At 43.8% G+C, this 72,089-nt stretch overlaps 2 protein-coding genes across 2 annotated transcripts; both read left to right on the forward strand.

Moving 5' to 3' along the window:
- Nucleotides 1-7,969: 7,969 nt before the first annotated feature.
- Nucleotides 7,970-11,954, forward strand: LOC123425582 (pheophytinase, chloroplastic). Its single transcript, XM_045109273.1, has 9 exons — nt 7,970-8,294; nt 8,387-8,479; nt 8,972-9,180; nt 9,441-9,585; nt 9,677-9,749; nt 10,834-10,980; nt 11,061-11,186; nt 11,297-11,471; nt 11,571-11,954. The coding sequence occupies exons 1-8, from the start codon at nt 8,074-8,076 to the stop codon at nt 11,354-11,356; spliced, it is 1,074 nt and encodes a 357-aa protein (XP_044965208.1). The 5' UTR covers nt 7,970-8,073; the 3' UTR covers nt 11,357-11,471; nt 11,571-11,954.
- A 17,250-nt stretch (nt 11,955-29,204) lies between these two features.
- On the forward strand, nt 29,205-32,070 carry LOC123429805. Its single transcript, XM_045113794.1, has 2 exons — nt 29,205-29,672; nt 30,267-32,070. The coding sequence occupies exons 1-2, from the start codon at nt 29,564-29,566 to the stop codon at nt 31,823-31,825; spliced, it is 1,668 nt and encodes a 555-aa protein (XP_044969729.1). The 5' UTR covers nt 29,205-29,563; the 3' UTR covers nt 31,826-32,070.
- Nucleotides 32,071-72,089: the final 40,019 nt, after the last annotated feature.

The raw sequence follows: 72,089 nt of genomic DNA on the forward strand, positions 1-72,089 counted from the left end.
ATCTCAGAAAAATGGATCTGGCTAGTGTAAGTGTGTTCTGAGTGCTTCGTCCACGAATGAGAGGAGGTGGATGGGGTATATATACGCATCCGCCCAAATCCAACAGTTACAACATTACTGCCCAACTTGGTGACACCGAAATGAATCTTGATGGTACCGAGTTGCACTAAATGTGGCAAATTTTGAATTCTCGATGACACCATATAGGAATCTCGGTAGTACCGATCCGATGACCTAGACTGGTTTCCAAATCTCAGTGAGACCAATTTCAAACTTAGAAATTCCAAAACTTGAGATCTTATCAATAGAAAGTTGGTCACACAATCTCGGTGGCACCGATAGGAATGTTGGTGGTACCGAGATGGTAGGGTTTGGCATAGGTTATGTGAAGTGTAAAATCGGTAGGGCCGAATGGAAATTGTTGGTGGCACCGATTTTGCTGGTTTGAGTTTGCACAGAGATATTTTGTGGGAGAATGGCTGAGTATTTTTGGTGGCTACCTCTAAGCACTTGAGCAACCAATTCATCATAATACCTCATTCCCTTTAAATAGTATTGGTTTTCCTATGGACTCAAAGTGATTTCTCACAAATATAAAATGTACAATCTTCTTGCCTGAAGCATGAGCCAATCCTATTCCTTCCTTACATCAAGGGGCATATCCTCACAATCCTATAGCCAAAGCATCTTTGAACTTTTCTGAAATATACTTGAGTGAACTCATTAGTCCAATGATGCATATGTTGTGATTAATTACCAAAACCACCTTAGGGAGAAATTGTGCTTTCACTGTTGGTGAGAGAAAGCCCTCCCTCCCCTTCCCCTGTGCAACCTACATCCTCACCCCTCCCCCGGCCATAGCCGCCACCCATCTATCGGTTGCTCCGTCGCTGTCCAACACCAATGCCTCTATAAGAAATCCAACAATCCCCCAGGCACTTCCGGAGTAGGGTTTGCTAGCGATGCTGCATCAACTACCAACATTGTCTGCCCGTTCTTGCACTGTAAGGCTGTCGGCTACACCCGATCGTCTACCAACATCGTCTGCCCTCGTGTTGCAGGGCGTCTATTGTCGTCCATCTCTGCCTCTGCGAGCCTTCTTCCGGTACAGGGAAGCTGAGGTGCTCTTCACCATCCACGTCTCCACCACGACCACAAGGTATTCACCACTTTTCTCGTAAGGTACCATGGATAGTGGGGACGAGTATTTTTTTCACAACTTCATTTGGTAATTTGATGATTCATCGTCGGATGACGAAGAGCTTGTGATTGTCGCATTGCTCTTCAATGACCACATCGCTAGGAAACAACTTAGGATGAGGGGATCAATCATGGGCCATGCTCCACCCTTGAACCACAATAGGGAGGGCGATCATGCCCTACTCTATTTCGATTACTACGATTACTTTAAGGATTCACTACTCTTCAACCCCCATCTTTTTTACGTCGCTTCCGGATAGTTAGGCATGTGTTCATTCGTATCCAGGAGGGAGTTGTACCATGTGGCAATTACTTTGCGTGCAAGGAGGATGCCCTTAGCAAGGTTAGCTTCTCCTCTTATCAGAATTGCACTACGACAATTTGTATGCTTGCATAGGGAATTCCCGACGATCTTGTGGATGAGTACGCCCGTATGAGTGAGTCCACATGTCTTGCATCAATTTACATGTTTTGTAGGGTCATGGTGATAGTGTTTGACCTTAAGTACCTAAGAGTGCCAAATGCCACAGATACAGCTCGACCGTTGGCCATCAATGCAGATATAGGATTTCCGGGAATGCTTGGTAGGATAGATTGTATGCACAGGAAGTGGAAGAATTGTCCATTTGCTTGACAGGGGCAATACAAGGGGCATGTGTAAGGTTGCACTGTCGTACTAGAAGTGATGGCTTCACAAGATCTTTGGATATGACACTCTTTCTTGGGCATGGCTGGTTCTCACAATGACATTAATGTGCTCGAGCGTTCTCTAGTGTTCACAAATCATGGAAAAGGCCACAACCTAGAGGTCAACTTTGAGATCTGTGACCACTATTAAAACAAGGGATACTAATGAGTTGATCATATTTTTCCTTTGTGGTCAACTCTTGTGAACACAATATCCAGTCCCGAAGGAGAGAAGAAACATAGATTTGCCCAAGCACAAGAGAGTGATAGCAAGGACATGGAGCGTGCTTTTGGTGTGCTTCAATCTCGATGGAATGTCGTTCTCCACCCTCAACTAACATGGAGCACCAAGAACCTTTGGGAGGTGATGACTGTTTGTGTGATCATGCACAACATGATCACGAAAGATGAGCGTGATAACAACATCTACGACCGGCGGTTTGAATTACAGGGTGAAAAAATTATGCATGAGCACCAAGAACCGATAACGTTTGAATAATCCATCCAATTTCATCATGAAATGTGTGATTGTCATACTCATATGTAGCTCCAAAATGAGTTAGTTGAGCACGTGTAAACTCACATTATCAAGCAGTAGATGTATCGGTTCTTTTTTATGTATTTATAACAATTTTAAGTTGTTTGTAAACTTTATATTTTTAATTTGGTTGTGATACTATTTATTAGCATGGAACTATTTTGTTTATTTGTTGTAAACTATATGCGATATTTTATTTTAATTAAAAATATTGTCTAATAGTTCATGGCGTTGAGGTTCTCTCATGGTATTGTGCAACATGTGCGATCCCGAGTCGAGGCACACCATTTGTGAAATGGTGGATCACTACATGCTTCTCGTCAGTCGTCTCCCGGTGTCCTTCAAAAAAGGCTCAAATCCATCATGGCACTCACTCCATGGACTATTTAAAAGCATCGGAGTATATGTATCTTTGATCACCTTTAGCTCTCCACCGTGAGGCTCTTGCAGTGCATCCTAGAAGACGCACGCCTTTGGGCTAGCACAGCTGCGCCGGCGCCAATGGCTTGGCAAACATTGTCTACATTTGAGTTGGCCTAAGAGCATCTCCAGTCGCACCCCAACAACCCCCCCCCCTCCCAAGGCGCCTCTTTTTGCCGGCGCAAAAAATTCCCCCAGACGCGCCCCGACGTCGAATTCCATCGGTTCGGGACTTTTTTGGCCCGACTATCCCACACCGAACCAGCGCGCTAGGGGGCACTTGGGGGCTCCAGTGGAAGGGAAAGTGGCTCATGGACCACCGCTGTTAGGTGAGAATTATCTTTTTCCACCCACATTTGACCCATGCGCGGCAGAATGCCACTCACCCTTCCATCACCATGTCGATACCGACGCCACCCCCTACCCATAGCCACTGCCCCGCCGCTAGAAAGGCCATTCCGAAGCCAAAAAGAGAGGGTTTTGCCGCGACAACCTCCATCTCTGCTACTGGATGAGCTTTCCAGGGATCTGACCACGCACGCGAGGATACCGACGGCTACCCACCCACCACGCTTGCTAGGTGTTCCGCGATTTGCCTATTCGGTCATGGACTCTGACGACGAGGAGGCATCCACCGTTCTCATAGAGGAGGAAGCCGAGGCTGACGCTGGCAACGAAGCGCACCTCATGATCCTTGCTGCTCTAGCCGACCTGTTCACGAAGAATGCAAAGCCACGACAAGGTGGCTCGGCGCCAGGCCACCGCAAGAGCAAGAAGAGGCATCAAATAGAGGGCTATTGCTTGCTCTACGCCGACTACTTCGTCGACGCTCCACTACACAGCGAGAAAGTATTTCAACGTCGTTATCGGATGAGCCGGAAGCTCTTCCTCAAGATTGTGAATGCAATTCGGGAGTTCGATAGCTATATAATTTGCAAGAAGTATTGCACCAACATAGTTGGATTCTCCTTACCCGAGAAGTGCACGACAGATATGAGGATGCTTGCATACGGAGCTTCCGATAATATACAGGAAGACTATGGACGCATTGCCGAGTCCACCATCATTGAGTGTTTGTACAAGCTCTACAAGGCAACGGTGGAAGTGTTTGTACCAAAATACTTGCGATCACCCAATGCTGAAGACAGTGCAGCAGGATCTCGTGGAGCACCTATGGAGGCTCAAGTGCAACGTCTAGTTCAATGTGTTTTAATTTGTGTTCGAATTATGAGCTTGTTTCGTTGAACTATTTGATTTGTATTGATTTTTGTGATGAATTTTATGAGAAAAAATATATTTTTGTTGAATTTGTGTCGAAGTAACGAAGTTGTGTTGAATTAATGTCCAATTTGTGTTGAATGTGAGTTGAAAATCAACGATTGGGGTGAACTTGTGGAGGACGGCTGGAAGCCGGGGCCCAACACCGAAAATAGCATTGACAAGCCTTTAAAAGATGCTACTTTATGTCTAAAAACGTCGTTGGGCGTGAACGACTGGAGATGATGCATCTCCAGCCGCGCCCCCAACAAGTCCCCAAGGCCCTTTTTAGTCGTCGGCGCTAAAAAACGGCCAGTCGCGCCCCGAGGATCCCGCTTTTCGCCGGCGAGGGCCGAAATTGACCCCGACGGTCCTAGACCAAACCCAGCACGCTGGGGGCGACCGAGAGCGTCGGGGAAATGCTTTTGGCGTGAAACGGGTGTGGACCCATCGAGTGAGTGACTAGGCGTGTTTGTCGTCCTCGTCGCCTCGTTTCCCACGAGAATCGATGCGAAGGCTGCGCCGCCAGTCAGTCTTCCATTGATTCTTCACGGACGGCCTCCTCCCGCCTCGTCAAGGCGAAGACGGAGCCGACGCTCCTCCCCGTCAAGCAGGAGCACCTGGCCATGGCCGCCGCCGACGAGACCGCCCTCAAATGGGCGTGGGACGACTACGTCCGGGACCGCGCCCTTAAAGAGATCACTGCCCAGCGCCGCGGTCGCGAGGAGGACGGTGTCATCATCCTCGACGACAGCGACGAGGAGGCTCCCGGGCCTTCCAACCCCGTTCGCCGCGGCGCCCAAGGGAGGAGTGTGGCAAGGATGGCGGCGGAGCGTAGGAGGACGACAACGAGGACGACGGTGACTACACCAACTTCTACAAGATTCTCGACATTTAGAAGGCGAGGACGGGGTTCAATTTCTTTTTTAGATTATGTTTTTATTTCAATTTTATACAAATAACAATAAACACTATGAAATTTTCTTTAAATTTGAGTCGTTTTTAGCCGAATTTAGACCGAGTTTGTTTTAAAAAAGTCGGTTGGGGGCGACCTTTGAGAGAGCAACCAGAAATCCAAGTTCTCACATCGATTTTTACCCGCGTACCCCCAAGCAATGCTATTTCACGCGCGTGAGGGCTGACCGGGTGAAGATGCTCTAACCCGCGGTTCGTCTTCGTCGAGTCCAGTCCACCAGTCACGGCTCACAAAAAATCAAGAGAAAAGATAACATCCACATGTGTGGGCGTTTGCATCTCGCCTACACGCATAGATCGGCGTCCGTTTGTGGTTGCACGAATCTTGGCAAGTTTTGCCAGATTTTCTATGCCACGTAGGACTGGGCTGATGTGTGGGTATTTAGCCACTTTGCCGGCATGCCCGTTTCTCTCTCAGTAGGAATCTTTTTTGGTTTTCGGCTTAAAAATGTTTTATCTCCTAATTAAAAAATCCAACTAAAAATCCGTTTTCACCATTAAATCCGTCTCGATGAGATCTTCAAAACTATATCCCATGTTGATATGTTTCGATGAATTTTTTTTGAGCAAAAGTTGCCATGAAGTTACACTGTAGTTGTCATAGTGTTTACACTACAGTTGCCATGACATGTTCTATCTATTTTTTCTTCTAGATTTAAAGCTATCGTTATATTTTCAACTACTTTTTACGGCAATTTTTATTAATTGACCATGGTAATTTTTAGTAATTAACCATGGTAAATTTAATACATGGATCATGATAATTTTAGTAATCCATCATGGCAAATTTAATTCATAGATCATGGTAATTTTAGAATTTTGATCATGATCGATGAATTTTTTTGATCAAAAGTTGCCATGATGTTTACCCTCTAGTTGTTAGTGTTTACACTAAAATTGTCATGACATGACATGTTCTATCTATTTTTTTCTTCTAGATTTAAAGCTACCGCTAGATTTTTCAACTACTTTTCAAGCAATTTTTATTAATTCACCATGACAATTTTTTCATCATGGTAATTCATCATGGCAATCTTAGTTTATGGTTCATGGCAAGTCTAGTTTCTTAATTCTCCATTTTATAATAATGTCAAAATTTATTTTTAAAGATAGAAGAAAAAAATAGCTGAAACATATCATGACAATTTCAATGTAAAGACCATGTCAATTTATGTGCAATAGACATGACAATTTTTAATAAAAAAAGTCATCAAAACATATTGATATGAGATCTAGTTTCAAAGATTTCGTCGCGATGGATTTAATGGTGAAAACGAATCTTCAATCAGATTGTTCATTTACAAGATAAAACATTTTAAAAACTAAAAATCCAAAAAAAACACTAAATGCATGCATGTGATGATGTGAGGTAGGAGACCGAATATATGGACGTCAGCTGTTTTACCAACACGTAGGCGTGTGAGCTATTTCTATTACACAACACATGAGACGAAACATGTGGCAAAACTTAACGCCCACACGTGTGGGCGTTAGACGTTATTGCGACCCAAAACAAATGTGAGAACTAGTTAGCGAGCGCTCCTTCGAGAGCCTCCCAGCGATCGCTCCCGTGCGCTGTCGTTTGGCGCGTTCTCAGTCGCCGTCACGTGTCGCGCTCTGAGTGTTCCCTGCGTATTTTGCTTTTTTTCGCACGTGTTTTCGGCTTTTTAGAGTGTTTTTTTGGTTTTTTTTCGCACGGCCGTGCCTCTGGGAAAGAGAAAAAATGCGTTTTTTGTTTTCTTTTTTCTGTGAGAGGCACGGTTTTGCTTTCGCGGGAGGCACAATTTTGCTATGGCGAGAGGCACAACCGTGCCTCTCGAAAAGAAAAAAACGCGTTTTCTGCTCTTTCTTTTTTTTGCGAAAGGCACGCTTTTGTTTCCGCGAGAGGCACGATTTTGCTATTGCGAGAGGCACGACCGCGCCTCTCAGAAAGGAAAAAACGCGTTTTGTGCGAGAGACACGGTTTTGCTTTCGTGAGAGGCACAGTTTTGCTATCGCGAGAGGCACAGCCGTGCCTCTCGAAAAGTGAAAAAACACGTTTTCTGCTTTCTCTTTTTCCTCTTCCGCGAGAGGCACGATTTTGCTATCGCGAGATGCACTACCGTGCCTTTCGGAAAGGAAAAAAATATGTTTTCTGTTCTATCTTTTTCCGCGAGAGACGCGGTTTGCTTCCGTGAGAGGTACGATTTTGCTATCACGAGAGGCACGATCGTACATCTCGAAAAGAAAAAGACGCCGGTTTTTTCGTCCGGTTTTTCGTAAAAAGAAGTTTGTCAAAACCTATCAATATGGTATCTAGTTTTGAAGATCTCGACGCGAGAACCCAACGGTGAAAAAAGTTCAAGATTTGAACGCACGATTTTAAGAGATAAAACATTTTTAAAATACGGATCTACGAAAAAAGGAAAACTCCCAGGTCGCCACAAGTGACACCCATGTAGTACGTCACTTGTCGCAATCTTACAATGAATAGCTTCAAGGTGATGCCCCGTATGTAATATAGGATCGGATGTCAGAAAAAGTAGGTTCAGATAAAAAAACGGGATCCTATGCAGGAGAGATATGCTTGAAAAGAAAAGGTGTGGTTCGATGTAAAAGATGAAAAAGTTAAGTAAAAAGTAGAGATGCATGTGTATTAAAGCTTTTTTATTTTTTGATGAGACTTCCTGGTAATTGCTTGCATTGAAGAGAAAAAATCAATATAAATGCATCAAACTGTTTTTTTATGATGAAACATCTATATCCATTTGCGACCATTATACATGGCCAATAGTGATTTCAAAACCAATGCCTTCCCGTTCTCTGCCCCGGGCCTCCCGCCGTCCCGTTTCGCCCACGCGGCGGAACGCCCATCAGGCACGGATGACTCGCGCCACACGCTCCGTTGGAAAAAAGGTTCTCCCCCAGTCCAAGCCCCCTCCCTCCCTCCCCGCGGCCTCGCTTTCCTCTCGCCTCCTCGGCAGCCTCGAGCAGCACCGTGCCGTGCGCGCGGCGAGATGGCGTGCGCGGCCCCACCCAGCCCCCTCCCCGTGGTCTCCCTGTCCGCGCGCCGCCGCAGCGCGACTGCCGCCTACTACCACGCCCCGTCTTCGCGGCTCTCCTCTGGAAACTCGCCCCGCTCTCGGCTGCGGGCCGAGGCCTCCAAGGCCGAGCCGGTCGAGGAGAACCTTCCCGCCGCGCCGGCCCCGTCGGAGCCCCTGCCCCAGCCACGTACCAGGTCGGCGCCAATTTCTGAGCTGTCCCTTCAATTTTCCTTATAAGTAAAAAATAATGGTGTTGTTGATTTTTCCTTTCTTCGTTCGTGTGCAGCACATGGAATTGGAAGGGCTACAACATTCGCTACCAGTGCGCCGGTACGTCTGGCCCTGCACTGGTTCTAATTCATGGCTTCGGGGCAAACAGGTGCGCACACTCTTGTTTACAGTCTACTATTTGCAGGCAACAAAAAGTTCTTCAGTGATCATGGATTCATGGCATAATTACAGTTTATCAACTGCTGTTATACTTTTTTTGATACCAATTTGCTAAAGTGTCCGGTTGGTGCACTGTTCTTTCAGAAGTATTAGTGGGCCACCCACTTATGTGCTACTGTGCTACTAATAATAGAACTATTTGGTCCTAAGCTATATTAGTTCTTCTATTAGAATCTTTATAAAACCGGGCTAGTGCCTAGTGGTAGGGTCGCAGACTTGCAGTGGTGCATGCTGCTTATGAAGGTTCAACTCCAGTCATGAGCGAATTTCTGGTATCTCACCCGGGGGTGGACTCTACCTTAATTATATTGACTAGGTTTCTTTTCTTCTGTTAGAATCTTCAGGTTTTCTCTCCCCTGTAAGTTAGCTGTCTTCCCTTCTCTTGGGAACTATGTAGTACTTATTTCTCTTATTTTCTCAGTGACCATTGGCGGAAAAATATTCCTGTTCTTGCCATGGCAAATAGAGTCTATGCAATTGATCTAATTGGCTATGGTTATTCCGATAAACCTAATCCACGCGAGTTTGAAGAGAGCTTTTATACTTTTGAGACTTGGGGAGAGCAGTTGAATACATTTTGTGCTGAAGTTGTCAAGAGTGATGCTTTCTTCATATGCAATTCAATTGGAGGTATGTTGGATGTTTACACAGAGTAACCGAGCATTCTATTTCTATATAGCCAATGAATTTATAGCAATATCCTGGCTATCCTAGCTCAGAAATTGGAACTGTTTATATATTTAATTATTACCATGATGAGTAAATGAATGATGCTGATTAAATTAGATTGATCAACAATCTTGTGTTTATTTATTTATGTATGAACTGGAGAGATTAATTTTAGGAGAAACATCTTTCTGAGCCCTTGCAGTTGTTCCATTATTCTGCAGGGCTTGTTGGTCTGCAGGCAGCTGTTATGGAACCCCAAACATGTAAAGGTATTGTTTTATTGGATATTTCACTAAGGATGCTTCATATCAACAAGCAGCCATGGTTCGGAAGGCCTTTTATCAGATCATTTCAAAATCTCCTAAGGTAACTCACATTTTATGCTTTCTCGTTATGCTGGTGGCTTGGTGCTCACTACTCACTAGTAGTTTGGTATAATGCCTTTTCTGGTTGTCAGGAACACTGTTGTTGGGAAGCTCTTCTTTAACGCTGTTGCAACACCAGAATCTGTGAAAAATATTCTGTGTCAGGTAATTATTTCAACCTACCATCTTTATATAAAAAAATTATACCACATAATATTCAGATGATGAACATCTTGAATAGGTAAAAGCAAAAGATCTGGATTGCCCCAACCGAATCATATGAGGAGAAACAAATCCCTCTGTAAATACAATTAGATGTGCCATAAAAATTACTGGTATTGGAGCTAAGGCCTATAAGCTTGACCTGAAACTGAAAGCTACTATAAGCTTAAGCCCTAAACCAAAATTATGCCTATAAGCCTGCCTTTCTCCATCTGAGAGAAAATTTCACAAGTTACAACTCATTCAGTGGCAAAGTGTATTCTTCCCAGCAATATGTATGTTTGCCCCATTGAAGTGGCAGTGTAGCTTCTTTATTTATTTATTTATTTTTATTTTACGTAGAAGTTTGTATAAGATAATTTGCATCACACTAATGTTTGTCATTCAGTTTAGAAAAGTGATGCCTGATGGCACATTATTTTGAATCTGATAAGGGAACAGATATAATATGCATGCATGTTATAGCAAGCATGCGAGTTGTATACCTTGCATTCTAGAGGACAGTTTCATTTGGTTTAATTGCATGCTAATAGGATTTCCCTCCCAGAAACTTGCAACTGAAACAGCTTCATGCAAATACAAGAATACTGTATGGGGCTTTTTTCATGAACCATGGAGATGCTTTTATTTAATTGTCTCTGAAGTACAGAATCTGATTTTCTGCTTTACTTAATTAAAGTTTGGTTCGATATTTTCACTTACATTGTGTCAGAGTACACCGTGTATATACCGCACAGTGCATGTGTATAATCCAGACACTGTACGTGATCGTGGGACACGATCACCTGAGTAGTGGCACACGATCTCCTCTCGGCTGCGGCCTCTCTGTAACCTGTATATTTACCCCAGCCGATGAGCAAATAGATGTGTGTTGAGTCCTATCTTCCATCTCATTCCTGCCTTCACATTGGAGCTTATTTTCTCGACCTTTTCTGTTTTACTTATTTAAAGTTTGCTTCGATATTTTCACTCACATTGGAACTTATTTTCTCATCCTTTGCCTTTTCTAATTCTGCTGAAATTCCAGTGTTACCATGACACATCCGCTGTCACAGATGAGTTGGTTCAGTTTATCTTGCAGCCAGGGCTTGATCCTGGTGCTGTGGATGTATTCCTTGAGTTTATCTGCTACTCTGGAGGTCCTCTACCTGAAGACTTACTGCCCATGGTGAAGGTTAGGATTCCTTCAGCTGTGTGATTGGCCGTTTCTTTCGATTTTATTAGAAACATAAGGTGTTGTTTTGGACTGTGCAGTGTCCAGTTTTGGTAGCTTGGGGAGAGAAGGATCCATGGGAGCCTGTGGAACTTGGAAGAGCCTACGGGTCTTTTGATGCTGTTGAAGATTTTGTTGTCTTCCCGAATGTTGGACACTGCCCTCAGGTGCTCTATCGACAGTTGGATTTAGTTGAATATTTTGTACCTAGCATTTTAGTAACAATCTGTATGCATCAAGTGACATCTGTCTCACTTGTTTGTATTTGTCCTTGCAGGATGAAGCACCTGAGCTTGTAAATCCACTTGTTGAATCATTTGTTAAGCTCCATAGTTAGTTCATGGGTATATTATTTTCTCTTTACTAAAGCCACTCGAGCAAAGAGTTGCTGGAATATGGGGATGTCAATTTTACTTGAGGATCACAAATGGGCCGTTCTTTTGTAGGCCATGGTAAGAATATTTACCACAAATACTTGATGTGAAATTGATTGTAGAAAATACTGCATTGCTTATTTCATTGGCAATATAATTTGCATTTTCTCTTTGCAGAACTTCCATTTGAGTTCTGGTGGGGAACACATTTATGGTTCAGGTATGAGACATGAGGAGGAACTATCTGATTTCATTTTATTTCAGCTGAAGAAACCATGTCCTCAGAACGGAGGTTGGTATGAGCAGCACAGGTGTTTTATTCTGGTCGAATTGTTGGGAGGTTCATCGAAAGTGAACGCAACTGCATATGTATGCTTGTATATAATTTTCGTTGTCTCCATAGTCAATGTTACCAATCTTCTCACTTGAGGTTTCTTTGCATACAGAGAAAGCGGGTTTAATTGTTCTATGTTCTGGTATCTTAACCAAAAAGTATTTTTGCCCTAGGAGTGCTTGACCAAAAGTTTAAAGTTCTCACTATTATTAGTATCATCTTGAAAATGCAACAATCTTGGTTGTGCTTTTCTGTATTGTTCAAGCAGGTTTTAAAATTCTGGCATACTTTTGTTTCATACTCCGTATATGCGTGTGTTTACACCGTATTTGCGTTTTATTCAGTTCTGACAATATTTACTTCATTTTTGGGATCAGTATTCATCTCTGCTTCCGCCAAGAATACGAAAATAAATGTGGCATGACGTTTATCCGTGTCGTCATAGCATCGGCGGCTAGGTTTTTTTCGTCACCGCTGTGTCAGTCATACTTTTTGCACTGATGTTTACAGGGCTACATTTGATAATACGATGTCTTAGATGTGTATAGCCTCTTTTCTGTATATCCCCGTTGTATATGGGGTTTCTTGCACTTTTACCACACATGTACATGTATTGATCTTTGACCCCTATGAAGAGCAGTTGCTCATTATCCAACATGGTATTAGATGCTAGGTTAGCCTCTCTCCTGCACGATGCAACTCCGTGGGTGCTCTAGGATTCGCTCGTCGTCGGCCGTCCCTGCCGGGATCTGATGCTCCCCGACGACCTCCTCGTCTTCGCCCGTCGCTGGTCGTCCTCGCTCAGATCTGATGCCCATGGCAGCCTCCTCGTCTCTGCCTGTTGCCCATTGCTTTTGCTCGATGCCGACCGCCCCCTCCTTGTTCGATCGTCGTCGCTTGCCCATCCAGCCATTGTTGCCCTTTCCTCGGCCGCAACCATTGCCTCCTCGTTCGACCGATGTCGCCCCCTCCTTGTCCAGGCTGACTCCCGCTCGTGCCCGATCCAGATCGGGCTTCCTATGAAGGTTGACCAAAAAAAGAGAGCTCCTCATGTCCTCTTTGGGCTATGTCGTTGTTCCTCGGTGCTCGATGATCTTCGATGACACCAACTATGCTGAGTTTGTGGGCTTCATGCGTATTCACATGTGCGGTCTTCTCCTGTGAGGCGTTCTCTCTGACGAGGTCCCCTGTCCGCCCTGCCCTGTTGCTCCCGTGGCTCCTACCCTGTCGGTGTTGAGAAGGGTCGGTCGCGCAGTGACACTTTCTGTGGCTACTGCTCCAGACCAGGTCACTCATAGTATGATTGTCGCTAGAAACATCGAGACCAGAGGCGCTCTTCTTCCAATGGGACTTATGCGTCTTTCTCGACTCCGTCACTCACTGACGACGACATTGTGCGGCTCAAGCGCCTCCTAGCTTCCTCAGTATCTTCATCGACAGGTTCCGCTGCCGCTGTGACTGCTTCCACCCCTCCATCACCGCCGACACCTACATAGTCAGGTACATCTTCGTGGGTTCTGGATTCTGGAGCTTCTTTTCATATGTCTTCTGATTCTTCTGCGTTGTCTTCTCTTGGACCTCTTGATTTTTGCTATTAGTGTTCTCATTGTCGATGGCACACCCCTTCCTGTTGCTAGTCGTGGCACTCTTTCTACTCTGTCTTTTTCTATTCCTAGTGTTTCTCATGTTCTTCATCTTACCATGAATCTCTTTTTCATTGTCCAACTTACTGATTCTGGTTGTCGTGTAATTCTTGATTCCAACTCTTGCTTTGTTCAGGATCTTTGCACCAAGGCTCTGGTTGGTGATGGCCCTCGGCCTCGTGAGTCAGAGGGGCTTTGGGAGGTTGACTCGCTTCGTGGTCCTTCCGCTGACACCATATCTGCCAATTCCCATGCTCTTGTTGCCTCCTCTTCTGCATCCTTCCAGCAGTGGCATCATCGGCTTGGTCACATCTATTGCTCCCGCTTATCGTTGTTAGTGCGTCAGGGTGCCTTAGGGTCTGTCTCTGGAGATGTTTCATTACATTGTGATGGTTGTAGACTTGGAAAACAAACCCAGTTACCTTATCCTACTAGTAAGTTTGTATCTCTGCGTCCTTTTGACTTAGTTCGTTCCGATGTATGGGGTCCTGCTCCCTTTGATTTGAAAGGTGGTCATCGCTACTATGTTCTGTTTATTGATGATTTCTCTCGCTACACTTGGCTCTAGTTTATGAAATCTCGTAGTGAGGTTCTCTTTATATACAAACGATTTGTTGCCATGGTTCACACCCAGTTTTCCACGTCTATTCATACTTCTCGTGCCGGCTCCGCTGGAGAGTATATCTCCCAGATGTTGCGTGGTTTTCTCGCAAAACATGGTACTATTGCCCAGTTCTCATGTCCTAGTGCCCATGCTCAGAATGGTGGTGCGAAACGTAAGAATCGTCATCTTCTTGAAACAGCTCGTGCGCTGATGATCGCCGCTTCCCTACCACCCGCGAAACGGTAGAGTGTATTTTTCTTGGCTACAGCGATGAGCACAAGGGCTATCGATGTTGGGATCCTGTTGGTTGTCGGTTGCGCATTTCGCGTGATGTGAATTTCGATGAGTCTTGTTCTTACTACCCCCGCTCTTCCTCCTAGAGCTTTTTTATGAACGATATTTCTTTCCTTCTCCTTCCCGATACATCCTCCTCTGTGCCTCATGTCTCTCCCCTTCCTCGACCCATCTCACTCTTCCCCCCACGCCATCGACACCACCTTCCCCTCCATCCTCCTCTCTGTTGGAAATATACCCTAGAGGCAATGATAAATAATTATTATTATATTTCCTGTTTAAAGATAATCGTTTATTATCCATGCTATAATTGTATTGAATGAAAACATAGATACATGTGTGGATACATAGACAAAACAATGTCCCTAGCAAGCCTCTAGTTGGCTAGCTAGTTGGTCAAGGATAGTCAAGGTTTTCTAGCTATATGCAAGTGTTGTCACTTGATAACTGGATCACATCATTAGGAGAATCATGTGATGGACTAGACCCAAACTATGAACGTAGCATATTGATCGTGTCGTTTTATTGCTATTTTTTTCTGCGTGTCAAGTATTTATTCCTATGACCATGAGATCATATAACTTACTGGCATCGGAGGAATACCTTGTGTGCATCAAAAGTCGTAACGTAAATGGGTGACTATAAAGGTGCTCTATAGGTATCTCCGAAGGTGTTCGTTGAGTTAGTATGGATCGAGACTGGGATTTGTCACTCCGTGTGACGGAGAGGTATCTCGGGGCCCACTCGGTAATACAACATCACACACAAGCATTGCAAGCAATGTGACTAAGTGTGAGTCACGGGATCTTGTATTACAAAACGAGTAAAGAGACTTGCGGGTAACGAGATTGAAATAGGTATGCGGATACCAACGATCGAATCTCGGGCAAGTAACATACCGAAGGACAAAGGGAATGACATACGTGATTATATGAATCCTTGACACTGAGGTTCAACCGATAAGATCTTCGGAGAATATGTAGGATCCAATATGGGCATCTAGGCCCCGCTATTAGATATTGACCGAGGGGTGTCTCGGGTCATGTCTGCATAGTTCTCGAACCCGCAGGGTCTGCACACTTAAGGTTCGATAATGTTTTAGTATAGTTGAGTTATATGTGTGGTTATCGAATGTTGTTCGGAGTCCCGGATGAGATCAAAGACGTCACGAGGGTTTCTAGAATGGTTCGGAAACGAAGATTGATATATATATATATAGGATGATTTCATTTGGTTACCGGAAAGTTTCGGGCAATTCCGGCTGTGTACCGGGAGTGACGAATGGGTTTCGGGTGTTCACCGGGAGGGGCCCACCCACCCGGGAGTGAGCCCAAGGCCCTAGGGTGGCGCCACAAGTCCTTAGTGGGCTGGTGGAGTCAGCCCAAGGAGACCATGGTGCCACATAAGAAAATACCCAAAAGAAAAGAAAAAGGAAAAGGAAAGAGGGAGGTGGGAAGGAAGAGGAGGACTCCTCCTTCCCAAACCGAATTGGAGGAGGAGTCCTCCTCCTCCTAGAGCCTGTGCACCCTTGAGGGCCTTGTCCCTCAAGGCTAGCCCCTCCCCTCCCTCATATATATATATTAGTGGTTTAGTGCTTTTTGATACACAACTTTGCCACGTTCAACTCTAGCCTAAACCACACAGTTTCACCTCTAGATCGGATTTCTGCGGAGCTCGGGCGGAGCCCTGCAGGAGTAGGTCATCACCACCACCGGAGCGACGTCACGCTGCCGGAAAACTCCGGAAAACTCATCTACTTCTCCGTCTTGCTTGCTGGGTCAAGAAGGCCGAGATCATCGTCGAGCTGTACGTGTGTTGAACGCGGAGGTGCCGTTCGTTCGGCACTAGATCGGAACGAACCGTGGGACGGATCGCGGGACGGTTCGTGGGACGGTTCGAGGGACGTGAAGACGTTCCACTACATCAACCGCGTTTCTTAACGCTTCCTGTTGTGCGATCTACAACGGTACTTAGATCCAAATCTCCACTCGTAGATGGACATCACCATGATAGGTCTTCGTGTGCGTAGGATTTTTTTTGTTTCCCATGCAACGTTCCCCAATAGTGGCATCATGAGCTAGGTTCATGCGTAGATGTTATCTCGAGTAGAACACAAAAGGTTTTGTGGACGGTGATGTTCGATTTGCTGCCCTCCTTAATCTTTTCTCGATTCGACGGTATTGTTGGATTGAAGCGGCCCGGACCGACATAACTTGTACGCTTACGAGAGACTAGTTTCATCGATTGACATGCAACCTCGTTGCATAAAGATGACTGGCGGGTGTCGGTTTCTTCAATTTTAGTTGAATTGGTTTTGACCAAGGCGGTCCTTGGAGAGGTTAAATAGCAATTTGCACATCTCCGTTGTGGTTTTTATGTAAGTAAGATGCGATCATACTAGATACCCATAGCACCCACGTAAAACATGCAACAAGAAGTTAAAGGACGTCTAACTTGTTTTTGCAGGGTATGCTTGTGATATGATATGGCCAATGATGTGATGTGATATATTGGATGTATGAGATGATCATGTTGTAATAGTTAATATCGACTTGCACGTCGATGCTACGACAACCGGCAGGAGCCATAGGGTTGTCTTTAAACTAATGTTTGTGTTTGCAGATGTGTTTACTATATTGCTAGGTCGTAGCTTTAGTAGTAATAGCATAAGTAGCACGACAACCTCGATGGCGACATGTTGATGGAGATCATGGTGCGGCCCGGTGACAAGAAGATCATGCCGGTGCTTTGGTGATGGAGATCAAGAAGCATAAGATGATGGCCATATCATGTCACTTATGAATTGCATGTGATGTTAATCCTTTTATGCACCTTATTTTGCTTAGAACGACGGTAGCATTATAAGGTGATCTCTCACTAAAATTTCAAGACGAAATTGTGTTCTCACTGACTGTGCACCGTCGCTACAGTTCGTCGTTTCGAGACACCACGTGATGATCGGGTGTGATAGACTCAACGTTCACATACAACGGGTGCAAAATAGTTGCACACGCGGAACACTCAGGTTAAGCTTGACGAGCCTAGCATGTGCAGACATGGCCTCAGAACACATGAGACCGAAAGGTCGAGCATGAATCGTATAGTTGATATGACTAGCATAGAGATGCTTACCACTGAAACTATTCTCAACACACGTGATGATCGGACTTGAGTTAGTGAATTTGGATCATGTACCACTCAAATGACTAGAGAGATGTACTTTTTGAGTGGGAGTTTGTAATGCCCCAAGTGTAAAACCTTCCCTATTTGGAACCTACTTCATGTGGGACCACCTTGTCATTGATATGAGAGATTCCTATGCATGTATGATTTCATGTGTCACTTATTTTCTTCCTTGCATGCATGCATACCATTTTGTGTCATGTCATGTCTTGTGTGCATATATCTTGTTGGATGTGATCTTGTGATTTCATGTGATGATGCACATGTGATGATGTGGGGTGTAGTAGTGGCTTGTGATGGGTTGTTATTTTCAATCCCTTCTCTCTCTCTTTATCTCAAGTTCAAATCCTACTTGCTCCTAAGCTGATTTAAAAATGTCCAATGTTTAGGGAATATTGTGGGGATGTTGGAGTGATATATTTGATGTTTTGTTAAGTTGAAATAATGGTGCAAATAAATCCAAAACAGAAACTAAATTGTTGTTTTGTATCTATTTAAGTTGCTCCATAAATTCCATTTGTATTTTATTTAAATAGGTTATTTAATTTCCTGGCCAGGGACATTTTTAGTTTGATTTTTCCACAACATGTAGCCCTGTGTCTATTTTTTTCCTTTTTGTGATTTTCCTGGCCAGGAGCGCAGCTTTGATCTCCTTCCTCCTGTCGTCTCCAACGCCGGCGGCCATGTCCAGGGGCACGGGAAAGGTGCCCGCGCCCCATTTTTGTCCTCGGTGAGGTCGAGGAGCGTCCTCACCGTCGACCAGGAGCTCGCCATCGCCTCGGTCCCGGTGCTCCTTCCCCTGCTTCGGTTCTGCAGATCAGGGGCTTCTTCGTCGTCAGTCTTCCTCCCCTCCAGCGCCTTCTCCTTCGGTCGGTTCCCCTCTTCCTTCCCTAAGGTGAGGAGCCTCACCCCCTTCCTTCCTCCTCCTTGGTCCGGCTTAGATCCGCCGTGGTGGCACGCTGTGCTCCTCTATCAGTAGCAGAACGACAACAGGTGCATTAGGTGCAGTAGCTGTGTGCATGTGTGTGTGGGTGCGCTCGTGTTTGTGTGTTGCAGAGCAGGGGCCTCCTCCCCCTCGTAGCGCCAGCCCATCGATGTAGAGTAGTGCTGCCCTCTCGTGAGCGCAGCAGTAGTAGGAGCTGCCCCGGCGTCCTCCCTGTCGCCGGCGTGCAGAGCAGAGAACATGTGCTCGTGCTAGTTTACCCTGTGGTACCCCTCTGCTCTATCAGTAGCCGTATCGTAGCATAGTGGAGCGCGTCTGTGTGTTGGTGCATCAGGTCGTGGGTTCGGATCCCAGGGGCGCTCCCCCTTTTTTTGGTTTATTTCGATGCAGTAGTAGGCTAGCGCAGCAGATCAGCTTATCTTGGCAGCAGTTCTGTTTCTGTCGAGCACTTGGTCAGTAGCAGAGTGGTAGGATGCAGTGTGGTGTATCAGAGGGTACAGGGTTCGAATCCTCACCCCCTATTTTAATTTTGATGTGTGTCTTCCTGTGCTGTTTCCCTTGGCTGCATAGTAACTATGGACACTAGGTAGATGGTGTAATATTTTTTTTGTAGCCATCTACAACATGTTGCCTTAGGTGTTTCTAGATTGTGTTAGGTGGTAAGGTTGTGAATTTTTACAAGTGTGGATGTGTTATAGTTGCACTTGTGTCTTGGGGCACAAGAGAGAGAGTGTGTGTGGATGGGTTCCCCCTCCCCACACACCTTGTCATATTTGGTGTAGGTAGTTGATGTGTGTTGTGTATGTTGTGCATACATGGTGGTGTGCATGTGCATGTGTGTGTGGAATCCCCACCTACTAGAACAAGGTGCACCTTCATATGTCCATATGTGAGTGGTGCATGTGTCTTGTGTTGGTGTGTTTGCCTTGTAGATATGATTGGGGATGTTGATGTGCTATGGCACACATACATGGGGTCAAAACCCTCATGTAACCATAGGTGTTGTGCACATGGGAAAGTAACTATGTAGGAGTGGATATAGTGAAATGTACATGGGATGATGCACTATTCACATATATGTTTCTAGTAGATTTTTTCCTTCCTTGTTTGTGGTCACTTGCTCCAAGTAAGTGCATAGTTATTATATATGATTTTGGGGTAGAATCTCCCAAGGAATCCATTGGTTAACTTAGTTTTGCCATTGGAACACTTTCTGGAGATGACATATTCAGATTTGTTTTAAGTTTAGTCCTTGTTTCCATGGAGTGTGATGAGCCCATGTGTTTGTTTCTTGGTTGTGGTAGTAGAGGGTGACCCCCTCTACCACATGTTGGTTTCATTTCATGTTTTGGAATCCATATGTGCAAGTTGTGCCCATCCAAAGTAGGCTTGTGGCTGAAATTCCAGATTAGTGAAAATCTGAGATTTTCACTAAGTTTGAGAATCTGTTTATATTTTCTTCTCCTGTTGATGAGGTTGTGCAGGTCAATGTGTTGTGATCTAGCCTTAGCTTTCAACTTGAAAGTTGAAGCTGATATGTTTGTCTAGCACCATGTAAAATTTCGTTCTATTTGGAGTCTTTTAGATATTGTTTTGGCTGCTGTCAAAATGCTTCAGAGCATAGACAGATAGTGAGAATCTGGAATTTTCACTAAGTCCCTGAAATCTGATATTTTTGGGCAAGTTTGCAGCCTTGTAACCTTCTGTGTTTAATTCTTTTGTGTGCGATTCTTGCTTTTGCTTGTAATACTCTTGGATAGCTACAGCCACATATATTATTTGTCATATTTGGGTGGCTGTAGGTGCTTTGCATGTAGCTCAGAAAGTGCTACGATGCAGTTTATGGCAGATTGTGTAGTTTTGTCATTTTGATATTTGTGAGTGCTTAATTGATGATGTGGTGTTCTTCTTTGCTCCACCCATCCATGTTGGTTTGTTTTATGTCTTGGCAACCTGGAAATACCAGAGTTGAGCCATTGGAGTGTGTTGTGATGATTCTGACACGTAGGACTTCATATCTTGTTTCGTTGATTGTCGTTGATCTGTAGCTTCGATTGTAATGTTCTTTATATGGTTTTGCATCCGTTTGCACGAGATGCATCTGATCATGTAATTATCATGCATGTCCAAATAGATTAGGATGCAGTTCTGTCCAGGAACATGTATTACTCTTTATGCTTGTGCTAGTGATAGAAATAGTGATGCATGCTCATATTCATCTCATGCATCATGTGATTGTTGCATCTTGAGGTGTTGTTGTTCATTGGATGTTATTCTTATGTTGGGTAGCACCGGGATCGGAGAACGAGTTCGTGGATTCGGGAGAGTACGTGTAGGACGAACAAGAACCATTCCAAGCTGAGGATATCACAGGCAAGATGATATGACCTTAATTCCATCTCTAGACTTGTTATGCTAGATTACATTTCCTTTGTCATATGCTCGCTGCCTACCACTGAAATATTGCCTCCTGAAATGCCATGAACCCAAACACTGATCCCTTCCTAGCAAACTTGAATGGCTAAGTAGGCTTGCTCAACTACTAATGTTAGCGTTGCTAGATGCAGGTGCTTTGCCTCATGTGATAACATGAGATTGTTATCATTATCTTAAATTCTGTTATTTAATTAATGCACCTATATACTTGGTAAATAACGGAAGGCCTAGCCTTTTGCCGGGTGCTTTGTTCTATTATTGCCACCATAGTTACCGGCTACCGGTGTTTGATTCCATATTGATCGCTCCTAACACGTTCGGGGTTGTTATGGGGACCCCCTCGATAAATCACGTAGTGTTAAGACTTGTCCGGCAGGACCCAACATTGGTTTTTAACTTGCTAACCACTTAATAATAATCTGCATAGGGAATAGCTACCCCAAGGAATTTAATCAACAACCCGGGCCAGTGCTCCTCATGAGTGTTGGTCCACCCACCTAGCAGTTGGCAAGAACACCCCAAGGAAACTTGAAGTTTGGTCCTTGTCCACTTTGCATAGAAGGTGTTGTCCTGAGACTGAGATACACGGCTCTTATCAGGGTCGTCGACACACCGGGAGGTCCTGCTAGTCTTGTCTTACCTTAGCGATATATCTTGCGTATAGGAATCCCAGTGAAGCTTTGGTTCTCCCTGGAGTTGAGGTTTTCCTCTAAGGAATCCGACGAGATCACGAGATTCGTGATAGAGGATTACTTTGCGGCCTGTGTACGTTTGTGATGGACTAGTTGGAGCACCCCTGCAGGGTTTAATCTTTCAGAAAGCCATGCCCGCGGTTATGTGGCAACTTGGAATATTTTGTTAACATCCAGTATTAGATAACTTAAACATAACATAATAAATTTGCCAACCGTGTGCGTAACCATGACTGTCCCCTCGAAGATCTCTCTTCGATCGGGAACACGGTGGGGTTATGATTGACGTAGGTAGGTGTTCAGGATCACTTAGTGATCAAATACAATCGAACGCGAGTATAGACCACCTTCATACAAGTTCTATGTAAGTTAGCCACCATATCAAGCTTAGGATGCTGCAACCTAAATACTCCACCTATCCAACCTAATAACTTGACTAGTTCTGGCACCGAGGTCATAGATTGCTGAGTCCCCGTGGCTCACAGATTCCTTCACAACACCAACAGGTCCAGGTACCCCATAGACAGGTGATCCCGACGACACGCAGCTGGCGTGGCAGTACGATGAGGAGAACGACCGCCTGTACGTGAACTATCCAGAAGATTGAGGCGTGGTCGTGATCGTGGGCCAGCAGGAGGGTAGCATAGTCTTTTCCCTTGTTTTGTAGTCCATAGCGGAACTACTTTGATTGTATGCGTGATGTACTCTGATATATTTATGAGATGGCAATTGAACCCCTTATTGTCATTCTGTTGATATTATGTATGTGCTATGATACCTTGTTTGCGAGACGCTTAGATGCGCTCCTTTCCAATTCGGGGCCTCGATCCCCAGATCGGAAAGGACCGCATCCTAGTCGTTACAAGTCGTCCGTTCATTGCTAGATCGGGATGGATCGTGGGACGGCGGCAATTTGTATCGCGAAGACGTTCCACTACATGAACCACATTTCTTAACGCTTCCCGCTTAGCGATCTACAAGGGTACATGGATCTGATATCCCTCTCGTAGATGATCATCACCATGATAGGTATTCGTGTGCGTAGGAATTTTTTTGTTTCCCGTGCAACATTCCCCAACACATTGTAGGTGAAAAGTGAACCAAAATGACATGGATTGCTCCAAACACAAGATGATCTTCATCAACCTTGAGCATCCACAACAAGTTCACCTACATGCTACGTGAACAACATCATTCAAAGGTATGTACTCATATCCTTGATAAAGCTCTACACCAATTAATGGAGTAAAGCAACTCAAGTGATATGAAGACATCGAAATGCTTAATCGAAAAATGGTAACCCCATTTCAAGCTTAACGATGAGTATGACCTATGATCAAGCATCCTTGCTTGACTCCTCAAGTGAAATACTCTACTATAGGTGACCTAGTCACCGCCCCACATCCAGATGGAGAATAACGTATGGTTCACATTTGATCTTTCACATTCTTAGAACCATCCCTCTCTCATCTATATGTGTGTATTTAAAAAATATATTTCTATTCTTCTTTTTGTTTTGTTTAACTGTCTCAGTTGGAATTATCATTATTTTGGACTCTTGACCTTTTGAAACAATACTTTCGATCAACCTAGTTTCTGTTAAAGAGTTGACTATCATTGCAACTCGGTTTCACCGGATTGGGAAACTCGGTCCAACTGATTTCTCCGAGAGGCCCAAATATTAATCTCGGTTCTACCGAATCATTATGCCTTAGTGAATCCGATTTTTCTGACTTTGTTGCTCTAATAAATTTCTTCCGGACTATTGTCTTAGGGGGAGACAACTTCTCTAGGGAGAGAAAAATCTCAGTGATCCCATGCAATATAAGAGGGAGATCATTCAAGGACCTCTTATCCGTACTAAGGGGGAGAACATTCGATGAGCCCTGCAAAATATCTAAGGGGGAGAAAATCTAAATTCAAGGAACCCTTACAAAAGAGAGAAGTATCCATGATCCCTATCTCTCAATGAGCCCTTAACCTCTGCCTTTCTTCTTGGTAATTATGCCAAAGGAGGAGAAATATCATCAAAGCTTCCATTCAAAGAACCTACTTATAGGACAGACATATCATCAAGAAGCTTGTACAAAAAGAGGTAGAAACAACATTAAGTGGAGATACTTGTATCAAACCTTACACATTAAGGGGGAGAGAGATAAACGTGGCTTTATTGGTTTGAACTTATTTTCCCTGCCTACTCCCAATGTCTACATGCTATGATTCAGGGAGAGAGGAAACTTTACATATTTATCTTTAGGGGAGAAAAATTCTTGTTCCTTGGAGCCATATTATTTCATCAAATCCTATCTTCAATAAGTCTTTAATTTCTTGTTATCTTTGAAGTTCTTTGCATCTTTACAACATGGTACTCTTGTGTTATCTAACATTTATTTTCCCAAGTGTACTTCTATGTCAAGACGCTCAAGATTCTCAAGGTAAGTATATGCATCATATCCTTGTTCATGATGACCTCTTGTTTCTTGCACATATTGTTTGCAAGAGGGAGTCTTGAACATGGAAGTCCTTCATTCACATATGTTTGATGCATATAGAGAAGATCCATATGACTTGTCTTGTCCTTCTACCTTGTGTGTGCCCATGCATTCCAAAGCAACTATCCTTTAAAGCGATTGCACACATTTAGGGGGAGCTTATACTAGTCATATGTCTGTCAGAACTGTCATACCCTTATGAATATCTTTATTTGAAGCTTTGATTGTATGTTGTCATCAATTACCAAAAAGGGGGAGATTGAAAGCACATGTGCTCCCTTGGTGATTTTGATAATTCATGACAACATACATTGCCTCTTGGACTAACACTTTTACCTAGATATTTCAGGTTTAGTCCATGAAGAGCTATGGCTTAAGGTTTATGTGGAGATGCCCCTGGATGCAAGAAAAGAATAATATTGGCTCAAGCTTCAATCTAGAAGACTCTTCATTTTATATTTGTGAGAAATCACTTTTGAGTCCATAGGAAATCCAATACTATTAAAAGGGGGTGAGGTAGTAAAATGAACTGATTGCTCAAATGCTCAAAGTTAGCCACCAAAACACTCAGTCATTTTCCCCCACATATCCACTCTATCAAGTTCCACATACACAAATTCGGTGTAACCAACATTGCCACATCAGACCCACTGAGTTTGAACCTAAGACAGAACCCTAGCCATTCCCACCAAATCGATGCAACCAAAACTGCATCGGTGCTACCGAGTTCATGTGACCAACATTCTGTTGCCAAGATACACAAAATCAGAATTTCCGAGTTTGAGTATCTGTGCCACTGAGTTTGGCCATCTCATCGTTAGTCACCTTTTCGGTGCCACCGAGTTCTATATATAGGTCTCACCAAGATTCAAAAGTTCACCACTTTAGTGCTAATCCGTACCACCGAGTTGTCCACTTTGGTGTCACTGAGTTTTCTTTTTTGTGTGTAACGGTTGGATTTTAGCTGCTGCCTATATATACCCCTTCACCCACCTCTCATTTGTGGGAGAAGCACTCAGAACACACACTTCATTTCCAGATCCATTTTCTAAGAGAGAACCACCTACTCATGTGTTGAGACCAAGATATTCCAATCCAATCATTTGAATCTTGATCTCTAGCCTCCCCAAACTGCTTTCCACCAAATCAACCTCTACTACCCATGCATATTCTGTGTGAGAGAGATTTGTGTTGAGGAGACTATCTTTAGAAGCACAAGAGCAATGAGTTCATTGATCTACCCCATCTATTACCTTTTGGAGGGTGGTGCCTCCTAGATTGGTTAGGTGTCGCTTAGGAGACTCCTACTTCATGTTGTGGAGTTGAACCAAGATGTTTGTAAGGGCAAGGATATCGCCTACTTCGTGAAGATCTACCGTGAGTAAGGCTAGTCCTCCGTGGACGAAAGCCGTGGTGGGATAGACAAGGCCGCTTCTTTGTGGACCCTCCATGGATGGAGCCCCCCGTGGACTCTCGCAGCCGTTACCCTCCATGGGTTGAAGTCTCTACTAACATGGACGTACGATAGCGCCACCTATCGGAACCATACCAAAAATCGCCGTGTCAACCTCATGCGTTTGATCTCCCTACCTTACTCCTCTACATTACACTTGCATGTTTTACTTTCCGCTGCTATACTCTTAGAACTGCTTCTGTAGGGTGCCTAGACTTGTTAGAACTGCTAGATTTCCGCCCTCCTAGAAATTAGGTTAGGCTAGAAATTTTATCTTGACAAGTAGTCTATTCACCCCCCTCTAGACACATCTTATATCGATCCCTGAGACTCCCTTATTGTCGTACAGTACATGCGCTATCAGTATTGCGCGTGACCCGATGAAGCATGAGCTCACCAAGCACATCAGTGTGGATGCGTGCTTTGTGCGTGCTGCTGTGCAGGATGAGGTTCTCGCTCTTCACTATGTGCCATGTGAGTAACAATTGGCAGACTTCTTCATGAAGGCACATACTCTAGCGTAACATGTGTTCTTTCTCTTCAAATCAGTGTTGTTGACCCACCATGCATTTGAGGAGGGAGGGGGGGGGGTTAGATGTGTATAACTCATTGTATGTATATCCCCATTGTATAAGGGGTTTCTTGCACTTTTACCACACATGTACATATATTAGCCTTTGGTCCGTGTGAAGAGATCCAACACACATCTGAATTACATTTTTGAAAATTCATAAGTTTGTAAGTTAGTAACAGTGCATTTTCAATATCATGCGTGCTGCGCGGAACACTTCCTAGCCCGTCCCGTTTTAATTTCTCCAGCCCTGACAAGAGCACACGAACAGTTCATCCATTAAAATCGATGCCAACTTTTTTTGTGAGGAAAAGAAAATGAACAAATCCATTGAAATTGATGCCAAGTTTTTTTTGCAAGAAAAGAAAATGAACAAATCCATTGAAATCAATGCCAAGTTTTTTTGCGAGGAAAAGAATATGAACAAATCCATTGAAATCGGAAAATAAGCACATGAACAGTTCATCCATTGAAATCAATGCCGAGCTGACGTGACCGTTGCGAGATGGAAGTCGGAAATGGATGTTCTGGTCCCATATTCTCGCGAGTTGTTGGCTACTTGTCCACTTTCGAACTACTCCCTCCGTCTAGGTGCATAGTGTGTCTAATGAAAATTTAGTATTTTAAATATATAAGTCACCATGCGTGGAAGGAGCTCCTCATTTCTCATGATCACTACTCCCTCCGTTTCAGTTTATAAGCCTGGCACGTGTATCTAGGTCGTCAATTTGACCAACTTAATAAGAGGCATATATTACAAAAAAATATATCATTAGACACTTCAGATGTTCTATTTTCTAATGATATAATTTTTGTGTTAAACAATATATTTTATATAAGTCAAATTGACGACCTAGGTACACGTGCATGTCTTATAAACTGTGACGGACGGAGTAATTTTTGTTTTGCATGCTACTATTTTCATTGGCTGGTGCATTAAGTATGATTTGCTTGTTTCTATTTAGGAATTAATGAAATGGGAAACCAACTTAGTGATTGGCTCTTACCAATTTTCCAAACGGGACAAACAGGAGGCATTATTGTCATTGCTTTTTGTTTTAATATTCTTCATCCAATCTTCATCCATCTAGGTTGCCATGCCCTCCTTTAGAGCATGGTTAATAGTATAGCCAACTGTTGACTATAAGCCATCTTATAGTCCATTTTATAGCTGGCTTGTATAATAGTTAGCAATAAAAAAGTACTACTTTTATCATATATGTCCCACCTTTCATTCTCAGAAAGCACGTAGGAGCACGTGCTAGAGCTAGCTCTTCACGAAGAGCCCGCTTCTCTTCTCTCTCATCCAACTCAACAAAAATATAATATTTTAATCCTTACAGCTTGCTGACTGTACATTATTGTACTTGCTCTAAGGGACGCAACTTCAATGACTTAATGAAGTCAAGTCTCACCGTGACTTAGCCTCCTCTATCAGCCAAAGTTCCAACGCATCAGATTAACCCATATTTCAAACAATTTTTTAAAAAGTGTTAAAAATGAAAAAAATTCAATAAATCATAAAACTTTCGTTTTGTATTCGGTGAAAAATTCAATCCATTTGGACGTATCGTTTGTGAACAAACATTATTTACTTATCTAATCTCAAAAGGCTATTTATTCACAAATGATACATTCAAATGGATTAAAAAATTTAGAGAATATGAAACGAAACATTTATGGTTTTTTTTCTAAACATGAAAAAAAATCATTTGAAATATGGATCAATCTGATGCGTTGGATCTTTCATGGATGGTTGATAGAGGGGGCTAAGTTACGGTGAGACTTGAATTCATCAAGTCAGTGAAGTTGCGTACGTATCTTTCCTACTTATAAAGGTTGGAGTTGCTGGTGAGTTCACATGTGAAACAAACTACCTTCACCAATAAACAAATGCACCCTACCTACATTGAGAATAGCAACCTTTAATGAACATAATAAACAAATGTATTTGTGCTCACATGTTGATCAAACACAAATAAACAACACTACTATTCATGTGAGGCTAACACTTAGGCATAAATAAACAAATGTATGCGACTCCAACTCAATATAATGCTTTTCTTTTTCTTTTTCTTTTATACCCAACCAAGTTATTTCAGTTTTATATCACAGAACAAGAGAGTGAACACATTGCAATTCGAAAAGATGATAAACCTTATCCTCCTACCTGATCCACGATCTTGTGCAGTATCATTGTCTATTCTCATATATTTCAACATTCGAAATGTTGTGTTTGAAAAGGACCATAGCCACTTAAGATTCTCCATTGCCTGACGCGTGATCTCTTGTGGTATTTTTGATCTTTCTAATAGTGAACCACGAGCAAATTCCGTATGACGCCACCGTATTTTAATAATTTTTTAAGCCAGTAAACTAACTTCCTATATTTTATAGTTTCATAGCAACGCACGGACATTGTGCTCATAAAAGTATAAACTGTTGCTGCTGCGCCCACGAATGTGAACGCTTGCACAGTTCCGTTCGGAAGACAAGGCTCGTTCTTTGCAACCCACACATCATCCCGGAGCGAATATCCAACCTGCGCTTGACCGTCTCCCAGCTGCCCCTCGTGATTGGTGTGTGAGCCAACTAAACAAACCAACACGCAGACCATGAACGCCTTCCTTATTGCAAAACATCCCTCGACGAAGGCCCGGCCGCCTTGTCGTCATGCTAACCACTACGCGCATGGAGACGCGTGTGTTTGTCCATGACTAGACCAGACCTGCTCTACAGGTCTATAACAATTGCTACAAATGCAGCTCATCTCTCCTAGCCAGCGCTAGCGGCGGGTGGTGGCCTTTATCTTTTTGCCGCACGTTTTATAATCTTGTCAATTTCCAAGTGCAAGTGTGCAACGACGATCCCTTCGACGCTGGCTGGTCTCCAACCAACGCACGTTCGGACCGGTAGTCCAAACGAGCACGGAACACTAAACAAACACACACACCTTGTAGGCGTTGGTTGTCCGCATGGAAAGCGATGATCATGCCGTGGTAGGGATCAACAGATTACAGTATGGTGGATGGATCAGACCGGACCAAAACTCGTGTTCTCCCGGGGATGGAAGAGCCGTCAAGCCAAGCCATACTTACTTAAGGCCAGCAAAGCTAAGCTAGAGCGGGCTACACCTAGTACAAGAAGTGAAGTCATCGGCAACAAAAGCACTGTTCTTACTTGCAAGTAACCACAGGCCACAGGCCGGCCACCGCGTCTACGCATAGTGTCTTGAAAGCGCCGGGTGACAAAAATAAAGAAACTAGCCAATAAGCCAGCGATATCGATCCTTGCCGGCGGTCTTTGCCAAGGCCGGCGCCGAAAGGGACAGGTAGGCGGCCTCCCCGCCAAGCACCACCACCCATTTAAAAGGACACCATTAGCGTTCGCTTCCTCTCCAGCCGCGTGCAGGTGACTCGATCGAGCTAGCCAGGGACCGTGCACGCCTCGAGCGAGCAAGCCTCGGCCAAGGTTTCTAGCTCGACCTTCTCCCGTCGTCGTACTTGCTGTCGTCGGCGGCCGGCAATGCAGAGGAGCAGGTCGTGCTTGGGCTGTGTGCCCGTGAGCACGGCGGAGCTGCCCGTGGAGAGGGCTTTCGATCTTCCTGCCGCGATGCCGTCGTGGCCGTCGTCCGGTACGTGAGGAGTGCATGCATGTTCATGCCATGTGTTTCTCTTCTTCTTCTTCTCATGAAACCATTAAGGTGGCTTTAGGCATGTCGGGGAAGCTAGCCGGCTAGCTTAGCTTTGGCTGAAACTAGGAAAGGGGACAAGATATAGCTCTATATTAATGTGATCACGTTGGCACGAATTTGGATAATACGCCCAAACCAGGAGCATATTCCTGACCCATCGACCAAATCAAGATGTTTTCCACGTTAGGCTTTGTCTTCATTCGTAAAAACAGTACTCTTGTGTTGTGTGTATATTTTCTGCTTACTGTTTCTGGTCACGAACTCACGACTACAATTTTGTGTGCCTGACGACACACACATGCATAATCCAGTAATTCCTGCACTTATGTATTCATATAAGTTCACTCTTTGTCGAAAAAAACGTGTTCATATAAATCGGCTTGAAAATCCTGCCATATGTTGAGTTCTTGGCTTCTTGCACACCGATCGATGACACCATTTGATTTCAATCACGACGGCTCTAGTTAATTAGTCCGAGAACTTTCTCACTCACTGAAACATTTTGGTTGACCCCTGTTGTTACTGCTGTTCCAGTTTCGGACGGAGGATTCGCAAAGGGCAGCATAGATCTCGGAGGCATGGAGGTGCGCCAAGTCACCACGTTCGCCAAGGTCTGGTCCACCGCGCAGGGCGGCCAGGACGGCCTCGGCGCCACCTTCTTCAAGCCGTCCCCTGTCCCGGCCGGATTCCACGCGCTGGGCCACTACGCGCAGCCCAACAACCGGCCGCTCTTCGGCCGCGTTCTCGTCGCCAGGGACGCGTCCGGCACCGGGGCGCTCCTTGCTCCGCCGCTTGACTACACCCTTGTCTGGTCCAGCGGCCAGGATGGTGCGGGCTTCTTCTGGCTCCCGACTCCACCCGACGGCTACAAGGCCGTCGGCGTGGCGGTCACGGCTACCAAGGATAAGCCGCAGCCCGGCGAGGTCATGTGTGTCCGCGCCGACTTCACCGACGTGTGCGAGGCCGAGGAGTCGGTGTGGGGAAGCGACAAGGACGGCTTCAGCGCCACCGCCCTGAGGCCGGCGGTTCGCGGCGTCGACGCCCGGGGCGTGCACACCGGCACGTTCCTTGCGCAGAGCAACGTCACGCCAGCGGCGAGCGTCTCAACCTTGGCGTGCCTCAAGAACAACAGCGCGGCTTACACGTCGTGCATGCCTGACCTGGGCCAGGTGAATGCCGTTCTCGCGGCCTACTCGCCGCATGTGTACCTCCACCCCAACGACCCGTATCTCCCTTCGTCGGCGACGTGGTTCTTCGAGAACGGCGCGCTGCTGTACCAGAAGGGCAGCCAGACACCGACGCCCGTGGCCGCCGACGGGTCGAACCTCCCGCAAGGCGGCGGCAACGACGATGCCTACTGGCTGGACCTGCCGGTGGACAACGGGCAGAAGGAGCGGGTGAAGAAGGGCGACCTCGCGAGCGCCAAGGCGTACGTGCAGGCGAAACCGATGCTGGGAGGGACGGCGACGGACCTCGCGTTGTGGTTCTTCTACCCCTTCAACGGTCCGGCGCGGGCCAAGGTCGGCCCCCTCACCATCCCGCTCGGCATGATCGGCGAGCACGTCGGCGACTGGGAGCACCTGACGCTGCGCGTGAGCAACTTCTCCGGCGAGCTGCTCCGGATGTACTTCTCGCAGCACAGCACGGGCGCCTGGGTGGACGCGTCGCAGCTGGAGTACCTCGGCGACGGCGGCGGCAACAGGAGGCCGGTGGCGTACGCGTCGCTGCACGGGCACGCGTTCTACCCGAGGGAGGGGCTGGTGCTGCAGGGGAACTCGAAGCTGGGGGTCGGGATAAGGAACGACTGCGCCAAGGGGAGCAGGATGGACACCAGCGGCGGGCGGTGCGAGGTAGTTGCGGCGGAGTACCTGGGCGCCGGGAAGGTGGCGGAGCCGGCGTGGCTCGGGTTCGAGAGGGGGTGGGGGCCCAGGGAGGAGTACGACATCGGGCGCGAGATCAATCGTGCGGCCAGGATCCTGCCGCGCGCCATCAAGGAGCGGCTGGCCCAGTTGGTGAACAAGCTGCTGGTCGGGGAAGGCCCCACGGGGCCCAAAATGAAGGGCAGCTGGAGAAATGACGAGAGGGATCCCTGAAACGTTTCCGCTCATTGCCCCTGACCTTTCTCTCTCTCTCTCTCTTGTTCGTGTTCGTATGAGGCTCCCTACCCCCTTCTCCAACCGTCGTCGTCCAATCGTATTATGCGTCGATCTGACGGTTAGAGACATCGCCAACGATTATTTCAAGAAAATGATTGCGTACAAAGAAAATCTACAGTGTAATTGGTTCTTGCTAGATGCTTCATACTGTACATTCATGCAATGTTATTGTTATTTCGTAACACGTGTTTTATCATGCAATGTTGTTGTTATTTCGTAACAGGTGTTTTATGTGTATGTTGTGTTGACTGCACACGGATTCTTTGGTTGTATTATTATTGTTTGTTTATATTATTACTAGGAAACACGTTGCTACCCGCTGATCAGTGTGGAGTGGGAAGAGAAGTACCCGCTGGTTTCAGTTCAGGCTTTACAAAGAGTCATCTTAGATCACACACCTCTCATGATTGACTCCGGGGACGCCAACCATGCGGGTAATAGAAATTTCTTCTCGTTTGAAGTAAGTTGGTTCAAGAGAGAAGGATTCATGGATCTCATAGCTACCGAATGGGCTAGGGATTCTGGTGAATCTACAAATATAGAAAGATGGCAAAACAAAATACGACACTTGCGCCAGTTTTTGAGAGGTTGGGCAAAAAATCAGAGCGGTATATATAAAGTGGAAAAAGAGAGACTTATTCGTCTGATTGATGATTTAGATGTAAAAGCAGAGTTCGCTCATGTCACGCCCAAGATGCGACCCTATCCTCAATTTGGCACGAGGGACTCGTCAGGGATAGAAGCGCATCTCGTCGTGTTGCAAGAATGGATATCGTTACAAGTACATGTACTGAAAAGAAGCGATATATTATAGAATTGGCTTACACTCGCCACAAACTACATCAGAGTCACATCAGTACATTACATATTCATCAAGAGTAAGAGCAGGGTCTGACTACGGACGAAAACAAACGACAAAAGAAGAACGACGTCCATCCTTGCTATCCCAGGCTGCCGGCCTGGAACCCATCCTAGATCGATGACGAAGAAGAAGAAGAATCAACTCCAAATGAACAATCAACGCGCTCGCGTCAAGTAACCTTTACCTATACCTGCAACTGGTGTTGTAGTAATCTGTGAGCCACAGGGGACTCAGCAATCTCATTTCCAAAGGTATCAAGACTAGCAAAGCTTAATGGGTGAGATATGGTTAAGTGGTGAGGTTGCAGCAGCGGCTAAGCATATATATATGGTGGCTAACTTACGAGTACAAGACATAAGAGGGGGGAAGATCTACGCATAACGGGCGTGAACTACTGATGATCAAATCAATGATCCTGAACACCTACCAACGTCAGACATAACCCCACCGTGTCCTCGATCGGAGAAGGAACTAACAAAAGAGACAGTCACGGTTACGCACACAGTTGGTATATTTTAATTAAATTAACTTCAAGTTATCTAGAACCAGTGTTAAACAAAGTTTCCAAGTTGCCACATAACCGCAGGCACGGCTTTTCGAAAAGATTAAACCCTGCAGGGGTGCTCCAACTAGTCCATCACAAATTACCACAAGCCGCATAGAAATCCTCAATCACGAAGCTCGTGATCTCGTCGGATTCCCTAGTGGAAAACCTCAACTCTGAGATTACTCAAAGCATCACCGGAATCCCGATGCACAAGATATTTCGTCAAAGGTAAAACTAATCCAACAAGGCCGCCCGAGGTGTCGACGATCCCGATAGGAGCCGCGTATGTCGTTCTCAGGACACGACGGATGAGCTAGACGTCGGGATCGCTAAACCTTCGGGTGACCAGAGGGGCGCCGGACATCGCTCAGGTGGGACCAACACTCATGAGGAGCACTGGCCCGGGGGTTGATTAAATTATCCTCGGGTTAATTACTCCCTATGTAGTTCATTAGTTATTAGGCAAATGTAGTACCAAAGTTGGGCCTTGCCAGACCAGCTTTAATCTAAAACGAATTATCAAGGGGGTCCCCATAACAACCCCGATCGTGTTAGGAGCGCTCATTTATGGAACATAACACCGGTAGCCGAAAACTAAGGGGGCAAAGGTGGAACAAAACACCAGGCTAGAAAGGCCAAGCCTTCCACCTTTTTCCAAGTATATAGGTGCATTAAGTTAAATAGCATTTAATATGCTGATATGACAAGGAATCCATGTTATCACATGGAAGCAACTACACCTACAACTAGCAACGCTAACAACATGGTTAAGCAAGCAGTAACATAGCCAATGAGAGGTTTGCTAGGTTGAACAATTGAAGGTTTCATGGCATTGTTGAGAGGCTGAAATATAACATGTGGTAGGCAACGAGACATAATCGATAGAAGCAATAAAACTAGCATGGCAATGATAGTAATGGTATCTGGGGAAATGGTCATCTTGCCTGAGATCCCGCTTGGAAGAAGAAGAACTCCGAGAAGTCGGCGAACCAACGCAATCGAACGGGTCCTCACATTCCGACACGCCTGCGGAACTCTATCGAGGCGGAGCAAACCGGAAACAAACATCAACACAGATATTCACCACACGATGCACAACATGATGCACAACCTACTATGATGCATGATTAGGTCAACATGCAAGGGATGGCATGGCAATTCACCTCACACAAACACTACACATTAAGTGAAGCTCGATATGCAACGAGTTGCATATCGACGAAACTCCACGTTTAATTATTTAATTCACTCCCGTTTAATTTACACGGCAATATTAAATTGTTCTTAACATGGCAAGGGTGAAGCGATGGTCCTACATGACATCCTAGTCGGGTAACACGCGAAACATAGATCGGAGCTACAGCACAAGAGGCATGCAACAGAAGATATCATGCCATGAATGCGTCATGCATGCAAGTTAGAACATCACGGCAAGAAGAGAAAGAAGCATGTGTCGCCACGGCGAGCGGAAGGGAACCATGGCGGCAAGTCGGAAACTAAGCCACGGCAACGTTCCTATCCCGATAACTCGTCGAGATATCGTGTCAATGAATAGGGAGCGTGTGCGGGAACACTAAATAAAGATGGGGTGATCCCGCTACCGGGTTCCCATGTGTCGAGGGCACAACATAAGAGGGACAACGTGCAACGGGCAACATCTACAGGCGCAAACATACGATACATCTCATACATCACTTGCATTCGTCACGACACGTCTGATCGGTATACCTTCGAAGCGTGCATATCGGAGCGGATCGGTTCGAAGCGGACGTCGTGGAGGTAGTGGAAGTCGTGGTACTCGGTCTCATCGACGGTAGTCGTTCTCTTGTCGTCGGTACACGGTCTTCTGCTTCGGGAGTCGAACATGTTTCGAAGATGGTCGAGGTCGTCGAGGACGTCGTGGTACTCGTGAACTCGTCGATTCCATGAAGGAGGGGTTGGTGCACGCGGCGACGGTAGGCGACACAACAACAACAGCAAACGTGCATCGGCGACACAACAACAACAGCAAACGTGCATCGGCGACACAACAAAAAGCAGCAACATCTAGCAGCAGCAGGCTTCGACTAGCATCGACAACAAGCACTACAAGCTACCTAGCAAACAACCTACAAACAGTAATGCAGCTAGCATCTAACACCACAAGCAACTAACACATGCATGCAGCTAAGCAACAACTAAAGCTGCTGGCATCTACTAGCAACAACTCTAAGCTACTACAACAACATCTACAGCAGCCTAACAGCAAGCACTAGCAGTCTAGCAGCATCATTGGCCACGGCACGCACTAGCAGCAGCTATAGCAACTAGCGGCAGCAACAGCACATGCACGCAAGCAAGCACAAGCAACAACATAGCAAGCAGCAGCGGCATGCAAACAAGCTAGCAACCTAGCATCGGTCGCACAGCAACAGGGCAGGTAAGAGCAACTCCAAGTAGCTAGGCACAACAAGCTCAGCAATCAGCTGCCAACGCAGCTACATGGCAGCAGGAGCAAATAGCAACGGCAGCAGGAACGCAACAACAACAAACGCAGCAGCGGCAGCAAGGCACGGCTGCACAGGCACGCAGCGGCAGCAACAAGCAACGGCAGGGAAACGCCATGGCGGCTCGGCAGCAGCTACATCAGGGGCGATCTGGCGGGGACCTCGGCCGAGGTCGGCGGCGTGGGGAAACGGGCACCGGGCGTCGGGGAGGTGCCACAGCGGGGGTACGTGCGACGACCACGGGAGGCTAGTGCGGCGGAGGTGGTCGGGAGCGAGGGCATGGCCATGGCGTGGCCGCGCGGGGACGATGCAAGAGACGCGGCGAGGTCGAGGGCGGAGCGCGGCGGTTGAGAGGGAGCCACGAGGAGGCGCGAGGGACGGCGACGACCGGGGCTAGGGCACAGGCGGCGAGGGAACTGGAGGCGGGGAAGAGGCGACGCGCGGGGGGAGCTACTGGCGGCGGGGCTGCTCGGCCTGGGGCATGGGGAGATCGAGGAGGGAGAAGGGGAGGACGAGATGAGGGGATCGGGGGCTTGGGGGAGGCACACGACGGCGCTCGGGGGAGAACAGAGAGGGATCGAGGGGTCTAGGGTTGGAGGGAGGTGGGCCTTGGGCCAGCTCGGCTGGGCGTACTCCCTCCCCCCATATGTTTTTTTTTACTTTTAAATCAGAAAAAAAATCTTAAACAAAGAAAAACTTTTAACAAAAATAAAATAAAAAAAATGCTTTTGCTCCTTTGAAAATCATACCCTAACTATAAAAAATAGAATGGGCTTTTAAAAGAATAAGATGGAACCTTTTGAAGAAATAATAGAAACCCTTTTTTATAAAAGAATAAAATCAAACCCCTTTTAGAAATAAAAATGGAACTCTAGTTGAAATGAAACAAAAGAAGAAATAAGAGAAAAACCCAAGGGGTTGCCCCCACCTTTTAATAAAAGGAGTTTTAAAAGAAGACGATTTTTTAAAAGGGGTTAAAACGGAAACTTTTACGCAACCCCAAAACAAATAAAAGAGAAGAGAGGAGGGGAGTTACTATCGCACTAAGACTCGGAGAGCACTCGAAGCACACACACTCAAAACACCACACACGACAGACGATGCAAGATCTCATGCATGATGCAATGATGCAAACTAAATGATGATGCAAGAGACGAAACAATCACACGACGGAAACGGAAATGAAGGGGAATCTTCTGTGGCGTCGGTCTCGGGCTATCACAACTCTCCTACACTACAAGAGGATCTCGCCTCGAGATCCAAGAATGAAAGGGGGAAGAGGATGAGAAACAACAAGAGGTAAAACCTTAGTCGCTTCTTTGACAAACGAGTGACAACAATCCTTGAAAGTTGCAAAGAGATGAGGAATGATATGAGAAAGAAGCAAGAATTCACGGAAAATTTCGGCAGCACTTCGGTAGGAAAATGGGACAAAAAATTCGATAAGAAGGAAGAATTAGACAATATACATAACAAACAACTAAATAGAACAAGGGAACACCACAATCTTCACAGAACAAGATGATAGACCCAAAAGAGCAAGATCACGATGCCTCCGAAACAAGAGAATATGAACTAGCTGAAGCGGAAGAAGAGAATGAAGAAAAAGAATGAAAACTGTCATCACAATAGAATTGAAGAGCCTCCGGACAAAGAATTGACAGAGTAGTTGGAAAACCAACAACGAAAAGAACAAGATAGTAGTGGGGTTATGAAAATCATCTCAACAAATATGAGGTGACAACCAACCACTAAAAGAAACAAGGATAGATTGGGAGCAACAAGATATGAACAATTTATTACACCAAGAGGGTGCATTGAGAACTAGGATTAATGACAAGCACCATGATAGCATAGTCCATAGGAAAAGATTTAGGTGAAGTCCAAACCAAGATAGCTCAATGAAGAAATCATAGGTTGAAAAAAAAATATCTCATGATCATAGAATTGGTGGGTTTAATTATCTCATTCTTGAGAGGAAAACTCTTCGAGGCTCCTTGATGACCCACAAGTATAGGGGATCAATCGTAGTCCTTTCGATAAGTAAGAGTGTCGAACCCAACGAGGAGCAGAAGGCTTTGATAAACGGATTTCAGCAAGGTAATAACTGCAAGCACTAAAAGTAGCGGTAACAAGTGATTGTGTAGCGAGGTGAAACGTAGCAAGCAAAGAGTAACAAGTAACAAGTAGTAGCAACGGTGCAGCAAGTGGCCCAATCCCTTTTGCAGCAAGGGACAAGCCTGAACAAAGTCTTATAGGAGGAAAAACGCTCACGAGGACACACGGGAATTTCCGTCATGCTAGTTTCATCATGTTCATATGATTCGCGTTCATTACTTTGATAGTTTGATATGTGGGTGGACCGGCGCTTCGGTACTGCCCTTACTTGGACAAGCATCCCACTTATGATTAACCTCTCTCGCAAGCATCCGCAACTACAAAAGAAGAATTAAGACAAAGTCTAACCATAGCATTAAACTAGTGGATCCAAATCAGCCCCTCACGAAGCAACGCATAGACTGGGGTTTAAGCTTCTGTCACTCCAGCAACCCATCATCTACTTACTACCTCCCAATGCCTTCCTCTAGACCCAAATATGGTGAAGTGTTATGTAGTCGACGTTCACATAACATCACTAGAGGAAAAGACAACATACATCATATCAAAATACCGAACGAATATCAAATTCACATGACTATTATCATCATGACTTATCCCATGTCCTCAGGAACAAAAGTAACTACTCACAAAGCATAATCATAATCATGATCAGAGGTGTAATGAATAGCATCAAGGCAATAAATATCAACATGAAAGCATGGTGCAAAATGGACGTATCAACTCCCCCAAGCTTAGACCTCGCTTGTCTTCAAGCGAAAACCAAGTTCCATAAACATGTCCACATGTTTGGGGACGAAGGTGTCGATAAAACATAATACGGACATGAGGGCATCATGATCACACATAGAACAGCAATACATCATAAAGGTTCTTATGGGAAAGTATCGATTCCTTCACAAAGCAAAGCATGAAGCAAAAATCTTACTGAGAAGTAACCAACAATAGTCCATAGTCATTGAAGCAATTGCAATTTATCACAACATCATAAAGAGTCAAATAAGAGCTTGTAAGGAAAACCCACATACTCAATCATCTCTTTTGTTTTCCACAATTGTTACATCTCACGTGGTACTCATGGTGTCAAAGTTTCAGCTGGACACAGAGGAAGATAGGGGCTTATAGTTTTGCCTCCCAACGGTTTACCTCAAGGGTAAAGTCAACAACAATAAAGCATGAGTACTCAACTCCAAGTTGATATATGAATATAGATCTTTCCCAAGCATGTGACGGTAGCCAAGACAAAGGCAAAAAGGGAATTGGTGAAGATCACCATGACTCTTACAAGGGTAAAAAGTAAAGGTACAAGATAGGCCCTTCGCAGAGGGAAGCAAAGGTTGTCATGCGCTTTTCAGGTTTGAATGCGTGTCCTCTTAGTGCGGAGGAACACCACTTTATATTACCTCCTGTGATAAAGAACTTTATTATGCAGTCTTTCGCTTTTATGTCTTCCTCATCACAGTTTCGTACAAAGCTTATTTTCCACACACTAATAGATCATACATATTAGAGAGCAATTTTTATTGCTTGCACCGATGACAACTTACTTGAAGGATCTTATTCAATCCATAGGTAGGTATGGTGGACTCTCATGGGAAAACTAGTTGGAGGTTTATGGATGCACAAGTAGTATCTCTACTTGCTGCGGGAGTTTTGGCTAATATGAGGTGGAAGCAATCATCACATGCTAAGGGATCTCTAATCATATAACATTGTTTGGAACCAAGAAAACACAATTCATTATGTTATCTTCCTTGTCCAACATCTACTCCTAGGCATGTAATAGTTTGGTGAGTGCTCACAATTGTAAAAAGTGTCTAAGATGATATATTTATATGTGAACCTCTCTTTCCTTATTACTTCTTATTAATTACAACAATGACTGAGGTCTGTGTTGATTTATTCTCAACAAGTTTCAATCATCATACGTGTCATAAGTGAAGTTATCACTTTCCATAAGATCGTCTCATGATCTTTCATGCTATCGTTCTTTTCATACTTTTTGATCATGGTACAAAGCAAAGCCCTTGACTAAGACACTCTTTATTATATAGCTCGTAAGCTCGAATACATCGGGGGAGAGACAAAAGCAAAAGACTCAAACTAAAAACTAAAGACTTATTCCTCTAAAAGAAGAAATAAAAACTGAAAAAGGAAAGAACTAAAACAAAGGTAAAAGCAAAAGATATAAAGGTGAGATGATACCAGGGCAACTCCCCCAAGCTTGGCAGAAGCCAAGGGGATTGCCCATACCAATGCTTAGTTGCCTTCCTTCGGTGGTGATGGTGGTGGAGTTGTTGGAGAAGTCTTGAGCTTGTCTAATTTCCACTTGAGCAAAAAGTTCTGCTCCCTTAGATCGTCATTTTCCTCCTCAAGTTTCAAAACTCTATGGAAAAGCTCCTGCTTACTCTCCTGCAAGAAACGAGAAGGGATAAACAAGGTCTTAGGCTTCTTCCTATGGCCAGGGAGGCTTGACTTCTTGAACTCCACATGGGTGTTTGCAGGTTGAGGTAGAGGAGCCTCCTCTTCATCGGAACTCGTTTGCTCCTTCCCTTTGGGCTCATAGTCCTCTTCCTCATCAGTGGTCCAACCATATGGTTCCAAGTCCCCATAGATCCTAGAGTTAGCACGATCATCTGCCACATAGATCTCTTCTTCTGAATCTTGAGGAGACATCTTGACCTAAATCTGCGGCAGACAACAAGCTCGAAACGAAAACAGAGGAGAACTGCGCGATACGGAGATCAAAACCTTCGGGCAACTATATATTGATTTTTTCTAGGCCATAAGGAGTCCTCTGCAAGAAAATGGAGTCCGGGAGGCACACGAGGTGCCCACAAGCTTGCCCTCCGCCACCAGGGGGTAGGGGGCGGTGGCAGGGCTTGTGGCTGCCTCGTTCGCTCTCCGGACTGCTTTTCATTTTTCCAATTTTCCAAAAATTCCAAAACGAAAGAAATTTCCTATTGGAAAAGTATCGGAGTCCAATTTCTTGCCGAAAGAGATACATCTTCGTTTTCAAGGTCTGAAACGGGTTGATAAACATCCCTTATGTACTCCTGTGGAGTTATGACATTGATGATATTGGTCTCAACATTTATGGGAGTACCAGAGATGTAATGCTTGATTCTCTGCCCATTTACCACTCTAGGAAAATTTCCTTTCGTGTTATTGATTTTGATGGCACCGGAACGATATACTTCCTCGACAACATAGGGACCTTCCCATTTAGAGAGAAGCTTGCCTGCAAAGAATCTCAAACGAGAATTATATAGCAAGACATAATCACCTACATTGAACTCTCGTTTCTGTATTCGTTTGTCGTGCCATCTCTTGACCTTTTCCTTGAACAACTTGGCATTCTCATATGCCTGGGCTCTCCATTCATCTAACGAGATGATATCAAACAACCGCTTCTCACCGGCAAGTTTGAAATCAAAGTTGAGATCTTTGATTGCCCAATAAGCTTTGTGTTCCAGCTCAACAGGTAAATGACAGGCCTTACCGTAAACCATTTTATACGGTGACATGCCCATGGGATTCTTATAAGCAGTCCTATAAGCCCATAGTGCATCGTCAAGTTTGCTAGACCAGTTCTTTCGAGATCTATTGACGGTCTTTTGTAAGATCAACTTGATCTCCCTATTACTCAACTCCACTTGACCACTAGACCGAGGATGATAAGGAGATGCAACTCTATGGTTGACATCATACTTAGCTAGCATCTTGCAGAAAACACCATGAATGAAGTGTGAACTGCCATCAGTCATCAAGTATCCAGGGACTCCAAATCTTGGGAATATGACTTCTTTAAGCATCTTAATAGAGGTGTGGTGATCAACATTTTTAGTGGGGATAGCTTCTACCCACTTAGTAACGTAATAGTTTGCATAATCGGCATACCACGGTGCACTAAGTGAAGTGCGGATGACACTTAATTGCTCATCAGGAAAGCTGTCATCAATAGGTAGTGGGTCATCAAGGACATTCTCTAGCCTAGACAAGTTATCTGCTACAGGGTTATCAGCACCCTTTCGGTCAACGACGTGCAAATCAAATTCCTGTACCAGGAGAACCCATCTGATCAGCCTAGGCTTAGCGTCCTTCTTCTCCATGAGGTACTTAATAGCAGCATGATCAGAGTGAATAGTGACTTTGGAGTCAACTATGTAAGATCTGAACTTTTCACATGCAAACACGACTGCTAAAAATTCCTTTTTCGTAGTGGCATAGTTTCTTTGGGCACTGTCTAGAGTTTTACTAGCGTAGTGAATGCCATTCAACTTCTTGTCAACTCTTTGTCCTAGAACAGCACCAACAACATAATCACTAGCGTCACACATGATTTCAAAGGGCAAGTTCCAGTCAGGTGGTTGAACAATAGGTGCGGTTATGAAAGCCTTCTTAAGTATTTCAAAGGCTTCCTCACAATCCTCATAAAAAACAAAAGGAACATCCTTCTGCAAGAGGTTGGTAAGAGGCCTAGAAATCTTAGAGAAGTCTTTAATGAACCTTCTATAGAAACCAGCATGACCTACGAAACTTCGTATACCTCTGATATTTGTGGGGCAAGGCATTTTCTCAATTGCATCAACCTTAGACTTATCAACTTCAATGCCTCTTTCAGAAATTTTGTGTCCTAAGACGATACCTTCATTAACCATAAAGTGGAACTTCTCCCAATTCAAGACGAGGCTGGTTTCTTCGCATCTCTGTAAGACTCGATCAAGGTTGCTGAGGCAATCATCAAAGGAAGACCCGTAAACGGAGAAGTCATCCATGAAAACCTCGACAATCTTTTCACAAAAGTCAGAGAATATAGCCATCATACATCTTTGGAACGTGGCAGGTGCATTACATAAGCCAAAAGGCATACGTCTATAGGCAAAGGTACCGAAAGGGCAGGTGAAAGTGGTTTTCTCTTGATCAGATTGTGCAACAGGTATTTGCGAGAAACCTGAATAACCGTCTAGAAAGCAGAAGTGTGTGTGCTTTGATAGCCTTTCTAGCATTTGGTCGATGAACGACAAAGGATAATGATCTTTCCTGGTTGCCTTGTTCAGTTTCCAGAAGTCTATCACCATTCTATAGCCGGTAATGATCGTTTGTGGGATTAGTTCATCCTTATCATTAGGAACGACGGTGATACCTCCCTTCTTAGGTATGCAATGTACTGGACTTACCCAATCACTATGAGCAACAGGATAAATGATTCCTGCTTCCAGAAGCTTTAATATTTCTTTTCTAATGACCTCTTTCATCTTAGGATTTAATCTCCTTCGATGATCAGCAACTGGTTTAAAGTCAGGATCAGTTTGAATCTTGTGCTGACATAGAGTAGGACTAATACCCTTAAGATCATCAAGAGTATATCCAATAGCAGCATGGTGCTTCCTCAGAGTTTTTAGTAACTTCTTCTCTTCGGGCTCTGAGAAGAGAACACTAATAATGACATGATATATCTCCTTCTCATCAAGATAGGCATACTTAAGAGTATCAGGCAATTGTTTAAGCTCGAACACAGGATCACCCTTTGGTGGGGGAGGATCCCCAAGCAGTTCAACAGGCAGATTATTCTTGAGAATAGGATATTGTTCTAAGACAATTTTATCTATCTCATCTCTCTCCTCCATATGCATATCATTTTCATGCTCAAGCAGATATTGCTCTAAAGGATCCGTAGGAGGTACGACAATAGAGGCAAGAGCAATGATTTCATCTCTACGAGACGACTCTCTTTCATGGGTTTGTCTTCCAAACTTGGAGAAGTTAAATTCATGAGACACACCCTTGAAACTTACTGTGACAGTGTGCTTAATGCAATCAATGTGAGCATTGACAGTGTTGAGAAAGGGTCTAGCAAATATGATGGGACAAAAGCTATGTCGTGCAGTAACAAGGACGAGGAAATCAGTAGGATACTTCGTCTTACCACACATGACTTCTACGTCTCTCACAATTCCCAGATGGCAGATAGTGTCTCTATTAGCTAGCGTAGTAGTGACATCAATGGGTTCTAACTCAGCAGGTGCAATCTCATCTTTGATTTCATCATATAGAGAATGGGGTATTGCACTAACACTAGCTCCCATATCACAAAAACCATGGTAACAATGATTTCCTATCTTAACAGAAACAACGGGCAGGCCAACTACAGGTCCGTGTTTGTGTTTCACGTGAGGTTTAGCAATTCTAGCGGAGTCCTCACAGAATTTGATAACATGCCCGTCTATGTCTTCGGCTAAGAGATCTTTATTAATAGCAACACTAGGTTCAACTCTAATCTCCTCAGGGGGTGCAAGTGATCTAATGTAACCCCTACGTATCACAGTTGGAGCTTTAGAATAATCCTTTATCCTAGCACGGTATGGTGGTTTCTCAGTGTAAGCACAAGGAACAACATGATCACTAAAAGCAATGACTTTCTCCTCAACTAGATTGGTTTTGGCTATGTTGCTTTCTACAGGAGGATGGTATTTAAACCACTTCTCTTTGGGAAGATCAACATGATCAGCAAAGGATTCACATAGAGAAGCTACTATCTCAGAGTCAAGTCCATACTTAGCGCTAAAATCTCTAGAAGTGTTTGTCTCAACAAAATATTTAACGCAATCAAACTGGAAATTCATACCTGACTCCTTACCTTCCTCCAGCTCCCAATCTTCAGAGTTGCGTTTGATTCTCTCCAATAGGTAGACTGGGGTTTAAGCTTCTATCACTCTAGCAACCCATCATCTACTTACTACTTCCCAATGCCTTCCTCTAGGCCCAAATATGGTGAAGTGTTATGTAGTCGACGTTCACATAACACCACTAGAGGAAAAGACAACATACAACATATCAAAATACCGAACGAATATCAAATTCACATGACTATTATCAGCATGACTTATCCCATGTCCTCAGGAACAAAAGTAACTACTCACAAAGCATAATCATAATCATGATCAGAGATGTAACGAATAGCATCAAGGATCTGAACATAAACTCTTGCACCAAGTAATCCAACTAGCATCAACTACAAAGAGTAATCAACACTACTAGCAACCTTACAAGTACCAATCGGAGTCGCGAGACGAAGATTGGTTACAAGAGATGAACTAGGGATTGGAGAGGAGATGGTGCTGATGAAGATGTTGATGAAGATGCCTCCCCTCCGAAGAGAGGAGTGTTGGTGATGACGATGGCGACGATTCCCCCCTCCGGGAGGGAATTTTCCCCGGCAGGATCGTCCTGCTGGAGCTCTAGATTGGATCTGCTCAAGTTCCGCCTCGTGGTGGCGGCGAAACCACGAAAAAGCTCTTGATTGATTTTTTCCAGACCAAAACCCTTCTTATATATTAAAAGAGGGGGGCTAGTGGGCCGTCAGGCAGCCCACAAGCTTGCCCTGCGCCACCAGGGGGGTGGTGGCGGTGGGCAAGCTTGTGGAGCCCTGGTGGCCCCCCTCCGGTAGTTCTTTCGCCCGGTATTTTTTATATAATCCAGAAAAAATCCATGTAACTTTTCAGGGCATTTGGAGATGTGCAGAATAGTGGACTAGGATTTGCTCCTTTTCTAGTCCAGAATTCCAGCTGCCTGAATTCTCCCTCTTCAAATAAACCTTGCAAAATCAGAGAGAAAAGGCATAAATATGGTACCACAAGTAATATAACAGCCCAAAAAGCAATAAATATCAACATGAAAGCATGATGTAAAATGGACGTATGACTCCTACACTAACAAGAATGCTATAACACCACCTCAAAGGATAAAGGAAGAACAATGCATTGGAGATGCAAGAGAAAGAATACTTGAGGTACTCTAACAGAATCTTGAAGAACACTTGAGAATGAATCATATCCTTGAAGAACCACCATGATGAGCCTCCGTATCAAAAGGACGATGCAAGATATGAAGGTAGAAAAGAATAAGATTATGACATTGCCAAGATTTCGATGAAGCTTCACGAAGAGATACTTAAAAGAACTTGGAACTCCGGAAAAGAAAGATAGGCACTTGAGAAAAAAATAATTTGATATCATGAGCCACTCCCGAAGAAGAATTCAGATTACTATGAACAAGAATAAGAATTATGTTATGCTCATCCTTCATCAAATTAAATTGATCACAAGCAACGGATTTAGCATGCAACTTATTCTTCTTGAAAGAATCTTGAAGAGACAGGGAGATAAGCACCACTTGAAGCATAATTAAAGGAAGCAGTGGTAAGAATTCATAATTGAATGGGAACACCACGAATTAATGGAGATTCATGAGAATGAAGAGATAATAAGCCACCTGAGAGAAAACTAGAACAAGGCACCGGATAAACGAGAGACGAACGAAGAGACAACAATGGAGAATAATTGAGGATGAAAGCTGAAAGCTGAGAACGAAGAGTCTTCTGAAATGATGGCCCTCGGAGGAACGAGAAATAAAAACAACTCAGAAAAGCACCGAATAGCAAGAAAGGGATTACCCATGAACGAAAACAACTAAGAGGATACACGAAGCTGAAGATGACAGTCTTCACAAGGATGGAACAAGACTTGAGAGAAACACTCTTTCAGACTTCCAAGCTGAGAAAGAAGAGGAGAACACCACCAAGAATTAACTGAGGCACTCCGGAATAATGAAGAAAGAAAGGTTGAGCCAATATGAGAATTAATTCAAATAGATCTTGACGAAGGGATATGACTGATGAAATTCATACTTACGTCATAGTTGAAAAGATTTAGAGATCTCGGGGAAAAGATTAAAAGAGCCAGGAAAGATCCTGGAAAAGAACCTGTGGGTTATGGGCCCACTCAAAGGAACCACCATTAGAAAAGAGTTCTAGAAAGATTGATGTTGCACTGGTACAAATGAAGACTAGATGAGGTTAGCACCACGAAATAATTAAAAGAATTGAAAACACGAAACTACTGATTTAACTTCAACACTCTGGATAGGAAAGAGAATGAATGAATAACAAGATAGGCTGATAAGAATCTCCAACATGAAAAAGAATTACAAGGATAAAAAGGATATGCTGAACACAGACAACTGAATTAAATTCACCGGAAAGGATGACAAGAATGAACAAATATGACACGAATCTCCTGAGAATCTTCACAATGAATCACCGGGTAAGAGAGAAAGAACAGACAGCGGAAGCACAAAGAAGAGAAAACTCTTGGATGAAAATTGAATCACTGAAGAAAAGGGTGGGAGGGTGGGGAAAAACAAAAACAACTTGGGACAGATGAGATGAACTCCGGAAAGAATTGAGAGAATGATCTTGCAAAATTGGAAAGGATAGAATTACTTGAACAGAGACACACCGGTGGAAAAGAATTAACAAGACAACTCCGGTTGACAAGAATTCATAAGACGATTGATTAAGCAAAAGGATTAGCACTCTCATATGAACATGAGAACACTGCTTAGGAAAGATCTGAAATCACCACTTGACATCGAAGCAACTTGAATTACCATATTCAGCAAAACAAAGGGATGAGGCTTACAAAACAAGCCAGAACAAACTCATGAGAGAGATATCCGTTCAATATTTTCGTGGACAGGATCGCACGGGCTCGATCCTTATAGTAGCCATCAAGTGCAAGGCAGTGCACCCGACATACGAAGCGTCCCCGAGTCATAGCAAGCTACAAGGACTCTTTAAGACACAACGAGAACCGCTGTAAGTCGACCGTCAACAAACAAATCCACTAGATGTCGAACCCCAACCTAACAACATGCATTTGTTGGAAGATTGTCCTATAAGAGACTACTTGAATTCCCACCAAAGAATTCTCGAAATATGTGGTCATGCAATCTGGTACACGGATACAAGGAGTAATAATCACACAACTCCTATACTAACCCGTCACCTGTATCACATCCGTCAACACACGACCAGAATCTCGGACCTTCATCTACAACAGACCCTCGTGATCACAACGATACAAAGTATGGCAGTACTCCCGAACAATCTGCACCAGTACTGGGAACATCGGGGTTATCTCGCCACTACTAGTATTGAAGCAATTACGAACATCCTTCATTCTGAGATATGAAGAAATCTGAATGATAACGATGTGCTCAAGAATCCCCTGGAGCTCAACTCCCCGGAAATTAATCAAGTTAGACAGGAGGCACCAAGACAGAACTCCGTCACATCGGCATCATATAGATTCAAAAAATATCCGCGTCATCTTAAATTTTTTTTGAGTGAGAAGAGGAGTAGAATTAAATTATTACGTCAAGATTCCTCACCAGAACATAGAAGAGGACAAAAAAGAATCCTACTCTCTGATATATAACTAGACTCAAAGTAGTTTTTCACTAGACTCGACTCGGCCAAGTTCGATCAATCAAGGGGGCTCCTAGGTCGGTACTGCTCTGATACCAACTTGTCACGCCCAAGATGCGACCCTATCCTCAATTTGGCACGAGGGCCTCGTCAGGGATAGAAGTGCATCTTGTCGTGTCGCAAGAATGGATATCGTTACAAGTACATGTAATGAAAAGAAGAGATATATTATAGAATTGGCTTACACTCGCCACAAGCTACATCAGAGTCACATCAGTACATTACATATTCATCAAGAGTAAGAGCAGGGTCCGACTACGATCGAAAACAAACGACAAAAGAAGAACGACGTCCATCCTTGCTATCCCAGGCTGCCGTCCTGGAACCCATCGTAGATCGATGACGAAGAAGAAGAATAATCAACTCCAAATGAATCATCAACGCGCTCGCGTCAAGTAACCTTTACCTGTACCTTGCACTGGTGTTGAAGTAATCTGTGAGCCACAGGGGACTGCTACTGCAACAAAAGACCTTCCAACGGCGCCAGAAACACGTGCTGATGGGAGACTGTTCTTGTCTTGATTCTCCTCAGCAACGGCACGAGGAATCCTTCTGCTACGGCTATGCCTTTAGGGACTTCCTAGGAAAATATGCAAAGGATTTCCCCGTGGCCTTGGAGCCTTGCGTTGGTGTTCCCTCGAAGCAGAAAGGGTGATTTAGCGCAGCGGTGGTAAGTCTTTCCCTCAGTTTTGAGAACCAAGGTATCGATCCAGTGAAGGAGTATCGCAAGTGCCTGCACAAACACAAAGAACCTGCTCCCAACGCTATGAAGGGGTTGTCAATACCTTATAGATTCTTCGCAAAGTGAGAACTGAAAGCAACAAAGTAAACAAAGCAAAGTAAAAGCGGAGGTGTTAACGATAGATGTGAATAGACCTGGGGGCCGTAGTGTTTACTAGTGGCTTCTCTCATGAAAGCAAGTAGACGGTGGGTGATCAAATTACTGTCGAGAAATTGATAGAACCGCGCAAAGTCGTGACGATATCTATGGCAATGATTATATCTATAGGCATCACGTCCAAAACAAGTAGACCGATACTTTCTGCATCTACTACTATTACTCCACACGTCGACCGCTATCCAGCATGCATCTAGTGTATTAAGTACAAAAGAACAGAGTAACGCCTTAAGCAAGATGACATGATGTAGATGGACAATCTCATATCAACGACAGAGCCCACCTTGTTACCCTTGATGGCAACTACTTAATGTGTGCCTTGCTGCCCCTACTGTCACTTGGAAAGGTCAGCACATGGTAGAACCCAAAACCAAGCACTTCTCCCATTGCAAGAATGATAGATCTAGTTGGCCAAACAAAACCCAAGACTCGGAAAGACTTACAAGGATATCAAATCATGCATATAAGAAATCAGCAAAGACACAAATATATATCATAGATAATATGATCACAAATCAACAATTCATTGGATCTCGACAACCACACCGCCAAAGAAGATTACATCGGATAGATCTCCATGAAGATCATGGAGAACTTTGTATTGAAGATCCAAGAGAGAGAAGAAGCCATCTAGCTACTAACTATGGACCCGTAGGTCTGAAGTGAACTACTCACGAGTCATTGGAGGGGCGATGATGATGATGAAGAAGCCCTCCAACTCCAAAGTCCCCTCCGGCAGGGCAACGGGAAGGGTCTCCAGATGAGATATCGTGGAAACGTAAGCTTGCAGCGGCGGTAAAGTATTTTCGAGGCTCCCTTGATTTTTTGTTGTATTTTAGGGAATATATAGGCCAAAGATCTAGGTCAGGGGGCGCCAGGGTGGCCACAAGCCCTGCCACCGCCGCCTCCCCCTGGTGGCGGAGTGGGGGCTTGTGGGCTCCCTGGAGCCCTCCTAGCTTGGCCCACAGGCCCCCTAATCTTCTTCCGTTCGGGAAAAAATCATTTCGGGGATTTTATTCCGTTTGGACTCCGTTCCAAAATCAGATCTAAAAAGAGCCAAAAACACAGAAAAAACAGGAACTGACACTTGGCACTGAATTAATAAGTAGTCCCAAAAAACATATAAAAGGTACATAAAACATCCAAAGATGACAAGATAACAGCGTGAAACCATCAAAAATTATAGATACGTTTGAGACGTATCAAGCATCCCCAAGCTTAACTCCTGCTCGTCCTCGAGTAGGGAAGTGATAAAGAATGAATTTTTGATGCTTTCATGCTACCTAGCATAGATGTCCTTTGTAACACCTCTTATGTGACGTGAATGTTCAGATCCATTAGATTCAAAACAATAGTTTTCTATTGACGTGGAAACAATAATAATTCAAGCAAACTAGCAAGGTAATCATGAACTTTCAAAATAACAAGGCCAAAAGAAAGTTATCCCTACAAAAGCATATAGTCTGGCTATGCTCAATCATCTTTGCACAACGAATTTAAATCATGCACAACCCCGGTATTGGCCAAGTAATTGTTTCACACCTTTACTTTCTCAAACCTTTTCAACTCTCACGCAAAACATGAGCGTGAGCCATGGTTTTAGCACCTTAAGTGGTGTAGAGTGTGGTGGAGGTTGCAAGACAAAAAAGGAGAAGATAGTCACATTAACTAGGCATATCAATGAGCTGTGGAGATGCTCATCAATAGATATCAATGTGAATGAGTAGGGATTGCCATACAAATGATGCACTAGAGCTACGAGTATGTGAAAGCTCTTAAAGAAAACTAGTGGGTGTGCATCCAACTTGCTTGCTCACGAAGACCTAAGGCAATTTTGAGGAAGCCTATCATTGGAATATACAAGCCAACTTATATAATGAAGATTTCCCACTAGGTATATTGCGGTGACAAAATGAGAGACTCTCAATCATGAAGATCATGGTGCTTAATATGCACAAGTGTGGAAAAAGTGGTAACATTGTCCCTTCTCTCTTTTTCTCTCATTTTTTTTTAAATTTTGGTGGGCTTCTTTGGCCTTTTTTTTTCTAACATGGGACAATGCTCCATTAATGATGATCATCACACTTTCAACTCAAAACTTAGAGCAACAATGACTCTATATGGAATGCCTTCGGTAGTGTACCGTGGCAATGATCTAGCATGGCATAGACATTAATGGAAACATCATGCTAGCTATCTTACGATCATGCAATGGCGATGTAGACGTGGTGGTACATGTCATGGTGGTAGTTGCATGGCAATATATCTCGGAATGACTTTGAAAAATCCATAGTAGGTAGGTATGGTGGCTATTTTGAGGGAGGCTAATGGTGGGTTTTTGTGCATCGACGAAAGTTGCACGGCACTAAGAAGATAGTGATGGTGGCAGGTGAAAGTGCATCTAAACCATGGACTCAACATTAGTCATGAAGAACTCATATACTTGTTGCAAATGTTTTATTAGTAATCGAAACAAAGCATTCAACGCATACTCCTAGGGAACGGTTGGTAGGTATAAACCATCGCGCGATCCCGACCGCCACGCAAAGGATGACAATCAATAGACTAATCATGCTCAGATTTCATCACATAGCGGTTCACCATACATGCATGCTACGGGAATCACTAACTTCAACACAAGTATTTCTAGATCCACAACACCTTACTAGCATGACTTCAATATTACCAAAACAACAACTCAAAACTATTTGAGATGAATCAAACTTCTCTAACTATTCAATGCACATGAAGGTGGAAGTTTTCGTATCCCTTTGGATAACTACCCCTTTTGAGACTATTTCCAAAGCTAGATCAACTACCAAGCCATGCACCGCTGTGATCTAAAAGATATAAGTGAAGCACATAGAGCAAAAGTATCTAGCTCAAAAGATATAAGTGAAGCACATGTGAGCTGAATTGTCTACTAAAAGATATAAGTGAAGGTTGACAAAATCACGGTGTGTGCATGTCTCTTACTCTAGGTGTGCAGAAAGTATGATTGTTACACAACAAAAAGATAAATAAAAGACTCCTACGATACAAGACGCTCCAAGCAAAAACACATAACATGTGGTGAATAAAAATATAGCCCCAAGTAACGTTACCGATGGATTGAAGACGAGAGAGGGGATGCCTTCCCGGGGCATCCCCAAGCTTAGGCTTTTATGGCATCCTTGAATCTCTTAGGGTGCCTTGGGCATCCCCAAGCTTGAGCTCTTGCCACTCTTTATCTCTTTGTCCATAAGAACTTCACCCAAAAATTGAAAACTTCACAACACGAAACTTAAATAGAAACTCGTGATAACATTAGTAGAAAGCAAACCACCACTTCCTTAGGTACTGTAGCAAACTTAAAATATACTTGTGCTGATTTTGAGTTACAGTATTTTCAATATTCCATGGCTAATACCCCCCGATACTATCCATAGTTTCATGAAAATAAGCAACCAACACAACAAAAACAGAATCTGTTAACAGCAGACCAGTCTGTAGCAATCTGTATATTTCGTATACTTCTGGTACTTCAAAAATTCTGAAAAATTACGGCACTATGAAGAATTTGCGTAGCAATCAGAAGCGAAAAGAATCAACTCAAAAGCTCTTACAGAAAAAAAATGATAATTCTTTTTGTGAGAAGAAAGTTTCTGTATTTTCCAGCATGACCAAACAATCATCCTCAAGACTAATCATAACGGTTTTGCTTTGCACAAACACAAAAAGAAACACAAAAAACACAATCATAACAGAATTATGTAAGTGTGGAAAACACAAAACAGAAAGAAAAAAGATAGATTCGTTGGGTTGCCTCCCAACAATCGCTTTTGTTTAACGCCCTTAGCTAGGCATTCAATGATGCTCTCACAAAAGACAAGAATTGAAGCACACCGAGAGCATCCTAAAGCATGTGAAAACCACATCTAAGTCTAACATACTTCCTATGCATAGGCATTTTATAGGAAAACAGATTGTCAAGACAACCAATAGTTTCCATATGCAAGGAAGAAGAAAGAGACAATAGCAATCTCCACATAACGAGAGGTAATTTGGTAACATGAAAGTTTCTACCAAAATATTTTCCTCTCTCATAGAAATTACATGTGGGATCATATTCGAATTCAACAATGTAACTATCACATAGGATATTCTTTTCATGATCCACATGCATGCAAAGTTGACGCTCTTCAAAAATAGTGGGATTATCATCAAGTAAAGTCATGACTTCTCCAAACCCACTTTCAATATCATTGCAAATATCATGTTCATCATGAGGTTTAAACAAATTTTCAAGATCATAAGAAAGATCATCACCCCAATCATGATTATTGCAATAAGTAGTGGTCATAGCAAAACTAGCATCCCCAAGCTCAGGGTTTTGCATATTTTTAGCATGATTTTCACTAATAGGATTTATAGTGAAACCATTGCAATCATGCTTTTCATTCAAGGAGCCCTCGCGAATCACTTCATAAGTTTCTTCATCTCGATTTTCAGACTTATGCAACTCAAGCAAAACTCCATAAACATAGTCAAGTGCACTCAACTCACTAGTAATTCGTTCCACATAAGTGGGTCTCTTAAAGAGATTAGCAAGTGGATGAGGCTCCATATCACTAGATTTTCAGCAAGCGAAGATGCAAGCATATTGAGGGCACATGACACAACAAGCGAACAGAAAGCAAGCGAGAGAAAAAGGGCGAACAAAAAAGGCAAACGAAAATGCAAAGGAGAAAGGCAAATGAAAACGGCAAATGTGAAGTGGGGGAGAGGAAAACGAGAGGTAACTTGCAAAAAAGTAAATGCAGGAGATGAGTTTGTGAGACCTACTTGGATAGATCTTGATCTCTCCTCCCCGGCAATGGTGCCAGAAATACTTCTGCTACTGCAACAAAAGACCTTCCAACGGCGCCAGAAACACGTGCTGACGGGAGACTGTTCTTGTCTTGATTCTCCTCAGCAACGGCACCAGGAATCCTTCTGCTACGGCTACGCCTTTAGGGACTTCCTAGGAAAATATGCACAGGATTTCCCCGTGGCCTTGGAGCCTTGCGTTGGTGTTCCCTCGAATCGGAAAGGGTGATGTAGCGCAGCGGTGGTAAGTATTTCCCTCAGTTTTGAGAACCAAGGTATCGATCCAGTGAAGGAGTATCGCAAGTGCCTGCACAAACACAAAGAACCTGCTCCCAACGCTATGAAGGGGTTGTCAATCCCTTATAGATTGTTCGCAAAGTGAGAATTGAAAGCAACAAAGTAACAAAGCAAAGTAAAAGTGGAGGTGTAAACGATAGATGTGAATAGACCCGGGGGCCGTAGTGTTTACTAGTGGCTTCTCTCATGAAAGCAAGTAGACGGTGGGTGAACAAATTACTGTCGAGCAATTGATAGAACCGCGCAAAGTCGTGACGATATCTATGGCAATGATTATATCTATAGGCATCACGTCCAAAACAAGTAGACCGATACTTTCTGCATCTACTACTATTACTCCACACGTCGGCCGCTATCGAGCATGCATCTAGTGTATTAAGTCCAAAAGAACAGAGTAACGCCTTAAGCAAGATGACATGATGTAGATGGACAATCTCATATCAACGACAGAGCCCACCTTGTTACCCTTGATGGCAACTAGTTAATGTGTGCCTTGCTGCCCCTACTGTCACTTGGAAAGGTCAACACATGGTAGAACCCAAAACCAAGCACTTCTCCCATTGCAAGAATCATAGATCTAGTTGGCCAAACAAAACCCAAGACTTGGAGAGACTTACAAGGATATCAAATCATGCATATAAGAAATCAGCAAAGACTCAAATATATATCATAGATAATATGATCACAAATCAACAATTCATTGGATCACGACAAACACACGACCAAAGAAGATTACATCGGAAGATCATGGAGAACTTTGTATTGAAGATCCAAGAGAGAGAAGAAGCCATCTAGCTACTAACTACGGACCCTAGGTATGAAGTGAACTACTCACGAGTCATTGGAGGGGCGATGATGATGATGAAGAAGCCCTCCAACTCCAAAGTCCCCTCCAGCAGGGCACCGGGAAGGGTCTCCAGATGAGATATCACGGAAACGGAAGCTTGCGGTGGCGGAAAAGTATTTTCGAGGCTCCCTTGATTTTTTTCTGTATTTTAGGGAATATATATGCCAAAGATCTAGGTGAGGGGGCGCCAGGGTGGCCACAAGCCCTGCCACCGCCGCCTCCCCCCGGTGGCGGAGTGGGGGCTTGTGGGCTCCCTGGAGCCCTCCTGGCTTGGCCCACAGCCCCCCTGATCTTCTTCCGTTCAGGAAAAAATCATTTCGGGGATTTTATTCCGTTTGGAATCCGTTCCAAAATCAGATCTTAAAAGAGCCAAAAACTCAAAAAATCAGGAACTGGCACTTGGCACTGAATTAATAAGTTAGTCCCAAAAAAGATATAAAAGGTACATAAAACATCCAAAGATGACAAGATAACAGCGTGAAACCATCAAAAAATATAGATACGTTTGAGACGTATCAGGGACTCAGCAATCTCATTTCCAAAGGTATCAAGACTAGCAAAGCTTAATGGGTGAGATATGGTTAAGTGGTGAGGTTGCAGCAACGGCTAAGCATATATATATGGTGGCTAACTTACGAGTACAAGAAATAAGAGGGGGGAAGATCTACGCATAATGGACGTGAACTACTGATGATCAAATGAATGATCCTGAACACCTACCTACGTGAGACATAACCCCACCGTGTCCTCGATCGGAGAAGGAACTCACGAAAGAGACAGTCACGGTTATGCACACAGTTGGTATATTTTAATTAAATTAACTTCAAGTTATCTAGAACCAGTGTTAAACAAAGTTTCCACGTTTCCACATAACCGCGGGCACAACTTTCCCAAAAGATTAAACCCTGCAGGGGTGCTCCAACTAGTCCATCACAAATTATCACAAGTCGCATAGAAATCCTCAATCACGAAGCTCACGATCTCGTCGGATTCCCTAGTGGAAAACCTCAACTCTGAGATTACCCAAAGCATCCTCGGAATCCCGATGCACAAGATATTCCGTCAAAGGTAAAACTAATCCAGCAAGGCCGCCCGACGTGTCGACGATCCCGATAGGAGCCGCTTATCTCGTTCTCAGGACACGACGGATGAGCTAGATGTCGGGATCGCTAAACCTCCGGGTGACCAGAGGGGCGCCAGACATCGCTCAGGTGGGACCAACACTCATGAGGAGCACTGGCCCGGGGTTGATTCAATTATCCTCGGGTTAATTACTCCCTATGCAGTTCATTAGTTATTAGGAAAATGTAGTACCAAAGTTGGGCCTTGCCAGACCAGCTTTAATCTAAAATTTTTTATCAAGGGGGTCCCCATAACAACCCCGATCGTGTTAGGAGCGCTCATTTATGGAACATAACACCGGTAGCTGAAAACTAAGGGGGCAAAGGTGGAACGAAACACCAGGCTAGAAAGGCCGAGCCTTCCACCATTTTCCAAGTTTATAGGTGCATTAAGTTAAATAGAATTTAATATGGTGATATGATAAGGAACCCATGTTATCACATGGAAGCAACTACACGTGCAACTAGTAACACTAACAACATGGTTAAGCAAGCAGTAACATAGCCAATCAGTGGTTTGCTAGGTTGAATAGTTGAAGGTTTCATGGCATTGTTGAGAGGCTGAAATATAACATGTGGTAGGCAACGAGACATAATCGATAGAAGCGATAAAACTAGCATGGCAATGATAGTAATGGTAGCTGGGGAAATGGTCATCTTGCCTGAGATCCCACTTGGAAGAAGAACAACTCCGAGAAGTCGGCGAACCAACGCAGTCGAACGGGTCCTCACATTCCAACACGCTTGCGGAACTCTATCGAGACGGAGCAAACCGGAAACAAACATCAACATAGATATTCACCACACGATGCACAACATGATGCACAACCTACTATGATGCATGATCAGGTCAACATGCAAGGGATGGCATGGAAATTCACCTCACGCAAACACTACACATTAAGTGAAGCTCGATATGCAACGAGTTGCATATCGACGAAACTCCATGTTTAATTATTTAATTCACTCCCGTTTAATTTACACGGCAATATTAAATTGTTGCTAACATTGCAAGGGTGAAGCGATGGTCTTACATAACATCCTAGTCGGGTAACACGCGAAACATAGATCGAAGCTACGACACAAGAGGCATGCAACACAAGATATCATGCCATGAATGCGTCATGCATGCAAGTTACAACATCAGGGCAAGAAGAGAAAGAAGCATGTGTCGCCACGGCGAGCGAAAGGGAACCATGGCGGCAAGTCGGAAACGAAGCCACGACAATGTTCCTATCCCGATAACTCGTCGAGATATCGTGTCAACGAATAGGGAGCGTGTGCGGGAACACTAAATAAAGATGGGGTGATCCCTCTACCGGGTTCCCATGTGTCGAAGGCACAACATAAGAGGGACAACGTGCAACGGGCAACATCTATAGGTGCAAACATATGATACATATCATGCATCACTTGCATTCATCACGACACGTCTCATCGGTATACCTTCGAAGCGTGCATATCGAAGCGGATCGGTTCGAAGCGGACGTCGTGGAGGTAGTGGAAGTCGTGGTACTCGGTCTCGTCGACGGTAGTCGTCCTCTTGTCGTCGGTACACGGTCTTCGGCGTCGGGAGTCGAACATGTTTCGAAGATGGTCGGGGTCGTCGAGGACGTCGTGGTACTCGTGAACTCGTCGATTCCATGAAGGAGGGGTTTGTGCACGCGACGACGGCAGGCGACACAACAACAACAACAAACGTGCATCGACGGCACAACGAAAAGCAGCAACTTCTAGCAGCAGCAGGCTTCGACTAGCATCAGCAGCAAGCGCTACAAGCTACCTAGAAAGCAACCTACAAACAGCAAGGCAGCTAGCATCTAACACCACAAGCAACTTACACAAGCAAGCAACTAAGCAATAGCTAAAGCTGCTGGCATCTACTAGCAACAACTCTAAGCTACTACAACAGCATCTACAGTAGCCTAACAACAAGCACTAGCAGTCTAGCAGCAGCATCGGCCACGGCACGCACTAGCAGCAGCTATAGCAACTAGCGGCAGCAACAGCACATGCAGGCAAGCAAGCACATGCATCAACATAGAAAACAGCGGCGACATGCAAACAAGCTAGCAACCTAGCATCGGCCGCACAGCAACAGGGCAGGTAAGAGCAACTCCAAGCAGCTAGGCACAACAAGCTCAACAATCAGCTGCCAACGCAGCTACACGGCAGCAGGAGCAAATAGCAACGACGGCAGGAATGCAACAACAGCAAACGCAGTAGCGGTAGCAAGGCACGGCTGCACAGGCGTGCAACGGCAGCAACAGGCAACGGCAGGGGAACGCCAAGGCGGCTCGGCAACAGCTACATCGGGGGCAAACTGGCGGGGACCGAGGCCGAGGCCGGCGGCGCGGGGAAACGGGTACCGGGCGTCGGGGAGGTGCCACGGCTTGGGCATGGGCGACGAGCACGGGAGGCCAGGGCGGCGGAGGTGGTCGGGAGCGAGGGCATGGCCATGGCGCGGCCGCGCAGGGACGATGCAGGCGACGCGGCGAGGTCGAGGGCGGAGCGCGGCGGCTGAGAGGGAGCCACGAGGAGGCGCGAGGGACGGCGACGGCCGGGGCTAGGGCACAGGCGCGAGGGAACTGGAGGCGGGGAAGAGGCGGCGCATGGGGGGAGCTATTGGCGGCGGGGCTGCTCGGCCTGGGGCATGGGGAGACCGAGGAGGGAGAAGGGGAGGACGAGAGGAGGGGATCGGGGGCTTGGGGGAGGCAGACGACGATGCTCGGGGGGAGAACAGAGAGAGATCGAGGGGTGCTAGGCTTGGAGGGAGCTGGGCCTGCTCCCTCCCCCTATATGTTTTTTTTACTTTTAAAATAGGAAAAAAAATCTTAAACAAAGAAAAACTTTTAACAAAAATAAAATAAAAAATGCTTTTGCTCCTTTGAAAATCATACCCTAACTATAAAAAATAGATTGGGCTTTTAAAAGAATAAGATGAAACCTTTTGAAGAAATAATAAAAACCCTTTTTTATAAAAGAATAAAATAAAACCCCTTTTAGAAATAAAAATGCAACTCTAGTTGATATGAAACGAAAGAAGAAATAAGAGAAAAACCCAAGGGGTTGCCCCCACCTTTTAACAAAAGGAGTTTTAAAAGAAGACGATTTTTTAAAAGGGGTTAGAACGGAAACTTTTACTCAACCCCAAAACAAATAAAAGAGAAGAGAGGAGGGGAGTTACTATCGCACTAAGACTCGGAGAGCACTCGAAGCACACACACTCAAAACACCACACGCGATAGACGATGCAAGATGTCATGCATGATGCGACGATGCAAACTAAATGATGATGCAACAAACGAAACAATCACACGACGGAAACAAAAATGAAGGGGAATCTTCTAGGGCGTCGATCTTGGGCTATCATAGCTCATCTCAATATGACTGATAGGAATAAAAAGATTGAGGCTGAGAAGAAATTGCAAAAACTTTTGAGAGAGGAGGAGATGAAATTTGCACTTCGAGCTAAGGTGACAAAGGTGGTTCATGGGGACGATAACACTCAATTCTTTCACATGATTGCAAATGGCAAGCATCGAAAGAAGAAAATAATTCAACTTGAGCAAGACGAAGGAACAATCGTAGGCCACGAGTACTTAAAACTATATATCTCTGAATATTACAAGAAATTATTTGGTGCACCAGAAGAGACTTTTGTCTCTTTGGATGAAAGCACAATTCATGATATACCTCAACTCAATTCAGATGAGAATGAGGTGCTATCAGCTCCATTTACCGAGAAGGAGGTGTACCACTCAATAGCACAAATGAAACAAAATAAGGCACCGGGGCCGGACGGGGTTCTGGCAGAATTTTATAGAAAGTGCTGGCATATCATTAAGGGTGATCTGTTGCCTATGTTTCATGATTTATTTGATGACCAGTTACAGCTCTTCCACCTTAACTTTGGAACAATCACGTTGTTGCCAAAGAAGGGTGATCTGTTGCCTATGTTTCATGATTTATTTGATGGCCAGTTACAGCTCTTCCACCTTAACTTTGGAACAATCACGTTGTTGCCAAAGAAGGCGGAGGTTGTACACATTGAGCAATTTAGGCCGATATGTTTGCTCAATGTCAGCTTCAAATTTTTCACAAAGGTTGGCACGAATAGATTGACGAAGATAGCTCATTCAGTAGTCCAACCGACGCAGACGGCATTTATGCCTGGGACACATCTTAGAGGGTGTTGCTGTCCTGCATGAAACGCTGCATGAAATCCATACAAAGAAACTAGATGGGGTTGGCTTTAAAGTGGATTTCGAGAAAGCATACGACAAATTCAAATGACCATTTCTTCAACAGGCCTTACGTATGAAAGGATTCAATGAAATATGGAGAGATTAGGTTGATACTTTCATTCAGAAAGGCAGTATGGGGGTTAAAGTTAATGATGACATAGGTCATTTCTTTCAAACACACAAAGGATTGAGGCAGGGTGATTCCATGTCCCGAGTGTTGTTCAACATTGTAACAGACATGTTGACAATACTCATTGTCAGGGCTAAAGAAAAGGGCCAAGTAGGAGGACTCGTTCCACATCTGGTAGAGGGGGGTGTGTCCATACTACAATATGCGGATGATACGATAATTTTCATGTGACACGACATGGCAAAACCAAGGAATATGAAACTACTTTCGTGCTTATTTAAACAACTATCGGGGCTGAAAATTAATTTCAACAAAAGAGAACTTCTCTTCTTTGGGAAGGCAAAGGAGGAGCAAGACGCATACATGCATCTATTTGGATGTAAAATGGGATCACTACCGTTTAGCTATCTCGGGATTCCTATTCATCATAGACGATTGACGAATAAGGAATGGAAATGTATTGAGGATAGATTTGAAAAAAACTAAGTTGTTGGAAGGGCAAGCTTATGTCATACAGAGGGAGGCTAGTACTAATAAACTCGGTGTTAACAAGTCTGCCCATGTTCCTCTTGTCTTTCTTTGAAGTACCAGTAGGGGTACGAAAAAGATTAGGCTTTTACAGATCTCATTTCTTCTGGCAAAGTGATGAGGCTAAGAAGAAATACAGATTGGCACATTGGGATATTATATGTAGACCAAAAGACCAGGGGGGTTTGGGCATTGAAAATTTAGAAGTGAAGAACAGATTTCTGCTTAGCAAATGGCTTTACAGGTTATCCACATAGACCGAGGGGATGTGGATTCAAATATTGAAGAATAAATACCTACATTTCAAAACTTTAGCCCAGGTTACAGCTAGATCAAATGACTCACCTTTCTGGAAAGGGTTAATGAAGATAAAGGTGACTTTTTTTCAGAGGGTGAAATTTATAGTTGGTGATGGCGCCTCAACAAGATTTTGGGAAGAAACTTGGCTTGGGGACACTCCTTTAGCACTTCAATATCCTCTGCTCTATAATACTGCGCAACATAAAGAGGAGTATGTGTCCACGGTACTACAATAGGTACCTCTTAATATGCATTTCAGGCAAGCTTTAGTGGGAGCACACTGGAATGCATGGTTACATCTGGTCAGAAGACTTATGCAAGTGCAAATCTGTGACCAGACAGATAGTGTTCGGTGGACTTTAGTTGCGAATGGTGTATTCTTAGTAAAGGCCATGTACACGGATCTGATTAACACTTGACCACTCTCGAGGTCATTACATATTTGGAATATCAAAGTGCCGCCCATGATTAAAAAGTTTATGTGGTTTATACACAAAGGTGTGGTATTAACCAAAGATAACTTGACAAAACGAAGATGGGGAGGCAGACCAAACTGTTGCTATTGTGATCAGAATGAAACAATAAGACACCTCTTTCTAGATTGTCCTCTTGCAAAACTACTAGGGCGCACTGTTCATATAGCTTTCAATGTTACCCCATCAACATGTATTAGTTCGTTATTTGAAACGTGGCTCAGTGGAGTAGACATTACAATATCGAAACTTATCAGAATTGGGATCTGTGCTCTATTTTGGGCTATATGAAATACGAGGAATGACATGATTTTTAATGGGAAGAACTTCAACAACTTTTTGGAGGTTATCTTCAGAGCAACGTCTTGGATCCGTACGTGGTCATTACTCAGCCATGCGGACTCCAAGGAGCTTATGGATATTGGGTGCAACCGATGGGAGATGGTCGCACGGGTTATCTTCAACCGGTTTGGATGGCGTGCTAATCATAGGCTAGGTGTATAGGCATCGTAGTCTCCTTTTAGCTATGCAGGATATGACAATTTTTTATCTTTTCATCTTTGTTTCTATTAAGAGCTTGAGAGCTTTGTGGATCTAAGACTTTGTTTTGAACTTATCTTAAGAAGATGGCTGCATGCATTGATTGATGCAGAGACCGGAGGCTCGATTCCTCCTTTTCCAAAAAGGAAGACACGTTGCCAGGTTGCAACGATAGAAAAATATATTCACGCTCACTATTTAAACACAATGCCTTGTATTTCCCTGCTCCAAGAAGAGATCGTGGTTCAGATTTTGGACTCATGTCTCACACTAAAACTTGCATTGAGCTTCATGACAAATAAAGCAAGCAGAGAAAAAAAAACATAAACCAAACGAATCGCCTGGTTAGTTGTGTAGAGTATACATAGTTAAAACATAGTGTGAATCACAATGAGGTTGGTCACAAGGACAGATCAATATTGTCGTAATGTTGATAGGAAATTGCATCCCACGTCGAGCGATAGATCCAAACCACCCTAGTGAAGTCCTTCAAATTTAATATATAAGGTGTTTTCCGGACAAGTCTACATAGTTCAACATGATTCAGTTTATAACAAAGGGCAAGTTTATGAGAGGAAGAAACAACAGGGAGAAATGCGTCATCAACAACGAGGACAAGAAAAGCCAGTTCGACAACAACACTCACGTTGCAGTGATCGTGTTGGCTTCAATTCTCCATTCGTGCATCGCTTTGAAGATTTCATATGTAACTGCCTCAATCAGCTTTATGCCTTGTCTCATTTGCTCTTGTATATCTGCAAAATATTCCAATCATAAAGGAAAGTCACCTTCTTAGCCCGAGCTCAAATGAGCTTGGGTGAATAGTAAAAAAGAGAAAACATTCAAAAAACTGATTTTTTTTGTGAAAAATATTTTAAGAGCTTGCAAAATTTTCAAATTGAATCATATTTGTGGAAGTCATGAAAAAAAATCAAATCTCCAAAATACTTTCGAAAGTAGCATGTTCAGAATATCGATTTTGTTGTATTTGCAACGCCTTCGAGGAATGTGATTCCATAATGAAAATTTGCAAACTCTTAGAACATTTGTCAATGTTTGTCACAAGAAAATCAAAATTTCTGAATTTGTTATATTTTATTGTTCACCCGAGCTCATTTGAGCTGGGAGCAAGAAACTCCACTTCCAATCATGAACGCATTTTATGATCATATTAACCGGTGTACAAGGATCAATCACCTTGTTATTATAAAAAATATGCTATTTGTCATTTTTCATATTGTCTAGAAAATATTAGAAATGCCTACCACCACAAGATTTTTCTCACTTCTATTAAATCTTGTAAGCCAATTGTTATACAACTCATGTACAGTATCAAGTATGTCAAGAAGTTTAAAAGCACATTTCATAATATTCCAAAGTAATCTAGCAATCAAACACTAGAAAAAAATAATATGATTTATGGACTCCTCCCTATGAGAGAAAGGACATTTTTATCTCCATTATATTGACTCCTAAGCAGATTATCCTGGATTAAATTATTGTTCCTAAGCACAAGCCACATAAAAAACTTAATACTCGGGGAAGGGTCATCTTAACTTTCCAAATGAGATGGCGAAAGTATTTAATCCCATTCTCAACAATCATGTTATGATAAGATTTAACTGAACAAATCCTATTTTTTAGTCAATTTCTACATGAGAGTATCTTCTCTGGTTAGTCAAAATGACCGTGCCACAAGCCTCTTTAAATACGTTCCCACAACTCCAAAGAATCTCCATATAAAGTTCTTCTAAACTGGACTCGATCAAGCCCTTTACTAAAAAATTATTTAACCATTTATTTATAAAAGCATAAATTATAACATCTATGGGAAATTATCCTTGAGAGGTTTGTTCCCAATCCACCAATCTTCCCAAAACCTAACATGTTATCCATCTCCCACCTTGAATATTTGTTCAATATATTTTCAAATGCTTGATTAACATTTTTATATACACGACCAAAATTTTCCATCATTTGTTAATACATGGTCAACATTTTTTATACACATTTAACAATTTACAAATGCTTGATTGGAAATTTCTAAATACTTGTTCAACATTTTTTTAATTTCTTGATTAACATTTTTATATGCATGATCAACTTTTTAATACATGATCAAATTGTTCCGTATAAATTTTATTTTTCAATACATTTTTCGTATACTTGATAAACATTTTATCTATATACATTGAATATTCTTATGTAGAGTTATTTTAGTAATATATATTTTTAGAATATTTGAAGTTTAATCAAAATATAAAAACAAAGATAAAAATAAAGAAAACAAAAAAATGAGGTTGTTGTTCCCTTGCCCGGGCTAGCGCAACTAGCGCCACTATTTAGCGACCCACCGTCTCTAAAAGGATGTTAGGTTGTCTAAAAAACTAAGAGAATGCTAGGTAGATATCCCGGTCTAAAAGAATTCCTAGCATCTGCCACAAATTAAGGAAGGGTATATTTAAGTCTCAATCGATTGAGACACAGTCGACTGATGACATCAGCATGTGTACATTCGAGGCTATTTTTTGATGTGAAACTGTTTACATGTTGTTTTCGTGATGGGCTGGCCTGGTTCCATATTGAGCTTTTGTCTTACCTTTTCTCCTCTGCACGGTTATATAGATAGCAGATTATTTTTCTCTCGCTTGTAGTTGGAATGTACCATTGTCGATGTAATTGTATTTTTCTCACAAGCTACAACCTCGACAATGGATGCAACTTTCTTGTGTTCAATTTTTTGTATATTTTTTGTTCGTAAAAAAAATCCTCTTATATGGTGCTTAGTTTGGTGTGACTATGTGATCTATGGGCATGATACTTATGGTTATTTATATTGGAGGAAAAAAAAATAAAAGTATGTAAACACAAAGAAACAAAAAATAATATTTTTTCCACACATATAACCATAATGCACGTGCAACTAGCGGGTGTGCATACCATGATATAGTAAAACAATAAAAATAAGATAATAAATAATAAATTACACACATTTGTGGACACACACTTCATATTCCTTCTTCATCGTTAAGTTGTGAGCTTGCAGTTGCATGCGAGGTTCCGTACATGTAGTTGCACGTCGAGGCGGACTTGCAACTAGATTGCATGATTTGTAATAAAAAATACAACCCTATATAGGAACGAAAAAAAAACCAAAACACAAAAACGAAAAAGGGAAAAATTAGTCAGTTCTAGTTACAGTCATATTGAAGCACAGGAAGTTGCATTGGAGGGACAACGTGTCGGAGGACGACACTTGCAGTTGCGTCCTAGTGGTAGACATGCGACCGTCTCTCCTAAAACACCAAAGAGTTGCATTCAAGGGTGACAGTTGCACTCGCATGCCTAGTCATAAACATGCAATTGCCCCTCGCGACAAAATACCACCTAGTTGATATCGGGGCCGACACCTTGCAGTTGCATGCCTAGTGCCAGACATATATACAGCTGCTCCGCCTTGTTGACTAAACACCATAAAATTGCAACCGCGTTGAAGACATGCACTTCTAGTCAAGGATGACACTTCTAGTTGCATGCATAATAGTAGACATGCAATTTCCTTTGCTCCATTTGACAAAACACCACTGAGTTTGAATCGCGTGGAAGACATGTGGTTGTTGCACTTGAGGCCGACACTTGCAGTCGCGCAACTAGTGACAAATATGCAACTAACCCCTCACATGACAAAAAATAGTACATAGTTTTAGTCGCATTGAAGGCATGTGGTTGCATTTAAGGGGCGACACTTGAAGTTGTGTGTTTAGTGTTGGATGTGCATTTTCCTCTCATTCGCCCCGCAAAACACCACTGAGTTGCAACCACTTGGAAGGCATGCAGTTGGAGACGGGGGCGACACTTGCAGTTATGTGCCTAGTGGCGGACATGCAATTGCTTCCTACCTAAGAAAACACCACATATTTGCAGACGGGGACAATAATTGAAGTTGCGTGCCTAGTGGCACACATGGAAATTCACACCCATATGAAACGCCACTAAGTGGTCGCAATGAAGAGACACAATTGGAGTCGGGAATGACAATTGCAGTTGCATGCCTTGTGACAAACATGCAACAACACCCCCCCTTGACTAGACACCACAAGTTACAATCTCGTTGAAGACATGCAGTTGTAGTTGAGGACGATGCTTACAGTTGCATGCATAGTGGTGGACATGGAATTGCCTCCCCCCGTCCAACAAAACACCATTGAATTTTGAACCGCATGGAAAACATGCAGTTCCATTCGGGGCTACAATTGCAGTTGTGGAACTATTGACAAACCTGTAGCTAACCCCACACTTGATAAAACATTACAAAATTGCACTCGCGTTGAAGACACACGATTGCATTTAGGCGGCGACACTTGCACTTGCGTGTCTAGTGTCGGACATACAATTGACACTGCTCCGCTGGACAAACACCTTTGAGTTGCAACCTTGTGGAAGGCATTCAGTTGCAACTAGGGGTGAAACTTGCAGTTGCATACCTAGTGGCAAACATGCAACTGCCTCTTCCCAGATAAAACACCACATAGTTGAAGTAGGGTTTGACCCTTGGAGTTGAGTGCCTAGTGGTAGACATGAAATTGCATGCACCCCCTACAAATCACGACTAAGTGGTCGCATTGAAGACAAAGAGCTGCAGTCAGAGACAACATTTAATGTTGTGTGCCTAGTGACAGGCATGCAAATTCCCTTTCTCAACAAAAGACTAATAAATTACAGACAATAATGACATTTACAATTGTGCCTAATAGTAGGCATACAAGAAAAAAAGATCTCAAAATCAATAAAAAGGGAAAGTATAAATAAATAAAAAGGAAAAAATTAAAATGTTTTAAAATAAAATAAAATTATAAATGAATAAATAAAATGAAACTAGAAAATTGTAAAAATACAAATGCAAAATAAAATCAATGTCACTACTGTCGGTGTCAAAACTAGCACACCTCACGTAGGGTGGCTCAAAGTGTGAGATTGGATTGATGGGTAACAAGAGACAAGGGGCATAGTGCTTTTACCTAGGTTCGGGCCCTCTTTAAGGAGGTAACACCCTACGTCCTTCTCTTGCGAATATTACAGGTTTATCAAAGTACAAAGTTGATCTACCTCGAGCTCGTGAGTTGTGGTCTAAATCTTGAGTGTGATGATGATGAATGAATGCCCCTCTACGGACTAAACCCTATGGCTTATATAGGCACGAGGGGTATCTAGGGTTACACATGGTCAGTTGCCATCTAGGGATTACATGCCAAATTCTAATAAACATACTTGAAGTACACGCCAAGTCCTTAATAAAGTCATATATGCTTACAACACTGGTTAAAGCCTCTAGAGTCCTTGCCTTGCCGTCTCCTTGTGTGTCGTGTCATCTCCCACCAAAGCTTCTAGGTCCTCTTTTGGTCCAGAAAAAATATCAGAAAGTTCTATAACATTTGGACTCTGTTAGATACTCGTTTCATGAAAAGCCAAAAAACACATAGAAAACGTCAACTCACACTTGGCACTGGGTTAATAGGTTAGTTCCTAAAAATGATATAAAATAAAGTATAATTCCATATAACGCATCCAAGATGGATAATATAATAGCATGGAACATTAAAAAATTATCAATACGTTGGATACATATCAATGGTCTTGTGATGGAAGATCATCTTGAGCTTGTGTTCCCTTTAAGAGAGTAGGATGATACTTATCTTATTGGGGAACAAACTTTGTCTTGGGGAATTTATATTCTTCCCATTCAACTCCATTGGCATTGTACTTTTGTTCAAAACCAACACCTTGATTCTTCAGGTGCCATCCTTGCTTGCATACAATCTCTTCGAATTGCCTACTCCTAGCAAGACTTCTGTATACACCTTTCTCTATAATTCCTTTCAATAGATCATTTTCCCAAAGTAATAAAGGTGCTAGGTGTTGGAAATATGTCCTAGAGGCAATAATAAATTGGTTATTACTATATTTACTGTTTCAAGATAATCGTTTATTATCCGTGCTATAATTGTATTGAATGGAAACATAAATACATGTGTGGATACATAGACAAAATACTGTCCCTAGTAAGCCTCTAGTTGACTAGCTCATCGATCAAGGATGGTTAAGGTTTCCTAGCAATAGACAAGTGTTGTCACTTGATGACATGATCACATAATTAGGAGAATGATGTGATGGGCAAGACCAAAACTATAAACGTAGCATATGATCGTGTCATTTTGTTGCTATTGTTTTCTGCGTGTCAAGTATACATTCCTATGGCCATGAAATCATGTAACTCACTAACACCGGAGGAATTCCTTGTGTGTATCAAACTTCGCAACGTTACTGGGTGACTATAAAGGTGCTCTACAGGTATCACCAAAGGTGGCCATTGAGTTAGCATGGATCAAGACTAGGATTTGTCACTCCATGTGACGGAGAGATATCTTGGGGCCCACTCGGTAATACAACATTACAAACAAGCCTTGCAAGCAATGTGACTAAAGAGTTAGCCACGTGATCTTGTATTACGGAATGATTAAATAGACTTGCTGGTAACGATACTGAAATAGGTATGTCGATACCGACATCGAATCTCAGGCAAGTAACATACCAAAGGACAAAGGGAATAGTATACGAGATTGTGTGAATCCTTGACATAGAGGTTCAACCAATAAGATCTTCATAGAATATGTAGGATCCAATATGGACGTCCAGGTCCCGCTATTGGATATTGGCGAGAGAGTGTCTCGGTCATATCTACATAGTTCTCGAACTCGCAGGGTCTGCACACTTAAGATTCGATGATGTTTCGGTATAGTGAGTTATAGGTGTTGGTGACCGAAGGTTGTTCGGAGTCCCGGATGAGATCCTAGGAGTCACGAGGAGCTCCAGAATAGTCCGGAGGTAAAGATTGATATATAGGGAGTCTTCTTTTGGTCACCGAAAAAGTTTCTGGCTCATCGGTAGTGTACCATGAGTGCCGGGAGGGTGCCGGGGGACCACCAGGAGGGGTGTGACGACCCACGAGCCTTGTGGGCTATGAGAAGTGGTGGACCAGCCCCTGGTGGTCTGGCCAAAGCCTCTCTCAAGGGCCCATGCGGCTAGGGGAAATGATAAAAGCCAAAGAACTTTTAAAAGGAAGGGAAAGGAAGAGTCCTACCAAAGTAGTCCACCTTCCCACAAGGAGGTGCATTCCTCCTTTGGTTCGGCCAACCCCTCTCCTTGGAGGAGGGGCAAGGCAGCCTCCTCTCCTCTCCTCCTATATATACTAGAGGTTTTGAGGGTTTTTGAGACACAATAATCAGCCACGTGCTGCCCTCTCTCTAGATCCGTTTCTCCTCTACTCTAGTTTTCAGCGGTGCTTAGGCGAAGCCCTACTGGACTAGCTCCACCACCATCGCCGTCGCGCCATTACGCTCCCGAAGAACTCATCTACTTCTCCACCCACTCTTGCCATATCAATAAGGCGGAGATCATCGTCGAGCTGTTGGTGTGTGCTACGTCGACAGAAACCTTCTGTCGTCTCTTGAGCTTGCGTTGGTTTTCTCTTGAAGAGGAAAGGGTGATGCAGCACAGGAGCAGTAAGTATTTCCCTCAGTTTGAGAACCAAGGTATCAATCGAGTAGGAGAATCTCGTCAAGTCCAGAGTACCTGCACAAACACAAAAGAGCTTGCACCCAACGCTATAAAGGGGTTGTCAATCCCTTCAAGATTGATTGCAAAGTGAGATCTGAAGGCACAAAGTGCAATGAAAAAGGTGTAAGGCTGAAAATATGGTGTGGAGTAGACCCGAGGGCCATAGTGTTCACTAGAGGCTTCTCTCAAAATAGCAAGTATTACGGTGGGTGAACAAATTACTGTCGAGCAATTGATAGAACCGGGCAAAGTCATGACGATATCTAAGGCAATGATCATACATATAGGCATCATGTCCGAGACAAGTAGACCGATACTTTCTGCATCTACTACTATTACTCCACACATCGACCGCTATCCAGCATGCATCTAGTGGATTGAGTTCATGACGAGCAGAGTAACGCCTTAAGCAAGATGACATGATGTAGAGGGATAATGTCAAGCCAATGATGAAAACCCCATCTTTTTACCCTTGATGTCAACAACACGATGCGTGCCTCACTACCCCTTCTGTCATTGGGTGAGGTCACCGCACGGTTCAAAACCAAGCACTTCTCCCATTGCAAGAATCATTGATCTAGTTGGCCAAACAAAACCCACAACTCGAAGAGAATCACAAGGATATGAAATCATGCATAAGAGAGATCAGAAGAAACTCAAATAAGATTCGTAGATAATCCGATCATAAATCCACAATTCATCGGATCTCGACAAACACACAACAAAAGAAGATTACATCGGATAGATCTCCATGACGATCATGGAGAACTTTGTATTGAAGATCCAAGAGAGAGAGAAGAAGCCATCTAGGTACTAGCTATGGACCCGTAGGTCTATGGTGAACTACTCACGCATCAGCGGAGGGGTCATGGTGTTGATGAAGAAGCCCTCCGTATCCGAATGCCCCCTCCAAGAGGGTACCAGAACGTGCCCCAAATGGGATCTTGTGGAGACAGAAATTTGCGGCGGCGGAAAAGTACTTTTGATGATCTCCTGATTTTTTTTGGGATTTTAGGGAATTTATAGGCGAAAGACCTAGGGTAGAGGAGGCCCAAGGAGCCCACAAGCCTGGGAGGCGCGGGCTCCCCTGGCCGCGATTAGGGGGCTTGTGGGGTCCCTGGTGCCCCCTGATGTTTGCTGTGTATCCCTCGCAATGGTGCTAGAAATATTTCTGCTAGTGCAACAAAAGACCTTCCAATGGCGCCAGAAATAGGTGTGGCGATGGCACCAGGAATCCTTTTGCTACGGCTATGCCTTAAGGGACTTCCTAGGCAAGTATGCAAAGGATTTCCCCCGTGGCCTTGGAGCCTTGCGTTGGTGTTCCCTCGAAGCGGAAAGGGTGATGTAGCGTAGCAGTGGGAAGTATTTCCCTCAGTTTGAGAACTAAGGTATCAATCCAGTGGAGGAGTATCTCAAGATCCTGCACAAACACAAAACTTGCTCCCAACGCTATGAAGGGGTTGTCAATCCCTTATAGATTGTTTGCCAAGTGAGAACTGAAAGCAACAAAGTAACAAAGCAAAGTAAAAGCGGAGGTGTAAACGATGGATGTGAATAGACTCGGGGGCCGTAGTATTTACTATTGGCTTCTCTCATGAAAGCAAGTAGACGATGGGTGAACAAATTACTGTCGAGCAATTGATAGAACGGCGCAAAGTCGTGACGATATCTATGCAATGATTATTTCTATAGGCATCACGTCCAAAACAAGTAGACCGATACTGTCTGCATCTACTACTATTACTCCCCACGTCGACCGCTATCCAACATGCATCTAGTGTATTATGTCCATAAGAACAGAGTAACGCCTTAAGCAAGATGACATGATGTAGAGGGATAATCTCAAACCAATGATAAAACCCCATCTTTTTACCCTTGATGGCAACTACTTGATGTGTGCCTTGCTGCCCCTACTATCACTGGGAAAGGTCACCACATGGCTGAACCCAAAACCAAGCACTTCTCCCATGCAAGAATCATAGATCTAGTTGTCCGAACAAGACCCAAGACTCGGA

This window comes from Hordeum vulgare, chromosome 2H (genome assembly GCF_904849725.1).
Source record: "Hordeum vulgare subsp. vulgare chromosome 2H, MorexV3_pseudomolecules_assembly, whole genome shotgun sequence".
Taxonomy (NCBI): Eukaryota; Viridiplantae; Streptophyta; class Magnoliopsida; order Poales; family Poaceae; genus Hordeum; species Hordeum vulgare.

Bases quoted from the DNA above. Each gene is read 5' to 3' on its own strand.
- LOC123425582 (XM_045109273.1), top strand. From the start codon at position 8,074: ATGGCGTGCGCGGCCCCACCCAGCCCCCTCCCCGTGGTCTCCCTGTCC. The intron at 9,586-9,676 runs GTAACTCACATT...TCTGGTTGTCAG, and splicing joins TCATTTCAAAATCTCCTAAG to GAACACTGTTGTTGGGAAGC. The intron at 9,750-10,833 runs GTAATTATTTCA...CTGAAATTCCAG, and splicing joins TGAAAAATATTCTGTGTCAG to TGTTACCATGACACATCCGC.
- LOC123429805 (XM_045113794.1), top strand. From the start codon at position 29,564: ATGCAGAGGAGCAGGTCGTGCTTGGGCTGTGTGCCCGTGAGCACGGCG. The intron at 29,673-30,266 runs GTACGTGAGGAG...CTGCTGTTCCAG, and splicing joins GCCGTCGTGGCCGTCGTCCG to TTTCGGACGGAGGATTCGCA.